At 33.3% G+C, this 72,089-nt stretch overlaps 2 protein-coding genes across 6 annotated transcripts in view; one reads left to right on the forward strand and one right to left on the reverse strand.

Moving 5' to 3' along the window:
- Positions 1-13,236: 13,236 nt before the first annotated feature.
- On the forward strand, positions 13,237-50,570 carry LOC138314235 (secretin receptor-like). 5 transcript variants are annotated; one of them, XM_069254462.1, is made up of 14 exons: positions 13,237-13,860; positions 38,015-38,107; positions 39,394-39,493; positions 40,533-40,643; positions 41,085-41,203; positions 41,530-41,624; positions 42,088-42,256; positions 42,801-42,957; positions 43,792-43,852; positions 44,307-44,376; positions 44,589-44,680; positions 47,582-47,720; positions 48,170-48,211; positions 48,626-50,570. In XM_069254462.1, the coding sequence occupies exons 2-14, from the start codon at positions 38,024-38,026 to the stop codon at positions 48,992-48,994; spliced, it is 1,608 nt and encodes a 535-aa protein (XP_069110563.1). In that variant the 5' UTR covers positions 13,237-13,860; positions 38,015-38,023; the 3' UTR covers positions 48,995-50,570. The 5 variants fall into 5 exon arrangements, with proteins under 5 accessions (XP_069110563.1, XP_069110562.1, XP_069110566.1 ...); XM_069254461.1 differs by lacking the exon at positions 13,237-13,860 and adding an exon at positions 15,384-15,500; XM_069254465.1 differs by lacking the exon at positions 13,237-13,860 and adding an exon at positions 15,384-15,500 and having other exon boundaries at positions 44,589-44,674.
- Positions 50,571-59,996: 9,426 nt separating this feature from the next.
- Positions 59,997-72,089, reverse strand: part of LOC138313755 (uncharacterized) — a 14,573-nt gene continuing 2,480 nt past the window's right edge. Inside the window, exons 2-6 of the mRNA XM_069254061.1 lie at positions 62,900-63,145; positions 62,307-62,393; positions 61,396-61,722; positions 60,976-61,145; positions 59,997-60,194 (exon numbers count right to left, since the gene is read on the reverse strand). Coding sequence (XP_069110162.1) covers positions 59,997-60,194; positions 60,976-61,145; positions 61,396-61,722; positions 62,307-62,393; positions 62,900-63,145 — 1,028 coding nt within the window. The remainder of the gene's footprint in view (positions 60,195-60,975; positions 61,146-61,395; positions 61,723-62,306; positions 62,394-62,899; positions 63,146-72,089) is intronic.

The following is a 72,089-nucleotide window of genomic DNA, read 5'->3' on the forward strand; positions in this document are numbered from 1 at the left end:
TATTATATTTACATTCGCTTGTCACAATTACTAAACTTAGTAATCCAAAGTGAAATCTATACGAATGTAACGGGCATCAAAAGCGTGACCATTATGACGAAGTTAATGTTGATGTTAACACATCACTAATCACCGTCAAAATGGTTGTTACATCTTATAAATTAAATCATCGTTGACAAACGGTTTTTGGTGGTCAAACCTCAATTACGTTGAAAAATTCGCGGAAAAATGAGTAAATAATAGAAAAATAAATAGTAAAGATGCTCCACCGCAGACAGAGCATAAAAGAGCGCAATTAGTACTTCATTCCATATAGGATATAGTGACACGGAATTTGTTCGGGATGCAATTAATTATTTTTTTTATATCTTTAACTTGAAGTAAAATTAGAAGCTCAAACTTTTCAATGGTGGTAATGGTATAAAGTAAGTAACTTTTGTAGCTGAAGAAAAATACTAAATCGTCTGCTCCTGTTTTTGATAATGACAAAAAATACCATTTGTCAGTGGTGGAGCATCTTTAAAAACTAGTTTTATGACAATATGGTCTATATAGATGCCAGAGTTAATACATGTATGTGTAACATTAATGGTAAACTTATAAGTTATAGGATTCTCCAGTTACATTTTAAAAAAATTAAAGTCCGTTTCGAAAACTTAGTGGGTCTTTAATGATTAAAATTAGCCAACGATAGTTTCATTGTAAAGTTTAAAGAGAGACCGTTACCTATTGTCCACAAATGTAACAGTACGGTTCAACAGACGTCGTTGAAAACTTCATTGAATAACCAGGATGTTGCGATATCCGAGATCTTAATGTGTTTTAGATAAATCAGATGGAAAAGTAAATTTCGCAAATTGATTTTTATTATCCCTTTAGTTTTCTTATCCGTTCTAGCCAAGCACAGATATTCGTTATATCAAAGAGTCTCGAGTTCTCCTCTAACCTTTGGGGCAGACGTCTACAAACACTCCTGAGCTGTATCGAGTTACTGTGTTTCACACTTGAACTTGTAATCCCTTAAAACACCTCTGTGTATTGTTTGGTCTCAGGTTACATATTCAAGACAAGCCGATGCCTTGTTATGTTCTAAACAAAATACGCAGATTCTACACCAGTATAACATTTTTATCGATTTCCTGCTTTACATGGCATGTTTAAGGAAAACACAAGATTTAACTTGGCCCAAAGAACCACGGTAATATTACCGATACTTTGGTGTCTGAAATCTGGCGTTTTATCTGTCTAAATTTGCATATATGTTTTTTTTCAAAATCAGCAAACGGTTTTCAAACAAAACATAGCAAAACCATTATAACTCTTGTCTCTATTGCATATATCTAAAATAGCGAAAACAGTTGATATTACATTTTTTCCTGAAATCTTCTTCCTCGTGTCTAGTGTTAGGGCTACAACCTGTTGGCAAGAATATGGATTGTGTCTCTGTTTAAAAGCCCAGGGAAGGATGCCAAAGGTTAACGTAGCTATATTGATACGATTGCATCAAAGAAAAAGCGATAATATAAGTATGTCCTGGAAAACATTTGCTCTGAAATACTGTTCCAAATAGTGCTAATACCCTTTGCCTTTCATTGTTAATTGATAACAACTAAAATATACATCTGAACAATCAGATATAAAAAAGCAGATCCCGGTCGTTGACAGTGGAATGCGTATGACTTGTTACATATTGTATCATTTGTTTCTTTCACTATTGTTTTATCTATTGTGTTTATATTCAATAGAATGTGAAGACAATGCAGACGGAGTAAATGATAACTCAAAACTTTTTTGTTTAAATATTTATTCGTTGGCAATATCTAATGACAAATGAAAAAAAAAAATAATTGTTCATAACTTCATTGCTTATTATATATATATATGATTCTGAATATTTATATATTTTTAGTTGCAATGCTAGTATGTCAAGATCTAAATTGTGATTGATTGTAATGCCAGCTCCTTGCTTAAACTTTATTTCTTCCTTGGTATTCAGCACATGTATAAAGAATCACAATATCTGATACATCTGTTTGAATTCAAGGATTGTCAAGCGATGTGAAAAGTTGATATTATACACGTAGCTTCTGGAAATCGGCATGGTGCAGGTATACTTTTATTACAATTATAGCTCAATTGGAAGACATAATTAAGTTCTGGTCAAATATCTTTATATTTCATTTGTAATTTATTTCAATAAATTTGTTTCGTTTGTTTTCCTTATAACGTTTTTAAAAGAGGTACATGCAATTTAGAATTTTAGTACAAACATCGTAAACACTAGTTTGTTTATTTATTTTAAATCATTATTAAATTTTTGATTCATGTTTTGTAATCATAGTAAATCGCATTTCAAAAAGCTTTGAACGTGAATATAGAATTATTTAGTTATTCTGTTTTAGGCTGAAGTTTTTGTCCTGTCATACTTATATAGTATAACAACAAATTCTAGGCACACTTCAAGCACTGATTATTAATATGAGCAATGAATTAACACACCCGCATTTCGCTGAATCATTTATAAAGAAAAATTTATCCACCTACTTCTCACATTTTGAATCACAAAAGTTGTGTATCTATGAATTCGCGCAGACATTGGGACCTTGCGGTTTCTTTAAACAACGATGTCACTGTATGCATGTATAAATAAAAGGGATAATGAGATTGGAATTAAAAAGCAATACAAAGAATTACTACAGTGTATAAACTTATTCTTTTATAAAGGTTATGAATACAAACACATTTTTCTTTCGATCTTTAAAACATCTTCAAAGACCAACTGACCGACATTTCGATGATCAATACAAAGTGATATTCTATACCTAATAATTGATAAATCGAATGCGGAAAATACGAATGGGATTTAAGAAACCACAAGATGGTTAAAAGGTCCCAATAAAAAGACCGTGATATGAGTCATACAAGAAATTGGTTTTGTGGTTTATGTATGTTTCACATCTTATTGACCATGGGTCATTTAAGGGCGAATCAGTTGGCATGCGAGGTAAAGAGGAGAAGGTAATGAAGGATGTATGATGAGTAGTTTATCGCTACATAGACTGACCACCAGACACTAAGTTGCTGATAAGACTTTCTCAGCAGAATTCTTTACGAGATTATCTCCCCCTAATTTAAAACTTAGGCTAGAATCAGGCATGTAGTAGAGACAAAAATAATCAAGCCAAATTTTAATGATTCTTTTTAATATTCTAGAGACTGGTGGCCAGTCTAATCGCTTCAGATCGACCAGTTCTAGACTGACCACCAGACCCTATGTTGCTGATAAGACTTTTATCAGCAGATTTCTTTACTAGATTATCTCCCCCTAGTTTAAAACTTTAGAATCAGGCATGTAGTAGAGACAAAATAATCAAGACAAATTTTAATGATTCTTTTTAACTTTTAGAGACAAAATAATCAAGACAAATTTTAATGATTCTTTTTAATATTCTAGAGACTGGTGGCCAGTCTAATCGCTTCAGATCGACCAGTTCTAGACTGACCACCAGACCCTAAGTTGCTGATAAGACTTTTATCAGCAGATTTCTTTACTAGATTATCTCCCCCTAGTTTAAAACTTTAGAATCAGGCATGTAGTAGAGACAAAATATTCAAGATAAATTTTAGTGATTTTTTTTTTTAATTTTCTAGAGACTGGTGGTCAGTGAAGACCAGTTGCAAAACAGTGACGCGAAGGTCAGTTGTACAAATAATTATTTTATTTAGGCGTTCGCTTCCACTATGACAATGAGACAAACACACGAATTGTATTCAGCCTCCGTAACATAGGGACACTCACATACCTCAACACACAAGGCCGGGCGTCCTTAAATGACACTTGCTGTTAATAGGGCTCCACAATGGATGCAAAAATAGCGCAACATCTGGTATAAGGCTGATAGTGGACACATTAACTCCATTATCATACAAAATACATATCACATGGATGGCTGTGCTATAACAAGTCAAGAACAATATTATTATGAATGGAAATGTTATGTATTAAGACAACATCATTGTTATACAATGTCTCGTGTCAGCGTATTTGACAGGGCTATAAAACACGATTTAAAAAATAACCTTTATAAATGATACAAAACATCCGAAATTGACATTTCATTCTCAGTGATAAGCATAATGACATCATACTGCTTATGTATTGATTTTATTTACTTTTGACGTCATTTGTATATAATAACGGCAGTTCACAACAATAGCATGTTAATATCAACACATCTGGTGACCTATAGGATTCTGTTTACTAACGAGAAAAAATAGGTTCAAGAAAACAATAATTTTCAGTGATTGACGTCATCATATTGCCGATATAGATATATTATAATCGGAGATATTTTAAGATAAAACAATGCATTACGTACACACGAGCAATTAAATTGAGCATTTGGTTGTTTAAGGACTACTGTCCCGAGTACATGGTTAATATTATATAGAAAACAGAAAAATGACCTTTCGGGGAATATATAAAACAGACAATTAATAATGATACAATAATAAATATAAATAAATTTACAGATTTACAGTATGTTTATTGTTATACTGTAAACATTTTTTTTCGAATGCGATTTACTTCGAGATCCAAATAAATTCGCGAAACATTTATCTCATCAAGATTGATACAACTAATTTGCGATTTCTAGAACCGCGAGTTGTCATCTTCGCGAACTTGTTATAAAATTGAAATCGCGAAATTTTATAGCCGCGAAAAAAGTTGGTTTCCAGTATAATCAAAGCCCAAAAGACAAGGGGCACGTTTAGCCTTTAAAAAGTAACACAAAACCGTCAGCATGATGGTTTCAACATTTAAATACGGAGGAATATACGTTAGATGTGGTCAGTAGATGAAAGCCATTCTTTAAGCGAATCACACAGCTAAAAATGTATTATAACAATGATTAAGTGCATCGAGGTAAACCAACAATCTGCCACTTGAGTAAAAAGAAACTTCATACTTTAACAAATTACGTCTGCAATTTGTTTAGGCGTGAATATCAATCAGATGTGGTTCTTTATTGTACAATTGTTCTTATATACACGATGCGTATGTGGCAGTAGACCAACAGCCATGATCTATAAGACTGGATGCCTGAGAACGCGAGACAAACGAGGAAAGTGCAAACTAGAGGCCAGGCTCAGAAGCGGCCGTCGCTGTTATTGTTAATGTAACCTACATTCAGACATATACAAACTACTGCGAATACTTAATCATTGGTTATTTTGAGTGTTGAATAGTTTATATTGGTAAAGAGGTATTTATAGTATGTAGTGTTTTTACTTTATATACCTATATGTATATACATCGTTAGGACACGAGAGCTAGCAGTAGTGTTTAAAACAAAGTGTTTTCTAAATACATGATACACCAGATTTTAGCGCTTAAAACAAAACTGCATTTAAAATACATTTTTTGTAGTAACATCAGTATGGTCTGATCAGACTAGAAAAATACAAATATATATTACCGCATTTTGTGCCGGCCGTGGCCTTTGTATCTATTACAGACCTTTGATTCGGTAAATAGGGTATTATACTAACCTAGTAAAATAAAATTAACAAATGACTATGGGCATAGCCCTAGATCGATATTTTATACTTTACAAAGGCGATATTACACCATATTGACCGCATCATAGGTTTGGTTAATATGAGATATTCTAATGATAAAATAGAAAATGAACGTGTGGACAATGTAACGAAATAATGTTAAACAAATGGAAACACATTACGGGCCAATATCATAACAAGGATGGTATTCGCTGACTTATGGACCATAACAACAATAACACCAAACCCACCCACATAAGGGATAACATTGTGACATTTGACTGGGATGTTTTTGTTTTTTGTTGTTTTTTTTTTTTTTTTTTTTTGTAGGGCGGATGGGATGTCCTTTGTCAACTACTTTGGTGGTTTCAATGCAATTTACTGTAACCAAATATACTCAGTACCTGTTCAATGTGGCCAATCGCAAGTTCCAAAGAACTTTTATAGTGTTAGATCGATAAGTAAAGGTTCTAATAACCCCAGACTTTTGTTGCTAGCTGTTATTACAGGTACGGGTCTGTGTGGGTGGACTTGTGGTAGGTAATGAACGTTTATCCCTTAACTGTGCATGTTTCACTACGGAAAACCCAAATGATAAATTTCATAGCAGTTGGTTATCGTTTATGTTTACACATTCCAGTGTGTAAACACCTACGACGCCTCTGATTGGTCAACTCCAAGATCTCCTGATTCCGATTGGCTCTCAACTTCGGGCAACTTTTCATAGCGCACTGTTTTTATAAATAGTATTGTTTTTACTGTTATAACAGGTATTTGCTCATTAAAAGTATTAAACAAAAGAATATTGGCTCTATATTTAGGCACTTTATTTTATGGCGGAAAGATATCACTACATATTGTATCGTGGTAAGTTTCCCTTAAAGATGCTCCACCGCCAACAAAGCATAAATGATATTCATAAATTGAACAATAATCGGTGTTAAATCGTGTATATATATGCCTAATTAAAACAAAAAATAACATAAAATAATTTATTTTGCCTTTGGTGCATGCGCAATCATTACTTCATTCCATATTAGATATAGTTCCACGGGATTTTTTCGGGATGCAATTAATTATTTTTCATAGTTTTAACTTGAAGTAAAATTAGATGCTCAAACTTTTTAATGGTGGTAATGATGTAAAGTTACCCGAAGAAAATACTAAATCGTCTTCTCTTGTTTTTGATAGTGAAAAAATACCATTTGTCAGCGGTGGAGCATCTTTAATGAAAACGAGAAAATGGTCAACAGGGTATAAATATAGAGTTAAAGTTATGGGATAAAGTCCCCCAACGCAAGGTTGTTGTTTATCGAGTTTATCTAAACTCTCGTTAGTTCATTTTCAAATTTAAAAGACAATCGCTTTTTCAAAATTTGAAAATTAACTAACTCGAAATGATAAACATGATAAACAACAGTCACTTGCTGGGTGTAATCTGTCCGCAAATGTAAGTTGCCAATAGCTCATCAATTTAACTGTATTCCCCTCATACTATGAATTTCAAAGTATTTTCGGTATTGGCCTTTTTTATCACATTGCATAACAGTTAGATATAAAATCTACCACAAGTCAAAGGCGGATGGACAAAACCACCTGGTATTCTAAAAATGTTGCATTTTGATTATATATAATCCACAAGTTTACTTAAGTATTGGAATAAAATGGATTATTCATGCAAAAGTGTTCAAATAAAGCATTGCCAATTGAAACGTAAGATAAAATAGCTACCAAACAATCGATTGGAAGTAAACAAAAAAGTTTCTCAATATATTTCAAACTATACCTTTCCCACTTAAGTAGACGCTTTGTTTACAATGGATCTTATGTAATGTATTCTAGTCTATATACCTGTGCTATGTGAAAATTTCATTGCATAGAAAATTGTTGTAAAAGCTATCGCGTTGATTGAATTTCTACAACGCTGTAGAAGTCGGGATATCGATGGAGACTTTTATACCAGCATGTCGTTAGTTTTACGGCAACGGTAGTAAACTTGTGCAAACACTTACGGCGCTCTTACAAAGGAGACGTTCTATATTTATACGTGGCTATTGTTTAAGCGACCTTAAACGTCCAAAGGTGACCAACGGTTACATTGTTACAAGTATTAGAGATGTTTGTCTAACCCGATTTGTAACTGCACGAGAGAAATCAATTTTTATTTTATCGACAATCTTTCATGGATAATTCAACATTGTTCGCTTAACCAACAAATTTCGAATTTTGAAACTAAAAAAATGATCATCACATACCTTTTTTTCAAAATTTATTGTGAATAATATCTGATGAATTTCGGAAATAACTAGGAATCGGGTAAACAAATCAAATGCGGCAGAGATGAATTATCGGCATGAAATGGGCGTAAAATTAGAATTAAGCTTTAACGATGGAAATAGAGGAGTAACCATTAAATTATAGAATAGCCATAGTTAAGTTATGTTGATCGAGTGTTCTATTTTAAGTTGGGTAAATACTTGAATATCAATACCGCCTGCCTCTTTGAACAGCCCCAAATGGTGAATTCACACCAATAAGCAGAATAGCGGCAATAACTCAATGTTGTCAAGATGCCAGAGTAATTTAGAAGACAAATAGACAGCTGACATTAAGATGTTATATTTGAACAACCATAAAGTCGCTTGACTAAGATGTTTGCTAGACTGAATTTTTCTCCCAATAAATAAATACGAGTATGCTTTTCATTTGATTTGGAGGTAATGTATATAAATACCACCAAGACATCCTATCGTCGACCAGTTTGAAACATTTGCCAATGTAACGGTTAGCACTAACAATTTATAAGGTTTCATTTACCAATTTCCTAAAGAACTCATGCAATAAAAACATACGCGAATTGTATGTTTAATTAACTTGTAACAAATCTTCAAAGTTTAATTTAAATTATTATTGCGAGGGCTAATGGGCAATGATGTAATATTCGAGTAGAGTTTCAAAAAATTTCATAAATGTGCGACAAACATAGAATGAGGTGTGCTGGTTCTGTGTCCCTGCGTGTGTTTCAGTAAGATAACACTATAACAAGGCAGGATTGCCACTATTATAAAACTTCACAAGACCAACATACCGCAGTCTCCCAAAACACATAAACACTTCGCACACGCAACACACCACATACACGGTAGGCCGTCCATGGGTGACCATGGCTGTTGATAGGACGTAAATCAGTTCAGCCAAACCAATATATGTATTATAATCGTATCCACAACTTTACACTAAGCTGAATAAGATAAATTTCATTTTCTCATTTTCTGGGGTTACCAGACAGGTTTTATTTAGCAGACATGACCCACCCATAGAAGTATATACGGGAAGATCAAACGTTTATTTATAGAGATCACTGATCACAAATCACTAGCTTAATCGTCTGTTTATTTACAATGAGGCGATAGTATAAAACTGAATTCACAAGAGAAAAAATTAGGTTCATAGACTTATGTTAAGCTATAAATAAACACATTATAGTGTTTGAGTGGCAGTTTCAATTAAGTTTCTGCCATCTTTTTCTGGCGTTACCCAAATCCTTGCCAGACATCGGGGCAAGGAGAAGAAATGCGGTTAAAATGATCGCTGTGCCCCTCTTAAATTAGAAGTAACGTTTATTTATCGTCTGCTCTGTAAAATGCATGAATCTACTGTAATTGTTATTGAAGGTATTTTAAATTTATCTATTTATCACAAATTCTGTCTGTTATCCAGTGACTTCTTCCGTGTATATTTTGTTTGTAGCAGTATATATGACCTGAAACGTTTTCCATTTACTGCGCCGTACAAGAAATCAAATGTGACATCAAGAAAAACTGTGACGTCAGAGAATAATGACCTGACTTCCAGATTTGGAGTTTGCGTATCAAAATGATTGTCTTTGCGGAATTAGAATATTCTCTTCACATTTTGTAAGTTCATCAGATTGCAGGCTTTTGTATTTAGTGATAATAGGTTGAATTCGAGACCAATAATATTTTATTCAACTTGATTTCTGTTACGAAACGAATATTTTTTTATGTTCACCATCGTTTAAAATGGAAACTGAGTTTATGTTGTATATGCACACGCATACTAATTGCCATATTTAGGATGCATGCAACTAATGTCAAATTTTGAAAATAAAAATCAATATATACACATAGTTATTGTAGCGACGTGGTAAACATGTTGTTCAGATTGGAAATTCTCTTAAAATCACAAGATAGAAATATGATAAAAAAAACTACATTTGGCGATATTGTAAAAGCTGCATTAAAAGTTTCATTCTGTAAGTTTATTCGACAAAGGTAATTAATTAATTAATTAACTAATTATAAATACATATGTATCTATCAGAACTACTCTACTGTCCATCTTAAAACCAATCTGATCTTTTTCGTATATTGGTTATAAACTCATGACCCGTGTTAGTTTTACTAATGATCAAACTATTGCCGATATATCAACAAATCTCTGGTTTTGTATGGTTGAAAAATAAACACCATTTTTCTCTACTCAATCCCTGCACCCTTCCCTTTCCCTACCAAAGCACTGTATAAATAGCACTGAAAATTCTGACATCAGTACTGTCCTATTGCTTATGAGTTATATATATATGGAGACGGATTAATATAAGTACATTGTACTTGTTTCTGTATCCAACCTTTTATGACATGTATATTGTACTGTATCGTTATTGAATCGAATAAAATATTGTTTAAAGGTTATCAAAATTGTAGATACAAATAGTCCGTCTATGCATATTACAGAGATGTGTGGTCTTGTAAATATTTTTTTATTGTTGATAAGCTTGTATTCCAAACAATGCGTCGTTTTATCTATAACGTCACCCTCGATCTTCCAGGGGTTACTATACTTGTCGTTACAGTGAATATGCACACAGTGATAGTAACCCCTCGTTTATTGAAGATGCTATAAAATGCGATGTTAAGCTTGAATAAAAAACGCACTAGATCAGATAAATCTTATATACATTGGGTAAGTTTTCCTCTTTTTAATGTCATTTAGATACCAAATGAGTTATCGCTATTGAAAATAGATTTTGAGGTATGCACATTACAAATGCTAATGTAATACATCCATTTGGATGTGTTTAAAAGTGAAAAAAAAACTTTTAATATCATATGTTATTTAAAAAGTAGAATATTAAAGCAAACTGAGATATTTGAACATTTCTTTAGGCCAAAAGACTGATGAATAATGCGCCCTATCTTACAGTTTTTATTATCGGTCTTTCATAAAAATGAGAGAGATGAACAATTAAAAATGTCACTTGTACTAGAAAAAAATCCAAAAACAACTATAAAACCTCAACCATGATAATAATGAGAGCTAGTTATAAAGTTTAAGACAAAAGGAAAGTACACGTGATACGCTCGTAATTAGCACTGTACAAACGATAGTTAACAACTGTAATGTCCATAAAGTGCTCACAAATAATGGCAGAGGTTGGAATGCCAAAAGCTATAAAATTCTTCTCGAAGTTCGTTGTCTCACACGTATAGAAGTCATTACGAATACAACTGTAGAGATATCAAGAGAAGAAAACATATGTATTCTCCCTAGAGACATATACAATCGTCAGGACAGATTAATTAAGAAACAAAAATATAAATCCGGATTGTATGTCGTCTGCTCAGCGAATCTGATATAACAACTTCATTATACTATGTTTGACAGTTTTCCCGTCGCAATATGGGGGCGATGAACTCGACTTTTGCGTGAATGGCAATTTTATAAAATATATTTTGTATTATATCATAAACACAAAAATATATTCATTGTATTTGGTGTACAGAGGTAATCGATATCACGTGATCTATTGATTGTTATTGTATAGATTTGACAAGACATTTAATTACTTAGAATATGTTAAAAACGCGGACACGAGGGATCTCCTTGTCACATACCAATGGTATTGTTAGAAAACAGTTCAGTCCCTTTATGATTTTTCTTAAGGGGAACTAAAACACACAGATATTAGAAATTCAACTAGACTCGTAATAATGCAAACAATGAAAGATATCGGCGCGCGAACATATTGTATAATACCGGATTAAGAAATTTTAGCTGTTTAAGAAAACGAGAACGTGTAAAATGTGTATAAAAATCAACCCTGAGCTAGGGAACAGTAACATATTTTAAGAGTCAATTGACTTTACAGAGGTATTTTAATTGTACACACATTTCTCTTAATTTTGTATCATGAAGGAATTCGCTAAACGGTAGCTAAAAGAATCATTATTTGTATAAACCTAACCTCGGAAATGTTATATAAAATAACAGCCAAGAAAATGTACTTTTCCGCCAAATGTTGATAGAGGTATGCGGCCAGGGGTATGTTCAGGTGTAATAAGTGTTGACTAAAACCTGGGTATACTTAGGGTCAGTAGGGGAATAAATAATTGTTGATCGGACGAGAATTGTCTGTAAATATTTACACCTCGCGTATAAATTTCAATGGCAAAATTCCTTGTCGACTAAGGTAAAAAGAAAGTGATACACCATATTATGCCCAGTGTATGTTTACCTAGCTATAAACTATTTCCTGTCTCTCACACCACAAACTTTAAACATGTATAGGCATGCATTACACCTGCATGGATAATTATCATATTTTATTATGATCCTTATTGCAATATGTTATTTTAAGTAAGCAGCTGACGTGATAACCCGATGCAAGGAATCGGGGCTAAAAAATGGCACTGATGCACATGCAAGCATACATACGATATTAAATGATAAAAAAGGGTTTTGTCTATTTGTGTTTCGTTATTCATGCCATGTAATGCAGAAATTTCTCTGTCGCAAGTTATTCCATCCGAAGTCACACTTCCGGTTGGACGCACAGCAGGAATCTAAGAAAACATTGCAATAGTTTGTGCAGTTCCGGAAGAACTGAATAACACGGATGACATATATTTTAAAATTGTTGACTAAGGTCAAGGTTTGTTATTTTGACATTGTTATGTATATCATTTTCAGTTTATTCTGCATTTTAAAATTGACTAAATACAGTGTTGTAAAATTACGAACATGGACTCGAACTTTGTACCTTGTTCCTAGATGGAAGCTCGAGCAATGTGACTTTATCTAAACGTTGGCCATGTACTGTAACACAAATATACTTTATCTAAACGTTGGCCATGTACTGTAACACAAATATAGTTAAGTTGGTACATAAATAACAAATTAATGATTTATTGACATTATCGATAACAAGATATTATTGTAAAATATCAAATTGTTTTTCTAATCATAATAAATAAGCCGATAACGAAACCTGACACTGTTCATCGATACAGCTCCTTTATTTGAGTAAACTGAATTTCGTATGTCCTATTGACTTCGTTTAAAAACAGATACGACCAAAAATAAATATAACGATTTGTAAAACATTTGTCTCAAACGAACCAAGCGACCTGTTTTGTTAACGTTGACAAAGCATCACGCCATTTAAGCCCAGATAGCTCTTTTTATTGTAAAAGTATCGCTCTCGTTGATTCAACGACCCCCATTGAAAAGAAAATTATTCAAATACTTTGAATTGTCTGTTTCTCGCTAAATGTTTAGACAGCAAACATAGCGGTGAATGACAATTATGACTTCAAACATAGGTATATATTGAATACACTTCATGCTTTTACGCCAGTTCTCATCTTATGAACGAGTGTTGAGGACGGGCTCAATGCGTTCATTTCGTCGTGTATTACCGAATTTTAGGGATATTAAAATTACCGGCGCAAACTGCAATGTCATTTCTTATTGTCACGGCACAAAACAGGTGTGTTGTAGTCTATAGTTCAAACACACAAATACTTTGAGAAGACCTATTTCAGGCTTTGGTTCCTAACTTAATGTTCAGAAATTTATAGACTATGGTTCATGTCATCGAGTTTTCCATAAAGTGAGAAAAACCAACGCCATTGTCAGGAAATATTGTAATGAAAGTCAGTGTGTTACTGGACATTTGAAGTACAAACTATCCATGGAATTAATTCACATTAAGCAGTAAAAATTATTTCTAAAATAAAAACAATAAGGCAACGAGGTTGAATAGGAGACATTATTAGTAATGATTTACAAGGGAACTATATCCTCGCCGATTAAAATCTGTTGGATTTCCCTGATGACTGGATGATTGCATCAATACTTGAGGTCTGCTTGTGCCTTCACCGTCTCCGTGGTCAATATTGGCATGGAGTTGTAGCAAGCCTGAGATGTGTGGATCGTGGTACAGATACATATGACCACAATCGAATTCATCTAATTACTGTGAAACCATCTCATGTAAGTAATTTCTTCGTCTGTTTTACCAATTATACTTTCGATTAATTTAGAGGTACGCATCTCCTGTGCAACTCGATTCTATTATTCTTCTTCATCTTAAATATGTATAGCATAAAAATATTGTGGTACGATGAAATATTCATTGTCACCTACAACCAAAGTTCAGAGAAGATATGCTTACTAGCAGTGTTATCATAGTACAGTAGTTTTTTTTATTAAATCAGCATATATGCACTCATTTGATTTGCCATTCAATTGTAAATGTGATATACATTTTAAGAAAAGTGTATTGATTGATGATTTGTTTTCATTAAACTTTCTATACTACAGATTCAGAACAAATGGGTTACACGTAATAAAAGTATTTGTATCTGGGCAATGTTCTTGTGGTTAAAATTGATACAATGATTGCTATCCTAAGATTAGCAATAAAGTTTGATTCGCTGGGTGAATACTTATTAAGTTTGGTGGTTTTCTTAAGGTGCTCCAATGTTTTCCGAACAATCTCAGAAGATTATTCAATACACTTATAGCATACAGTAAATGGTTGTCACAAACCCTTAATTCAATGTATATGTGACACATCTGTAAAATACCCAAAAAGAATTAGTTCGGTATGTAAATACGTCTATGTCGGCCATCCAGTACAAAAGCAAAACTAAAAAAAAAGATAAAAGAGACTGTTTTCGGTAATTTGTTTTCGTAATATTAATTATTGTCATTACTATTGAGTTACCGAGGCCCGATGTTACGACTGAGTTACTTACTATCTGTCCCATTCTTGTGTAGATTTATAGTAGCAATGTACACTGACATCGCTAATGCGTTATACCTACATACACCCGGTCGAGAACCATCCGTAATAACCTCGGGGTTAGCGACAAAAATAACACTAGAAAGTCTAGACAAACTCTATTTATAGAATTACAAAAGATTTGTAAGTAATCCCAATGTGAATCACTCCTAGTAAATTATATCGGTGTCTTTGTCCTGGACATGATTTGGGGCTTCGATAAAATCACATGCCCCTAAATTCTTGTTCGTTGATTATGGTTAGGTGTGTGGTTGCTATGGTAACGTGCACTTGGATAACTATCAAGTCAACATGATAGTTCTGCGCTTACTCAGTTTTGTTATAATTGTATCTGTGTACCATTCACAGATATCTGGGTCCCGTAACGCAATTTAAAATGTTGATACAAATTCAAATAATTGATTTACAGAATATATCTGAACTGATTCCTGTACGATGGGTTTTGTTTGTTTCACCGGGGTATTAACTCCAATGCATGTAACACATTCATAATGCATTGACGTTATAATATTTTATGCGGAAGATTAATTTTAAAAATAACGGTCAATGGCCATACGAACAAAGTGGTAACAACCGCATCTCCTTCCTGTTCCAGGTGTAATATTAAAGTGGGGTCAGGCACGATTATATTTACTTGTAACAAGAGAGCAGGAAATTAAAAACAAGCCGTGATTTATTAATAGAATTGTGACATGCTCTTTCGGTCTGTCAATACCCGGCTAGTATGTTATATATTAAACCAGTGAGACGTCGGTATTCAGATAGTCGCTTTCGGATCAACGAGTGTTGTGTACTTTGGGAATCTTTACCTCTGTTTAATTCCAAGGTACTGTATATGTTTTTACTAATTTATCAACCATTCACTGCTTTTGATTATAATACTACCACATGCTCTTCAGGTAGGAGTGACAAGATATATCAATGTCAACTATATAATACTTATATTTATTTTTGTTCATTTATCCGATCAATATGTACTTAATAGGTGTGGTGAGTTTTCAGATATTATTATGATTTGAAAAATAGGCGTTGTTTTCAAATGTCATTAGTTTATACTTTATGGCAAACTTAACAAAAAGCTTGGGATATACTAATGGGATTTAAATGACTGCTCACTGTATTGTGTTGTCTGTTTCTGCATGTTTATGTACTAGGTTTTTACTATGTCGACAACGAATAGTCTTACAAATACTATGACCTATACAAAGATATTGAAATAACGCTGTCAGGTATTCATAAAATTTCGTTGGATCCACTTCTCTGTATTTGGTGATTGCTGTATAATTCGCATATTTTTCATATTCAGAGAGTCGTTTATCTGAACGTATTTGAGATCATCCTATACAAACCAATTAATTGCAAATATATCATCAACCTCTTTTAAGGGTATGGCAATTCTTTGGTGATGTTCTAAAAGTCGTGTACGCGATTAATTTTTGAAAATTAATTAAGATTTAATGCAGTCATATTAAAGTTAAACTAAGACGTACAGGCCATAATACGATTTATGTAAGCATATTCCATGTTATTATATATACCTCTCGATTTTTTCCGAATGGGTATGAATTTTTGGACATTCTTCAGAGGGGTTTCCTGGACAAGGAGCCTTATTATTCGACTTCTTTAGTAAATGATGGTCTTTCATTATCATATCGGTATGTGTGTTCCATTGACGTCATTCGCTTTAGTTATTTATTCAAACACATACATGGACCCGGGTTATTTTGTCAAATATTGTAGCAATGAGTCTTATTCTGGTGAATTTCTTTGTTGCTTGTTATTACTTTTCCTTGTTAATTGAAATAACAATCATACATGATCAGGTGACAATTTCATTGTTAACAAACCTTGGCATATAATATGGACACGCATAATACCTGATATACATGACGCCTATAAAAACTATATTTAGAAAGTTGTATAAATATTGTCTTCTTGATCCTAGTGTAGACTACATTATTAACGGCTCATCTACCATATACTATCGTCTTTATATGCATTTTACGGCAGGTTTCAAACGTATCAATATATCGATCTCCTAATAACCGTGTCCAAATGCCGTGTTCTCATCGTAAGAATGACAATCCTAAACATTTATTGTCGTTTTAATATTATTTATAACTGGACACTGAACATGTGTCTATGTTCGATATAATCCTTTTATCCGTTCTGAGGTTTAATCTTAGGTCAGTTGGCTAACAAAGGCAAAAAAGTAACTTTATGTCCAATTTCACGGCCATATCGTAAATTTTTTCAACCTATTAAATCATTTAAATTTGCAGATAACTGCCGCAAGGTCAGAGTCGTGACCTAAAATATACTTCAATTTCGCTTACATACTAATGAACAATCTAAATCTCATTTTGAAATATCCATTGGCCTATAAAGTCATGCTTACGTGAGGAGTAAAGATTTCCCTAATGGCTAGTTTGCCACAGTTTCTGTTGTTACTTGAAATTGCATAGTACAGATGTACATGTAGTTGTATTTGTATTTTCTTTATCTATATCCCAATACACATATCTATGTTGGTATTGAACATAAATTTCATTTATTATTAAACTAACAGGTAATTTGGCGCTTATCTGGTTTTTTATTCGAGTAATTTATAGTTGAAGACCACTGAAGGATTTATAGAAATGTTTTTAACGAGACATAACTACTCCCGCTCGTTTTGCATCTTGTCTATATATTGTCTTAAAAGACATCTTAAGCCAAATTACACTTTAATTAGAAAGAAAAATGAAATATATTCAACCTAGCTGAGAGCATTGCAGACGAAGGCGCATGTAATTTCCGTGAATCTTGACATCTGGTTCATGTCTGTTAATGAAGACGTGTTTGTCACTATCTGCCATCTGAAACACACGTGGCGAACGCTAGAACGAATATCTTAAATATAAACTTCAAAATCTGAAGTTTAACGAAATCTTTCAGTATCTAACAACATATATCATACTATGTAAACGATAACTTTGATTGTTTACCATAAACTACATACTCCGATACACGCCTTCCGACGCTGATGTGAAGTTCGTTGTTGTGGATCAAGTCCCCTCTGTTTGTGCATCGATGATATACATGCACAAATTGATAATCGTGTCAACCTATCATATATATTTAGATTATGTTGTATTTTAAAATAGGTCATGTATATGCTACTATATAGTTAATTTGTACGTGCATGACTTTCATCATGCCAGATGGTCCATCTTTGTTTTGGGAAATCCAATCTTTTTATCCATTGATAAACATAATTTGGATATCTACGTGACGTAGTAAACAATCCACAGCGTACCATCACTTTTATCTACAAAATGATGATAATATATATATGTAGGACAGATATTCGTATATCGGTCATACTCATAGAAGTTATAGCAGGACTTATTTAAAACATCATGAGTTGCTAATGTAACTATCATTATTATCGCGAGATAATTTTCGCTTAATTTTGCGAATGCGTTCAATTTAAATGCTCGCGAATAACTCGTAAAAGACGTATTCACAAAATGTAATTTAACATGGCAGTCAATGATCGCGAAGTTATGGATTCGCGAATATGTTGAATTCATAAAAGACGCGAAATACATTGTATAATGAAAATGAAGTGATTTACAGAACTCACATATGTCGAAATAAGATTGAACAAAATAGAAGAAAATTGACCACCCTGGTTATTTGAAAGTTGAGATAACCACTGTATTATTTGAGTATCCGAGTTAACGAAGACATACCAGTGACTTCTAACCGAACTTTTAAATCAAGAACCAATAGTGTTACGTTTGGTTCAAATAGCTACCCTATGATAATTGATATTTGAGGAAAGACTTTTCTTTATATTACCATGAACGCTATTTTATTTCGAATATATTTCTATGTACATGTATAACTCATTCAAGTTTGCCTGACTGCGGAATTTTCCTATCATCAATAAGTGATTCTACTTTTGAATAACATCGACATAGAAATGGTACATTATATGCAGCGATAATAACTAACTAAGAAAAAAACAAGATAACAAGTTAAGGTCACATTTGTTGGATTCCTTAATGTAATTATCCTCTGGAATCTCTATTGAACAATTGTATTCTAAAGGATAACACAATTTGATTAAAATCAAGCAAGGTGAGCTAAAAATGTATGATTTAGTATTGTACATTATAAGACAAGATAATCCAATCCAATTACATCTGATTAATACCACTGTTCATGTTTCCAATGGAATATCTATTTGAGAAGATTTTTTTGTAAAAGACAAGCAAGGACGTTCATTTATGTCATTGGGAGAATAAAACGTTTTGTAATTTGAATATCATCTAAATCATCAGCCACCTTATCTGAAAACCTGTTTATGACAGAAAAAATATTTGATCCGGGAGTGTACAGAAAATCAATATCGACTAATTAAAACGCCCCGTTCCTATAGACTTCAGTTTCGAAATGTATATAATGATAACATTGAAGGACGTATCCGTTACCTTGAGACCAATGTGAGGCTGTTGTCTTAAAGCTAATCGTACGAAAGTTAATATACTTGGGCATCTTCTAGACCCAATCTATTGCAATGCATATCAACAACTAAGGTAATTTAAAGAAGCATCCCCCATATGTTACGTTGTTACGTTTGGCGCTATCTTGTGGGTTTTGGGAGATGACGGTACAATGTATATTACTGTTGTGTCTCATAATAAAGAACTTTCGTCCATTTTATAATTATAATACACTGTAATATATAACTATACTGACAGGGTGTCAATAGTGACTCTGATAAAATCATTGAATGCGTTATACCTAGTAGAAGAGAAAATTTTGATGGGACACTAGTCATCTGATAGAGAAAAAAAACGCCAATGCTATGAAATGATATCGTGTTCCAGAAAGGACATTCTAACCCAGGGTAAGAGTTGCCTACAAGTAATCACTATGACGCATCCCACAGACAACATGAAACTTGTGTTTGTTACGTGTAAGAAGAAGAACGTTACAATTGATGTTTTTTATTTCCCAAGTGCTCACCTTATTACGGACAGTTTCTCCTGTATGCGGTGAAAGTGTTCGGCGTGTGAGTGTGTGTATCAGAAAATGAGAATTGATGAGTCCACTATGATGTTGAACACATCAGAAGACTATCTGAAAGTGTTATAAGATGTGGTTGTCTCATCTGATTTTTAATGATTTTCATTTTTAAATAGATTAGATTAATGATCAAGTCGACGAAGCAGTTAATAGGAAATAAAACAGACTGGCCTAGCATTCTTGTGTTCTGGATACCATGAGCTAGCACCTGACAGGAATCATCCCTCCGAGCTTTGCGTATGTCAGTGTTCTATTTACGCTGATATCAAGACTTCTTTCAGCATTTCATGCCACTAAATCGGAGATTTTACATGAGTCTTTACAATAATTTCAAGGCGAATTAATATATATATTACTGAATATCTAGATAATAAACATATTTAAAACTATTGTAATATAATAATTAAAATATGAATGAAAAAGAAGCAGAAAAAAATATAGAAACTTACCACAAACGTTTTTTTACAGTATAGCAAGTGGCTAATATAAGAATAGTAGTGATAAAGATAGGAAGGTTTGATAAGTAAGGTACAACAGTACACTTTATAAGAATTCCTATGTAAAATCTAAGCACGCAAACGCTGTAGTAGCTACATTGTACAGGGACCGAACGAAATACTGCATTTATCACAATATCATGTTAAAATTCTTTTTACTTTTTTTTACAATAACCCAAATTTCAGAGGTACACCCACCTATGCTCACCTATGGTAAGGAACAATGATTTGATTTCATGGAATAGTTTTGTCAAGGCGTTTTAGTAATTCAAATGAGTTTTTTGGGTGTTTTTTTTTCATCATTACTATTTCGGAATGTAAGGTTGTAGGTTTCTAGCTGTGTGTTCTGAAAAAGCGAAAAATACGAACACATACTAAAATTCATTTCGAAGATGAATATCATTCCAAAAAGAAAATAATGTTTTCTTTGTTGATGTGACAAGTATTCATTTCTTCCGATCCAATTTCCTTGTTATCAGAAATGCGATTTTTATTATAAATACATTATTGGCATGATTATAGTATCAATAGATAATATATCATGACCCTGTCATGGCGAGCTCTCAGGTAGATATTTCAATCGGTAGTTAACAAGGCTTTTGATAGAGGATTCAATGCCAAACTGACATGAACCACATTTTTCTTACTCACTGTGATCTTAGTAACAAAAGCATACATAAAACGAAATCCGGGGTGTCTACCTATCTCAAAGAAAACTTTGCTAAGCTATTCACAAAGAAATTAATTAAACTCCATTTATTTCATTCCGGCAACAGATTATATGGCCATTGATTCTAAAAATAACTAAAACTAATTGTATGGGATTCCACGGCTGCCACCTTTGTGACTTATGTAATCTCATCCATCTTGATCAAATTTACAGAACCTAAAAATACATCAGATACAATCGAGGGGCATACGCTGCGAGATTATAACAAGATATCGTGTTTTCAAGGACAAGATACAAGGAATATTTAAAGAAAGCGTTAAATAAACTTCCATGTAGTCCCTGTCTGCGCAGACAAATCATAAAGTAGGTAAGTTCTGTAGTTCAAGAATGGTTATCTTCTTCTCTAAAACGTTTGATGCACAGAAAAAAATTCAAGGTGTGATAAATGACACATGCCTGATCAGAGCTAAAATAGGAACCGAAAGTTTTGTGGAAATCTATATCAACTGCATGGGGGTTGATCGGTAACATAGCACACCTTTTGTTTCCGCTTTTTCTATTGTAATTATTAGGATAATGATTAAATAAAAACTCAAGGTTGTTGTCGTAAAAGATTACTATACAGGTGTGATATAACAGGTGATAAAGTTTCCCTTGTATACTACATGTATATCTAATTTCATGAAATGGGATTAGTAAATGATATATAGATATTCTGTTGAGAATTTTATTGGCGAAGCAAGGCATTTTAATAACTTTTATTTTGATTTACACTTGCACTAAATTCAGCCAGCTAGCTTATCGATAAGGGAACATTTTGAAGAGTGCTCGAAAATATCTAAGATCGCAAACGTACATTCCTAAAGACCCTTGAACTGGACAGACAATAACCCAAATACGGTTGATACGAAATTATGAAAGTTTTGTGTGAAATTAACTATAGAAATATAAAAGTAAATTATTACATATGCCAAATCGTTTATCATACAATCTTGCCTTTTATCTCATTAACATAACGTATTCTTGTTTCCTTTGGGCATGCAGTCATGTTATATATGCGTAAAAGTAATTGGTCATTTTGAATGAATTCTTATGTTGCAATACCAACAGAGACAATTAACCACTCATGTTATCTCGCGATAAATTTTTCGGCCCTAGATAACATCTAGGAAACTGTACGTCTCTCACCCGCTATTGTTGAAAATGTCGCCTGTTACACATATATATATCCTGAATGAAAATAGACGAGCATATTACAGATAGTGCGTTATCATTACTGCCTATTACTAACGTAATAACGTTTGTTGGTTTTTTTATTCCCAAGACAAAGTGTCAAGAATAGAAGTTGGGATGTCTGTCTGCAAACTTCATATCTAGTTAATGTCGATATCCTGCTGTGGATACATTCGGGGGTGTCTCGATGCTGGCTTAAAGCCAAAATTTTCCAAGAATAACAAAGTGCTCTATCATGCAATATTGTGAATTATCATAAGAATATTTCAAGACTAGTCGTTTGTACTCTTGAACATGTATTTCATTTTTCACGCTCTCTCAGACTTGATGAATACGCTTGCTCATCTTACCCCTGCTTCCACTGTGAAAGCTCTCGGAGTAGAGTGTATATAATCGCGTGTTGGGATATCTTTGAGCCAGTAAAGAGTCAGAGAATCGTCAGTAATGGAAGTTTGATATAATTTGCCAGGTAATTTGACTGACACGGGATACTCATTATAAACAGCAATACACACGACATACGACAATTACGAATCATGGACGATAGTAGTGCATATCTATCTCACGAAGTAAAATAATCTGCAATAGCTAATGAAGAATGGTGTTGATGCTATTTGGAGAAGCCGGTGTGAAATATGCCTGGCTGATGTATCATAATAGTAACTAACTGGATTAAGGTGCCCAGTACGGGAAGAAATTCGTTATGACCATTATGGGTTCAACGTCTGTGGTAAGTCAATAGCTCACTATAATGGGACTTTACATATGTTTATTGTCTGCTATCATATCGTATTTCAATGTCGGTGAATCTCTTTATCGCACTGTATCTACTGCTATCATTAAATGTCAATGCATCGTTTAAGGTTTGACAGCTAAATGTGATGATTGTTGACAAATGGCCCCTAATTATTTTTCGATATTTTCATTTACCATTGTCTCAGATAAATCTATAGATATGTTGCAATTGTCAAGTATATGCGAATGACGCAAAGCGAAATATACTATTGACATGCAATGAACATTTGTGTATATATACAAATATTTGAAATGAAGTAGTACTATATGAAACACATACAGTAAAACGCCAATTAAATAGTGTACGTCATTTACTGGTGTGTCCTTTAAAACACACATCCCTAGTTTGTCCTGTATTTGGGGCAACTTCAAAATAACAACGGTTGTGTAGTGTATTCATTTACGTTCACTATTGGACTTGACTTGCATGTTCGCCCCTTTGAGAAAGGCGTTATGCTCTTTTCACTTGCCGAAACACGCAGGTTGTGTTTCCGCTCATTTAAAAGTCTTCATAAAAGATGTGAGACGACTGTTTTGTCCGTTTTCAGTACATTGTATGATGTGGTGTAGTGGAGTGTTCTGTTCTTTGTCTTCAATGATACAGTACTACATGTATATAAAATATTCATTTCATTTCTAATATAGTAAATAGATAAATTAGGAATATACCAAACACACAGATGTAAAATACCAGTGAGTTATCTTAACAAGCTGCAGAAGCATGCCTTAAAACGTATAGGAATACATTTTTCAGCTGACTGTGTGACCACTTAATCTTCGGGTTGTTAGGAAATAGACATAAACTACCGGAGCACCAAAGGCAAACTGAATTATTTTATATTATTTTTTGTGCTAATTTGACATATATATACACGAATAAACACCAATTATTGTTCAAATGATGAATGTCATTTATGCCCTGTCGGCGGTGGAGCATCTTTAATGAAGCTGACCGAATTAAACTTATATTTCGCCTTATTCAAATTCATAATTACCTGATGTAAAGGGGGTCACTTGGGATTAATGTGGAAGTAATTCTCACAAAATGACTATAGTGAAAACAGTAAATGTCAAATAATCGATTATATTAAACATAATTGTACAATTCTATTATCCGTAGAAGCATTAACTATGCAGGAGGAAATTCGTGCAAAGTCAGACTGAGAATAACCAAGTATCTAAAAATAGAAGGGATTTATAGTTACCCTTTCATATCACAAAATTGATCAACTGTCAGGAGACAATACATTAAAAATAGGACAGTAATGCGGAACAATAGGTCAAATATTGTTTCCAAAGTCAAAATGTCACGTCCTCGTTAACTATTTAAAAAAAGTAAAATCAATCAATTTGAAGAACTATAACATATAATGCATATATAATTGGTCTGATTAGTGGTGTGTTTTTCCCCTGAAGTACCGGTGATAAATGTTTTACTGTGTTTTGCTGAAAATGGTGCAGTGGTACTAATCATTGATATCAAAGAATGCAGTTGTATATGAGACGTTAATTTCATTACCATGTCCCCTTTTTCATTTGTAAAGATATGCTTTTATGGTCTCGTCAGTGTCATTGTTTTGACATATGAGCCTGCAATTACTGACTTAGTCTTTTCAGTGTAGGAATATAGAACCAAAACAATAAGGCATTGCATTTCACGTCTCCAAGGATAATAACACAATATATCGACCGAATAAAATCAAAATTAGATTAGTAGACTAAAACTGTTCGCCAATGCTATTTGCGATAAGGTATTGGATTTAATTTTTGGATATGATATCCTGAGATAATCAAACAAGTGCAAGGTCATCATGGAATAAATGGTGACGGTCTCCTAATGAAGTACGGAATAACATAAATCATATGATAACATGTGTGTGCTATTATAACGAAACAAAACGGAGACAGATTAATAGATTAAATGCTTTGGCCTATTCCCTGTGTGTTGTTATGAACAACATGATGACAAGAAGCGTTGGAGACGCTTTATTCGTATGTCTCGTATAACGGGTATTAACAAAGCAGTAGTTGGTCGTATTTAATTGTGCAGAGATCTTCCAAAATACCATTCTATGTAATAAAAAATGGATTTTTAATATGTAGTGATATATGTGTAAGTAATGACAAGAAGCTTCTAGCATAAGTATTGTCATGGCATTATGTTGATAAACATGAATATATAACATATATATAGCAATATTTCCCTTTAAATAGTTAATAGTTAAGACAGTTAGACGTAAGTCAAGAATCACCGAACAAAGCAATTTTAATACCTATGGTTAATGACGGACTGTTCAGGGTTAACGTTAATTAGATATTTAATGTCATTTTGTATTGACTGACTATCTTTTTCCTATTTTTTAACAAATCGTTTGATTTATGTAAATGACTCATTTACAATTTCAATAAAAAATGACACTTTTTGAGAACATAAATGTGCTCACACGAGGCTGGATTATTAAGTATGAACAAATCGTGTTCATCAGGAAAATTAATATAATCTACTCATAGACTTCAATCAAAACGTAACCGCGATCGAAGGTAATTGCTTATAGAGAAATGTTTTTTTCACCGTTAAGGTCAATATTTTTGATCGATTCCAAAGGCAAAATTGTGAAATGTTGTCGTAGGCCCTTTTGTTTGATGTTAGATTAAACCAAATGATACCATCAATGAGGTCTCACTTGAGATATAAAGATATGCTTTCAGAAAATGTTTGACGAAAAACATGTTTACCCTGGGAATGTAATACAGACATCTGTTCGATAGGAATTCGACCATAGTTTTGAACAAAAGTCGCACAAGACACACAGAAGGACATTTTTTCCGATATGACGCATTACAACATTGTTGAGATGAATGTGATCATTGGGTCCTGAATACTGATTCTATGATCTTATGTAATCTATTCAAGCGCAACTGCAATATTCATTTTGTTTAAAAATGAAATTTACAGACAAAAACCACCTAGTTATAATAATTATTAAGCATTTTAAATACAAACAATTTATATGCACTATGGAATGGCATTAGCATAGCTGCATCCATTCATATACAAACCTGTATTGTACAGAAGGTTGTAATGTAAGTGCATACATGTGGCTTGTCATGTCACAGTAAGCAAGCCAGAGTTTACTGTTGGTACGGATACCTTCACGCACATATCGTGTCACTATACATCAAAGCAGTACTTGCTCGTATGCACGTGTGCATGTTGCCGCCAGTACGAATTTAGCATGTGCTGCCTGGGTTAAAAATACATTTTAGTTTCTATTGTTGTATTTTTCACGAAAACAGGTAATGTTATTTTCTCTATTGTGATAAAAATAGGCTATTACCGTAACAGTTGTTTTAAAACATTAATGCAATAGATCCATGTTTAGTATTTGTATATGTTATTGTATTCTGTATATAATATCAACTTCAAATAGCACGCTTTAATATAAAATAGTTTCAATATAAGTAACAGAAATATTTATTTTATATATAAGCGCTGTAAGGGATTACAATATAAATATTCGTTAAAAACTTATTTTTGCAAAATATTTTGTTTTTACCTGTGTGAAGTTGAAAACCTTATTTAACAGTTGAAATATTTCTCTATGGAATTTCACCAGCCATGATCGTGTCAATATTTACGTTCATTGTGTGAAATTTTTCATACTTTAATAACATGACAAATATTTGCCCTTGTTTTGTTATAAAGCAACGAAACTATCACACAAGAACACCGCCATTTTGGCAGCACTCCTCGCTGCTTAAGCGCCGAAACAACATTTCACGCGAACCAAGGATTCCCTTGGATGACGGAAGCCAACGTACGTGTTTTATTGTATATAGCAAATACCTATGACAATGGTGTTACAAAGTGGGCGTATCAATCTATAAAGGATCGCCTTAAGGGTTCTTTATAGTGTAGCACTGTAGACTATTTTAAAATTAAAGCGATTTTCCGAGATTGTCTAAAAGATTTATTTTTCCAAAATAAATATAAAGGCACGGTTTTACGTCATAAACATGTTTTCGATTTGGATATATTTATTTGCATACTGTAATTGATTTTAAAACCATTGATGTATCAGTCGGTACGCTTTAACCGAATTTATCTAAAATTAGAAGTCAGTTTAAGTTCTACACGTTTTTTAATTGTTATATTGTGTGATATTACATAGTGACAGCACATTTATCAGGTTATGTTTTGTAGTACATCATATTAGGACTATTTCTGTATTTAAAATGAAAGACGCTTCCCGTCGAAGGTTTCAAACGTGCAGCCTAGTCCGACCGACAGTTTCAGATGACGCATATATGTTAAAGTGAATAGTCGGTCAAAGAAAACCAGTCTAAATGCGTTCATTGGCCTTCCACAAGTTCTCACATATTAATACGACGGTCAAGTTCTGCTTAGTTTCCCAGTTCTGACCATTAAAGTAAAGAAAAGTTGAAAGCATTGAAAGCGAGGCTGCGTGGAAATGTAACCACGAACATAGTGAGCCGGGAGGACGTTTTAGAATTCCCATACTTTAAATTGATTTCTTCGTACGCAGACAGATTTTGACGAGAAATTTTATTTTTCCATTTCATAAGAAATTATACTGGATACATTCACACCATTTTTACCGACTTTAGCCATCCTTGCCCGACTGTTCACTTTAACAGGCTTCGGAACCATGAACTAATTATTGATAATAACATATGGTATTGTGAGATACAACTCAAAGTCTTCAAAACCAATATTTCTGTAGCTACTGTATATCATCTAGGTCATTTTTCATTATTCTGAAAATATCTTGTTATAATTCAATTTTGCTTGTTACAAGCATTTTCATTGGGTTAAAATTTACTTTAGCAGCCCATAAAGGAAGAAATGGCATCGCCGTTTGTGACGTTGCTTCTGATTGGCTGAGATGACGGCGTAATGATTTTATAGACAAAATAGTCCCAAAATGAATTTTGAGTATTGAAGAGATTATCTTTAGTAAATAAAATTATTAGGATTAATTTGAATATTTTTTTTTATGTTATGAAGATATAACACAACAATCTGAGTGTACTCTCATCATAAACCGCTTTACGGTTTATTTAGAGTACACTCAGATTTTTGTGTTATATCTCCATAACATAAAAAAAATCTATTCAAGTTAATCCTTAAATATCTAATTTCTGATTCAATGTGATTTAAACATACTTTAATAAATCGCTTTCCTATCCGACAGTGCGTTTGGTGGCCGTTCCATGTACCTTTTCACTAGTGCATCTCCGACGCTACTCATAAATATACAGGATATAAAAAATACATGTATGTTTTCCATGTGGAACGCGAAGCTGATGAGTACCATTTGCTTTCGGTAACTTATCGACTAATGGGAGCGAGGCTCTTGGTTGATTAACGATCCGTAGTGAGTTTCTTTCCTTCTCCTTGACACGCTTAAAGTAAACACAGAGCCATTTTTGTTTATATATACGATATTAAATATGTTTGGTCCACTTAACCAAGACAATACCACGTAAGAAAATTTCCACCTGGCACTGGTGTTATTCTTTTCTATCTGCTGCCCATGCTCCAATGTTTGTTCACGTACGGTATGTTTGATGCCAGAAATTTCAGCTCATACGATAGAAAGTAAAAAAATGACTAATAAAGATAAAAAAGATTCTACTTAACAATTTTGCTGCCGACTTCAAAGAGCACATATAATAGTTGGCATGTGTTGAACCTCGAAGGTCGATTGTTGTTCTTCGGGAACTCCTGTCTTTTTCACCTTCCAGAACCGAGTACATCTATACTAGCCTTAAGTGTTCAGATAAACAACTTTTCTATCTAATATCACAATGCTTCTTAGTAAGACATATCAAATGATACAAAACATGTCGTTTGCATATTTCCTTCTCATATCCGTGTTCTTAAAAAAGAAAACATATATACATTATTGGTTTATAAATTAAAAAAAAAATGTTATTTAATATGATGTTGTTTATGTTGTTATATTTCACTCGGGTGTGTTAACACCGAATACTAAACGCCTGGAGATATCAATGCCTCGATAATCTTATATTGTCACATTGTTATTGTATTGACACTGTAGGTTTAAGTATCTCCATACAGTGTTTGGTTGTCCCGGAGGATTCAATAAATATCTTAACACAAACCGGGAATAATGGCATCATGAAAGCATTCTTATAATCAGTTTCTTTGTTACACATAAATGCTGGCATATATTCCCAGCTGTAAAGTCGGAGGAACGTCTGTGTTAGACAAAATATTGACTTAGAGAAATGTTGAGTACCGGCGTATGTAATTAGAACTATCTCTTTACTACTCAACGTGGCTTTGATGCCAAACCCCATAGCTGTAGAGACCTCCTCTGGGTCAACTATTATCTCCTTGTCGCTGCGGTATATTACGTTTCGGTGACTGCTACAATATCTGCAATGATAGCTTTAACAGTATTCCAAACCGCTGCGTTGGTTCAAACAATGCATTTGAATGATATAGTCATGTTTTATGATAAAGCGAGATCGTTATAAATAAATTCGATTTATTTGTTTCTAAAATGCAACCATCTGGCATATGTTACTGCGCCAATGAGCTTCACCCAGTGGTAAACTGTTAGATTGTTGCAGTTTAGAGACAATAACATCAAATTTGTAACGAAAAAGTGTAATTATAAATTGGAACAATGAGCTTTTTCTGTATATTCCAACAAACAACACGCGAAACACTCCATCTGTTCTATACCTGATCACTAAATCTTTTCTTGATCTGTCTCCCTAACATTTCTTGACCTGATCTTTCAATCTTCTTCATACATAATCTTTAAATCTATTCCCTATCTTATTTCTGAATCTTTACCATACTCGATCTCTGAATCTTTACCATACTCGATCTCTGAATCTTTACCCTACTCGATCTCTGAATCTTTACCATACTCGATCTCTGAATCTTTACCATACTCGATCTCTGAATCTTTACCATACTCGATCTCTGAATCTTTACCATAAACGATCTGTTAATCCTTTCCATACCTAATTATAAGTGTTCAATGGTCGGGATATTCAAAGGTTTCGATCACGCACCTAGACCTTGAAAATTCGTAAGTCCTTAAAGATAATCATATACATTTCCAACTGTTTTTGTATGCCATTGCATTAGCTATCGGCAAGATTAATTACTTGGCGATTGTATGACTGATATAGACATTTCGTTAAATGTCTGTCATACTATAACTGACTCCACCTTTTTAGAATTAGAGATACACCGCAGTTACTATGTATTAAATGCAGTTCGATATTTTTTCAGACTTTCTGTGGAAAGACATAAAACTTTCATGCATATCTGTAACTTTTGATATGAAGCTGCGTTTTATAAATGAGAAATACAGACTGTATATTTACAATGATATATAATGATATTATAATTATGAAAATGATTATACTATTTATATCAAACTGTTATAAAATCGTTTCTGAGGACAAACATAACGCTTCCGTGCAAATTTGTAACTTTTAATATGACGTATCGCGTTAAGATATAATAAAAATACCAATGAAATTATAATTATGAAAATTATTATGCGGATTATATAATCCGTTATATATCCTGTAGTCATAATGTTTCATGCATTTCGGTAACTTTTAATATGACGTATCGTGTTAAAATGTAATACAAATATCAATGATATTATAATTATGAAAATTATTATACGGATTAATATATCAATCCGTTATATAACCACTCGCTCGGCAGTTATCGTCTCTATTGATCCAATCGCCCTACCTTCTAACACTGTCAGATACTCTATAGGACTAGGCGTATAACCAGAGTGATAAACTCATTTTATCTGCCGGCAGTATTTTTAGGGCTGACAAATTATCTAAAGTGATTATTAACCAGGATTACACCTGCTATTGGATTAATCATCCTGTCATCAAGTCATTTGTTGGACGTATAAAAACATAGACCCACAACAGACGGTGAGTTTGTTTAAATCTTTTAAGTTTAACAGGTAATTTTCTTTGCTGCCGAACGGAATTCCCCTCATCTCACATTTATATCCGTAGATCATGGCAGTCCAGTTTATCCAACTTGCCGTAATTCATCACCTTTTCGTTTATCCTCTGGCACTATATTTAACAAACAGACATACTTAATAGGCTATCTGAAATATTTTCGTAAACATTTTGCAGAAAATGTTATGTTTTTAAAGATATATTTTCAGGAGTTTCACAACACATCCCTATCCACCCTAGATGATATCATTTTCAGAATTAATACATGAAGCAAAATTTACTTGAAATTTAAACTCTCAATATAAAGTTCTTTGTAGAAAAATGAACTTCTTTCTCTTGTTGAGCAAGATGATTCTTGGTTTTAACAGGATTTTTTCGTCAAATTGCATGTTTAACATGTTGTAATATTCTGTATTTGCATATTACATAGTTATCTGCCCTTGCTGGTAGGTATTGATTGTGACGTCTTGTGTTTGCGAGCGTAACGTCCCACTTTTCGGAGAAACTGACGTGAATTGCGCTCAAAAAATAATGACGTAACAATCGATACCTACCCACAAGGGAGCTAACTCTGTATTATGCAAAGACGGAATATGAATTAATATGATTTAATTGTTACACTTAAGATGTTATATTATATCGATTTATTATAATACTTTCATAATATATAATAGGAGTAAAGAGAAAAAAATATTCTTACTTTTTAATAATATTAATTACTTCATTAGTTAATTGAACCACCCATTGTCTTATCAGATTGTACATACCAAACATATTAACAATAATATGCATTATATTATCTAGATAAAATGTGTAAACATTACATCACGCCTACTTTGGTCTTATCTGGGTGATTTCTTTCATTGTTTATCAAAAAGAACACAGAAATTTGAAAGCGAATGGTAGCTTTTTTGCATTTACTTTGCAATTAATGTGTTACATGCATTTCTTTCGTTATAATAAAAAAAAAACAGAAAATACGCTTTATTATGTGAGTTTGGTCAGTAAAGTACGCACCGCATGGTGACAAAGTTTGAATACACATCCACCATGCAAATACACGCCAAATACAGGAAGCGCGGTATCTGACATCTGCTCATGTTAGGACAATGAACCATATGAAAGTTTTGTAAAATCAAATCATCATCTGTCTATCATGCTTTTCGATGATTTCATAAACATCTAATTTGAAAATCTTTCTGATATAATTGTGGTAGTATAATTTCTGTCACCTAATCATAAGCGCCATTTGTGGTTTGTAAACATTTGATTGCCAGAAAATCATTAACCAGTCTTCTTTAACAGCATTAAGTATAAGTCAACAGTTTTACTCATCAAAATATGAATAAGAAATATGTAATTCGCTGCAGCAGATATGAATTATTGGTTTTATAATTTCGTAATTCGCATTTATTGACATTTGTTTAAATATCCCACTGGTCCTTGAAAAAATGTCTGCCACTTCCACGTCATATTGAAAAAACGTGACTAAACTTGGATTGTTATGTCTGGTATCGGTGAAAACCTCTACACACCTGGTCAGCCTTACTTTGATCTTTCTTGATTCATGATGTACTAAAAGATTTCCTAGAGGCGCAGTTATTTATAATTGTAATACAAATATTATCCCGATACCTGAATACCAAATGACAGCAGATTTTTCTCCGGAGACTTATATTTATAAATACAAATCTGCTCACGTTTGTCATGACTTTGTTTAGTAAAACGTTACATATTTGTATCTTTTTGTTCGCTTGTCTGATTATTTATTTTAATATACATTGTACTTGAAAGTGCTAATTTTAAGCACGTATCTTTCATTCATAAACTAATGTTAAACTAGTTCATGACACGATTCATACGAGTTGTTATGTAATACTAATGTGTTTAAATTTGTATATATTAATTAGTTCGTATCCTATCCTTAAATGTGCTCTACAGAGTCATTAAGTTTTTACGCCACATGGCAAAAAAGCTTCAGTGAGAAAATTGCCAGGAGATGTATTTCTAATTATCACGAGACACAATGCCACAGCCGGACACTTCACACACGCAACACATCACATGCAGGGAGGTCGTCTGTTTATATGATGTCACACATAACGAAACACGATTAACAAACTTAAAAAGGAATGACACTCTCATCGACTATCATTTAACTGACAAGAATAATAATGGCAAATTTAGGAGGGTATTGGCACTATATGTATAAACTTCGTTTGTATGGCAATTATTAACCTCTTATTTTCAACAAAAAATCCCTTGACGGCCGGTTAACATAACGCAAATATCGACCGATTTCTATGGTTTGTTGGTTCATACTTAATATCGACCGATCTTTACCCTTTATAATATAAATCCTACCCATACGTCTTTATACTTTGAATCAGCTGTCTAGAAATATCCGCTCCTTAGATCTGTATATTTCTAATCGGCACATCTATTGTTTTAGGTCTCTTTCCCACCCTGTTTGTAATCGACATCTTTTACCACTTGAATGTAGTTTAATATAAACCTCTTTTGATGGTAATATATAGATAACAACAGTCTCTCTGGTGGTATCGATCAGCAGTACAGCGTATCCGAATTTTTATTTATGATGCATGTTTTATCTTTGTCACGATAGAGTCGATATCACCTTTTCAATACACTTAAAGCAGTAAATGAAAATTTACTTCACTTAACTACTTTGATCAATGGCACTATCGCAAATCTTTCGATATAAAAAGTCAAATAACGGGCCCAAATCCACGACAGACGTTCTCAACAAAGTTATATTGAATTGTATTGTAAATAAAAGAGTCTCGTTCGAGTCTATTAATAAATCTCGATTGACTCTTGGGATTCATTTTGTTATAAAAGTAGATATCGTGTTCAAAACTATTATGTAATATACATTGCATTATGTGTATTGCACTTTTACATACTTCAAATGGAGATTTTAATACGAATTCGAACATAGTAATGATAGCAACTATTCCGTAAGGAAAATATTTGGTAAAAAGTTTGTTCTGTTGTTTTGTTATTTGTATGCATTGTTTACCTATTAGTTTCCATGACAACAATGTATCGTGAAACTAAGCTTTGGACAATCCTTCATAAAAAGGTCTACCATATCCTTTAAAAAGTAGATGCTTATTGATTAATTCGTCTTCATATGTCATTCCTAATATATCATACTTGTGAGCTGCAATACATTGTAACACTGCAAACCGACCTTTGCATTTATGAGGTGGTAGTACAATTATTTATAGTATCTCACTTAGTATTAACCTTGTCATAGAGGTGCGAATTTGATGTTGTTTTATGTTCTATCTATAGAGCAATAAACAGAAACATTATTGAATTTAAAGCACCCGTGGACTGATACACGACTCTGATATATAGATATCAATTAATAGCTGTCATATAACAACATTTATATATATATATTTACTTAATCATCAGCTATTGTGTTGTAGCTATATATAGTGATGTATAAAAACCAAACATCCCCATTGATAAAAGCTACTGTGTGATACCTATTTACATACGATGATGGTATGTTGATTACATATACCCGTTCTTGTTAGGGTATGTTGACACTCTTTAATATTCCCATGAGAGCTGTTGGGATAAATCAAAGAACAAATATCGGACAACTGTGGGAGGTAATCGTTCCCACGCAGAGTCGTCCAAACACAATATCCTCGTAAATGTAGACTTGTTAAGTAAAAATGGCCATGCTGAAACAACAATGAATAAAGGTAAACTAACCAAAATCAATAATTTCTGTCATTTCGCCTTCTCGCCATATCAGCATTCGATATAAATAGAACCGATGACCGTCGATCCATCATAATGTTTTTATTTTATTTTCAAAATGAAGGAAAATATTTGACTTGGAAAGCTCATGTAGAAATAGGATATGGGTCAAGGAATGTTTCATTACTTAGGCATTAAATTGTTCGACAAATGCCAGTTGTGAGCCTCCCTCCTGATTATCTAGATTCTACCTGCACTCGTGGCTATGTTGAAGCTAGAATGATTTTTTTTCTACTCTAGCATTTTCGCTAAGGCATGTTTAACAAACATCAGACAATGTTTTTCTGTGTTTTGAAAGTTTCTGACAAGTGCACAATAATTCATATTCACGTTACTTAAAACGTTCACCAACGTTATGATAACGTCCCTATGCTCAGATAACATAAACGTATACAAGTCTTTATCAGTAGGTTCTAACGTGACCTATATATTCTAGTGATGCAAGGATGTACTTTGGTGTTGTGGATGTTACATGAGATGCTTAGTCTGTTCATTTCAAAATCATGACCAAATGTAAACAAGCAATGAGATGAAAAACGCGTACAGAATAAATATTTAAATACAAAGTGAACATCTGCTTACGGTATCTATTTGGTATTATGCAATGTTTAAGAATATGAAGGGCGCTGTTTACAATGTGCTAGTTTGATGTTTCTATTATGTTTACATATTTCAAGGTATGGATACATGGCAGATAATCTTCTTTTCAATGACGTGTCAAATAAATATTGATATATACCCCATGTTCCACAGATAATCGGATGGTATTGAAGTCCCTCTTGACAACAATTACTTTATTGCGTGAAATTGCATATAAAAATCGTGATATGGGCAACAAATGTTTATGTTTATTATATTAGGGAAGTTATTAATCTAAAAATAAAAAGCTTGATTCTCCAGAAGATAATGCCCGATGTCCCAAATGATTATCGGGAAAAAACTTGCTACAAAATAAGTATCTAAATGAAGACACTATTCAAAGCACACATTTGTGTTTTTCGTACATAATAATGCAAATATTATTTTATTTATGTATTATTCAAGTGCCTGATTTAGTTCGATGGTCGGTGGTTTTTCTCCGAGTAGTCCGAGTTTCAACCAAAACCTAGGACATCTAATCACCTTGGCTGTTAATAAGACGGTAAACTAATCAAAGAAAGCCACAATTCAAATGTTAATGTATTTATTATAACAAGTATAAATAATAATTATTATTACTGTTTCTGGTGAGGTTGCCCTACTCTTAGTTCTGAATATTGTGTCCAAGGATATTTGCATATTAGGGACCGCGGTGGCCGAGTGGTTAAGATGTCTCGACAAATTGTCACAAGCCCTCCACCTCTGGGTCGCGAGTTCGAATACCATGTGGGGCAGTTGCCAGGTACTGTCCGCTGGTCGGTGGTTTTTCTCCAGGTTCCCAGGTTTACTTCCACCATCAAACCTGACACGTCCTAACATGACCATGACTCTTCATAGGACGTAAAACTAAACAAACAAACAAATATTAGTTAATTTTTAATATTTTATGTTATTTTCATCCAAATCGAGTTAATTTCAAGTGTACAAATCTCATGTGTAATTAATGTCTAGCGAATTTGCACGTAGCCATGTTTTCATATGGATATCTGCAAAAGCACATATTAAGAGGTATTTTGACACTTTTGTCGATATATTTTCCAATAACGTGTTCCCGTGGACAGTGATGAAATGGTAGCTAATTAGGTAATTACAAATCTGTATATTTCATACACAAATTTTATTGTTTTTGCTTATATTTAAATCAGCTACCTAAATCAGCGCTTTCGCAAATATCCAATTCCACCCTGACAATATGCGTACGAGTGACCTAGGCCTTAAGAACACTCTTATGAAATGGAAATGATCTGTCCTAGTTGTGAGACGTATCGTTTTAGAAGGACATGGAACCTATTTTTGCTTTTTTGAGAACCTGAAGGGTACTTCTAATAGAAAGAAAAATATAAACAGTTATTCTAGGTGGACTAGTTGCGAAAATCCATCAATATATGGGCTTGTCATTCTTTATAAAACTGTTCCTCTCGTAAGGATATAACAATATCACATCATTCAATATTTTCGTTCGACGGGTGCGTATATTTGCTCAACACTTGACGGAGAACCAATAAGTAAGCTCCTTCATGTACTTACTCAAGTCTACAAGCTTAACATTGATCCATACGATCAATCATTAGTTTCCGTAATACAAGTAACAAAGGAGACTGCAGGAGAGAAAACAATGATTATTGGCATCAAAACAAAACGTTAACCGAAACCTTCAACATACTCAAATCGATTGTGTGAGAAGCTAGACTTAAGTATTCAGTATATATTTGTAAGAAGCTCGTGATATAGCGTTGGTATGGATGGATACTGGTACTAGTCATCGAAACGTAACACATACCATATCAACTGTCTAACCATAGCAATAAATAAACCATCCTTTCCTATTGAAGAAAATGTTTAGAAACAAATAGGACGGTGTTCAATTTGCAATATTTATATATACATACATATTTTAAAAAAATACAACCATAAAACAGTTTCTGTATCGCCCTCGCACTTTCGCGGCTCTTGTCGTTCTTCAGGGGATTTGAATTGTTTATTTTTTATTCACACATACATTTATTTTCTTTACTTCCTACAAAATATGAAGATTTTCAACAATACAAACATTTCATATTGAGAATTATCGAAAAGTGAACTATATACAAGACATCGGTGTAATACATTATCGATCATATGATCGCCGGCTTTTGAAATTTGTACTTAATATGTGATCATATGATAAATATCAAAAATGTTACATTATACAAAAACATGGTGTGACGTGTGATCATTTCTAGCCACATTTAGCACAATATATTTGTGTATTTCTATCTAAAAATTATATTATTTATATTGAAAGTAAACTTGTTACTAATTACATGAATTATATGACTGAATATCGTTAATAAGCTCTTAAAATGATTTACATATTCAACTAGTTGATAACACTGCAGCATTTAAAACTAATGATGAAGACATCTGGAGACTCGAACATACTAATTTTTTATGAAAATTGACCTACATAGGCAGCTTATTGTAAATATAAACGCTTTCCTTTACAATAATGCTCATTTAAAAAACCTAGAATAAAATTGAATATCGATTGTCGTCAATATAATATAACAGAAAATAAACGAAGTAACATTCAGTATCACATTAAAAAATCCATTTCATATTTATCTTTTTCAGATGTAAATAATGAGTGGTGCTGCCTCTATTAGAAACAGAACGATTTGGTGCATGGTTTTGTTTCTTTCAACCATAATGTCTAGAGCGGATGGGGTAAGCATCATCATCATCATCATCATCATCATCATCGTCATCATCACATAATAATAATTACATCATCATACCATCATCATCATCATCATCATCATCATCATCATAATTTCATCATCATCATCATCATCATCATCTTCTTCATCATCACATCATCATCATCTTCTTCATCAGCATCATCATCATCATCATATTATCATCATCACATCATAATGATTACATCATCATCATCATCATCATCATCATCATCATCATCATCACCATCATAGTATCATCACATCATCATCACATCATCATCATCATCATCATCATAATTATCATCACCATAATTACCATCATCACATCATCATATCATCATCATCATCATCATCATCAATCATCATCATCATCATCATCATCATCATTATCATAATCATCATCATCATCATTCACATCTATCATCATCATCACATCATCATCATCATCATTACATCAGTGATATAGCACTATAAAAGGGCAACAGTTCCACTATACAAGAAACACAACACGACATACGCAGTCTCCATACACTTCTCACAACAACACACACACCGCAACATGGGGCGTCCTTACATTACGTATAATCAAACAAACAACAAACCATCACATCAATCATCATCATCACATCACATCATCATCATCACATCATCATAATCATCATCATCATATTACATAATCCACATCATCAAATAATACATCACATCATCACATCATCATCACATCATCATCATATACACACAAATATTATCATCATCATTACATCACACACATATTATAATTATCATCACATCATCATTACATCATTACATCATGATCACCATCATCATCATCATTATCATCATCATCATCTTAGTTTTCTTTAACCTAACTAACTATATATGTTGTTCAAGTATTTACCTTAAGTTATAGTATCAACAATTGATTGTATTAATGTCATTTAGAAAATAACATATGTTTATAGATTACCAATCACATGCGACAGATGCCAAACTTTAATTACCCTTATTTTCATAATTTATATGAATAAACTTTAATTTATGATTAATGCAATGATAATAGAAAAGATTAATATAGAATGATTATCTGAGTAAAAAATAATTTGTGGCATACTTGTCTACATGAGCTATAGTATACGACATCTACGAATTTAAATAATTAAGTACTAAACAACGTAGGCGGTATCAGTTGCTTCACTCAGACTGTAGTCTCAGAAATTTAAAGTGTTTTGACATTCAAATTTCAAAACACTTTTGCTGTGTTTATATCATTAGAGTGTCGTAACCATATCACTGGAGGATCAGAATCGACTGGTGTTGGAAGCTGAGCTGAAGTGCCTCAACAGCACTCTGTACACGCCCAAACCGGAAAACGGTAAGACCCACCACACTAGTAATCTCTAGTAAATACGTGAAGTGATGGGCTCTAGTAGAGTTGCACTGCAATTGTAAAAGTTGTTGAGAAAAAAAGAATATAATGAGAGGTAATCTATTAGCCTAAGTGATAAGGCATCTAACTCCTTTGTGTTAAAGTATGATTTATTACTTTCCAAATTTAAAACGATACCTATCTCATACATTTTACGTGGCAGTTTATATGGTAGATTGTGTCGACGTTTGTAGCAAATTTCGGTTTCCTCGGTGTAGATGTTGATACTTGACATTTTTGAATGTTTCATGAGAGCCAATCAAAGAAGGATATCGTAAAAAGCAGAGTTAGATTGATATGCAAACTTAAACCACGTTAATCATTCTTAACTAGTAGCGTTTGCGTAGCAGAAAACATTACAACAACATATTGTTTTAGTGTCTGCTATCATTGATTTCCTGCAAAATTATCACCATGCATCACTAAATGAAATGTTTGAAGAGATAACGAAAACTGTAGAACCAGGGTGTAGGCAGTTCGTTAGATTTTATGTTCAGTGTTTAATAAGAGTTACCTCCCTTCCATTAATTCGAATTAGGCAAAATTATACATGACTTTGGTCTTCTGGCCCTTTCTCATTTCACATTATAAAAACATTATCAAATGTACTTTGAAAAAAAAAATAAAAATACCACTTTTTTGTTTTATATTGGAATCATTTTCTTTTTTGGATACATATTTAATTAATGGTTCCTCATATGTATTATGCTATATCTATCATAGATATACGTGTACATGTATTTTATGAATACTTTTTTTTAACATAGTCATTGCATTAAATCACGTTTATATGGAAAACGCTTACCGAAAAAATCATAGTTACAACGTAGCACTTTTCATTCCCCATCAAGGTTGTAATATAAGTATAACGAACGTAGTTGATAACGAATTAATTTTGTCAGTCCTCGGAGGGTCGTTATAACCGTATTTTACAATATTAAGACATGGTGTCCATAAGGTATATAAAAGTTGACAATATTTCCAGGTACGTACTGCAGTATAACCTGGGATACCATTTCGTGCTGGCCGTACACTAAAGCTGGTGAAACGGTCTATCAATACTGCCCCAGCTATTTCAATCTGTTTGACAGCGCCGGTAAGTAAGCAAACCATCTATCAATCAAATACTAATAATGTTGTTGAAAGACTTTCTTGTCGTAATTGTCTGAAATTAACAGGATAGCTTTTAAAACTGACATTCCTTCACTTGATATCTATTTTATGTCAATCTTCAGGTTGTGAACATGAATTAGACGAGGGGATATTCCGTCTGTGCATATTACAGAGTTAGCTCCCTTGCGGGTAGGTATCGACTGTTACGTCATTATTTTGTGAGCGCAATTCACGTCGTTTTCTCCGAAACGTATGACATTACGCTCGCAAACACATGACGTCACAATCAATACCTACCCGCAAGTGCAGATAATTCTGTAATTTGCAAATTCGGAATATGTACTTCCAGGCCTTCTAACTCCAATACATATGAACATTAATCATAAGCATTGGTAAAAAGGATCCGAATGACATTTTGTTTCAGCAATAGCCTCTCGGACGTGTACGGAGACAGGAGAATGGTTCACACATCCGGTTCATAATACCACCTGGTCTGACTACTCCAAGTGTATCGACAAAAATGGCGGACATCCTCTCATTGCCGTGAGTTTCTTTTCTAATTTTTTTTTTAAATAGATTGCATATGATACGTTCTTTTAATTTTCACATAATTTATTTTGTGTTCTATGATTTTTCTGATATTATTCAAGTTGTGATTATAAACGACCTTACTTAGCCATTGTACTTAACATACACGTTTAATAAAAATCTATTTTCAGATTAGCTCAATTAAACTTTATCTAACAACATTGTCGGAATGTCTCTTTGTTCTAGTGGCACCAATCAAAATTGTAGTTTCCCCACATTTAAAGTTTTCTAGAGATTCTTATTTAGTGTATACTTTGTCAATTATTTCATTTACCTTATAGGAACACATACATCGCATTACTATGATGTATACCATTGGTTATGGAGCGTCACTCGTCTCCTTGGTGATGGCGGTGGTCATCATGCTCTACTTCCGGTGTGTAAAATAGGGCATCAATTTCAGATGGGAAATAATTTTCTTTATTTTCATTATATGAAATGAATTTCAAATCCTTATGACCAATTTACAGTAATAAATGTTATCATGAATTGTTGAAGATCACGGTTTACTGTACGTTATACTTATCAATATCATATTTTTGAGAAGGCATCATAATGAGCATAAAGTTTGCTTTCTTTTATTTTGAATATCCATTTATATCTAATATTCAAGTCTATAGATATTCTTAATTATTACAGTATTGCTTTTATTAGATGTTATTTTGGAAAAGGCACCAAATAAATAAATGTAAAATTAATATTCAGATTCCATTATCCCCCATCATGTGTTGTTTGAGACTTATGTGTGGCCAAAAAAGATAATCTATGAAAAACACACGTGTTGACAAACTCACATATAATGATGTCATTATGTTATGTTTATGTTAACGTTTTGGCAGAAAACTACGATGTCCCAGGAATACCATTCACGTGCACATGTTCGTGTCATTTATGCTGAGGGCTGCAATATCATTTATGAAGGAAAACATGTTGGTGGAAGGGGTAGGATTTCATGGTGACGTCACAACGTCGCCAACTGGGGCTATTCAGTTTATACCAGAGGGAACGGTAAGCACGACACTTCCTCATTTTTGTTTTTTTTTTACATGGAAATTGTATCTTCTTCTGAAAGAAAAACTTTCTCATTCTGCTTTGTCATAAGTTGACATACCTTTGCCATAACCTAGGCGCTAACAATGATACCAACGCGGGTCCTGATTCCTCAAAACAAATAGCTGAAGTTGCAATGCATCAAACAGCATCTCCTTATGAACATAAGATCAAGCTCCGCAAGTCTATTTTTGATAATCGATGAGAAGCAGCCATGCTTGGTTTGATTTTTTCCACATAAAATATTAAAAAAAAAACATTTAGCTATCGTACTAACGACCGATTGTTTTTAAGTTTATTCAACAGTCTTGCCTTTTCATGAAACAGTCCCTTGAACTGAGGAGAAGGGGCCTGCACCAAGTATAAACCATATATTTGTTCATGCTATTGTTTCTGTTCTGTTGTTTATGTTGACGTTGAATTACTATAAAATTACAAAAGAACACGATAAAAAATTGAATTGAATTAAATTAAATTTGGTTTTTTTTTTAATTATTTTTAGCATTGGCAGTGTAAACTGTTCTTTACAGTGTTCCACTATCTGTTAGTGGCCAACTATATGTGGATCTTTGTGGAGGGGATGTATTTACACACCCTCATATCTGTGAACGTGTTCTCGGAGCGGAGTAGTATCGTCTGGTTTGTCGTGTTTGGCTGGTGTGAGTATACTATTTCACTTTAATAAACTTAAAGGCCCACTACCTTTCCGAAACGGTTTTTGATTTTTAAAATGGGAATGTAAAACGAGATTAATAATTTTGAAGAGTGGCAAAAGTTATTAACTTAACGTTGATACTACACTTACTATCACCTCCTAAGCAATTTAATTAAAATAAATAAAATATTAATTTTCATAACGCGGGTCGTCTATGTTTTTCCCCGTCGACCTAAATACCGCGCGGTAGTTGACTATCACTGCGGCAGACGGTAAAACAGCGAAATGACTCTCTACTGTTATCATATATTACGCAGGAAATCTTGCATTATTTAGTGTTGTAACCTCATCTTAGGCCATTGGTATATATTTTCTGAGGTAATTAATGTTTTTAAGAAATCTTTATATTTTGCTCCGGAAAGGTAGTGGGCCTTTAAATCCATAGCAACTGCTAGAATATTTTTTCTTTAAACATTATATATATACATATGTTTATTACAGACGATTTTTATGATGAAATAGCATTATTGTAATTTAAATATTAAAATAAAGGATTTGCTTCGATATATAAAGAATTATGCTACGACTATATCCAATGCATGGTATCAATGCCATTTTGGAATAATTACACAAATTCTTAAACCACGATAGTAAACGAATGTATGTTTTTCGTTTTCATTAATATATAGGAGTTATTCAAATCAGACAAATGATCATGCGACGAATATACCCAGTGCATGATATCAATATAATTTCGGAATAATTACACTAATTTTTAAGCCAAGGTAAGAAACAGATGTCTATGTTTTTGTTTATATTGTTTGTCTATATTTTACAGTGTCACCGCTCTTGTTTGTTATACCTTGGGTTATTGTGCGGGCGACATCAGAAGATATACTGTAATTATGATTTAATTATTCACTATCAATAATAAAGTCGGCGGTATGCTTCAGTGATACCGCACTATACAAAGGAAAAGAGTTCCAATATACAAGAAAACACAATACGAATATACCACAGTCTCCCAAAAACCCACTTCGCACTTCACACACGCTACACACTGCAAACATGGGAGGCCGTCCTTACATGACTCTGGCTGTTAAAAAGACGTCAATTTAATCAAACAAACAATGTACAATTAGCATTTAAAAAGAATAAACGTCATTTTAATAGAATGGATGCCTATGTGTGCCTTTGAAACAATTATAAGTAAGCACTTCAATGTTCGCAACATGCATATGATTATGTTCTTGAAAATCAATTATGACCAGTTCCTTCGACCAAGGTCATGGTCAGAAATTCATTTGATATTATTCGTCTTTCTATGTACAAACGTCTTTTTTTTCATAACAGATGCTGGAACACCAATCCAACGGCAGGATATTTCTGGATAATGAGAGGCCCAATCGTAGCGTCCGTCGTTGTAAGTATCGTTACTCTATTGTCCATAAGCAATTTCAACAAATATGTAGCACTTATTTTCAATCATTTTTATGCCATTCTTCTATGCTGATGTGTATGGATATTAACCTGTATTTCTGATAAAGATATTTTGTATTATATCCGGAATACGTGACTGTTAGGTATTGGATATAATTTCATAAAACATATTATGTTTTTTTTTCTTATTTTCAGATAAATTTTCTTATATTTCTCAACACCATCCGAATATTGTTCACCAAACTTAAAGCTTTTAACACATTTGAGGCGAGGCAATTCAGGTACAAGTAAGTATATCCATAATAAAACTTTACTTAAAAAACTAAAAATAAAAATTTAAGAAATAATGTATATTGTCCCCTTTGTTTTTATACCGTAGATGTATAGCATAATCTCTAAGCGATATCTATATTATATATACTACGTATCCACGATTAGTTTTTAAATGCCTAATTTTGCAGCTGTCTCCCTTAGACCTCATGGTACACATGCACAACTACCAAACGTTATGGCTTATCATCAAAAAGAAATCACAATTTTTAAACTCCAAAGTTAAATTTTTATGGAATAGAATGTTGTGATCTTTATATAAGATAAAACGCTATATATATATATTAAAAAAATATTCATATAATAATAGCATGGCACTTATCAAATGTTCGCCTCAACGCGTATGTTCATGGTCTACCAATCGGTGGTAATGTCCTTAATCATTAGAACTGCAGTATGGCATAGTGTTAGTCTTTTAAGCAATGTTGTTAGTTATTTTAACTTATTGTTTGTGAACATTCTTCAAAATGGTTTAATAGTTGATAGAAAATATAATCATATATGTTTTCTGAGTAGCTGAAGAAGACTTTTAAGTTTGAATCTGCCAGTGGATATTAGTGCCCCCTTTAGATTGAAATCCCCCAGTGTAATGCATGTTGATAGTTGTGACTCTCACTACCAACAGTGTAATCACCCGCTAGTACTCACCTTATACCTTCTTTGGATATTACAGAGTTGTAATTCATATGACGTTTTCGCCGAAAAGTATGACGTTATGGTCGCAAACACATGACGTCACAATCAATACCTACCCACAAGGGCAGATTACTCTGTACTATGCAGAATAGTATACCGTCACAGACATGTGAAAAATCAAACACTCATCAATTTCATGACTATTAATAATAACATTTTGTGTCATATTTTAATGAAATATGATTATCACATGTAATGCAATAGCACAATATTATTATTTCAGTCTATATAACCACACAACAGGTGACTTAATAATTAAAACATCATTGAATAATTGTTACATTTTATGAGCATATGTATATCGTACATCATAAGGCATCATAAGACATAACATCTAGTCCACCAGAAATAACGTAAAAAGTGGATCAATTGTATAACTACACTATTCCATTTTTGGCTTGTGAAATTTTTTTTTCAATATTTTTAGTCTTATTTGTTATACATGTATTAATAAATACATCTCGTAGATTGCAATGTTTTAATTACGACCAGTAAGATCAGTACACTTTGTCAAGCTATTACAGACAGCTTACACATATTCATGATCCAATGTACAGATTCAAATTGTCCGCCATTTCTTTTTGTTCACTTTATCATATTTTCCAAAACAGCTCACATATCTTCATGATCAAACGTAAAGCCGCTTCTTTGTTTGTGATCAGTACACTTTACTATCTTATTAAAAACGTACAGACGGAAGTTTCGGCCGTTTTGTGTCAATACCCTTTACCGTACAGCATGCTCCTTAACAGATACTAATATGTCATGTGGTTGACTTTCAGGTGACTCATACTTACCGACACCTCTAAGTATTACGTAGTTTTCATTTTGCACTTCTTTCAATTAGTTCCTTTTCCACACGTTAACTTGGTTTCGTTTCTGTTCCGAGTGTTCACTAATTCCATTTTCTACTAATTTTACTCATTATTTCCCGTTGGGATGAAAGCAGCATAAAAATCAGAGTTGTTTATTGGGGATGTTAAAACTTGTATATTTCAGTTGGTTTCGTTATGCATACATAGATCATTTCATATAGTATCACATACTATATTTGCATAAGACAGTTTGACCAGTTTTTCAGTTTTGAAGGGTAATGTTGTAAAATATTAACCGATCATTGCTTCAGCACAATACGCTTCCACTTCCTTTTAGTTTGGTAAACTTGTTTAATTACGTATGTTTTTCTTTTAAAAATAGCGTTTTTTCATCAACATATGTACTAATTTAATATGTAAAGAGCATGTGAAATGTCATGCATATCTTTTTCTGTATATTTTTTTCCTTTTAAGCAAAATCATGCTCTTAGATTTTGTTTGTTTCTACAACTAAGCGATTTATTTCTTCTACATATATTTTCCTTTCCTTTTCTGTTATCAATTTTTCATTTATGCCACACTAACAATGCTTAGCTGGAGAATTATGGTACTTTTGTTGACTGCGCACTGTAGATAGCAGAGAGATGATTCAAGGTTTCATTGTTAATACATTTCCTTATAGATTCTTTCCTCTACGGGGGATATGAAACACTTTAATGACATTAATGTTATAAATATCAAAAAATGTTAAATAGATTGCTGAGATATAATCAGAAAATATTTAAAACTAAACAGCAGATGTCATTTGTCTCAGGTTATATTGTAACAAAGCAAAACCTCTATCACAATTACATAGGGCTTATTAATTAATAGCTTAATAAAGCGATGGCTTTATACAAGTGATAATGAATATCTCCCGACTGATATTGGAAACCCTCCTATATCGTCATTTGAAAAACTATTTGCAAGAGTGAACTCCCTTGGTGTGTAAGTGAATAGTGTTATGTTGCAGTAAATGACATCTGTGACTGATCATATTTGGCAGAAAAATGTATACTTCTGATATCAATTAATAACTTTATTCAATCATAAAACAGTTTTACCAATGTGATCGACAAATTGGGCGAGAAGTATCTAATATTTATTTATAATAAAAGGAGATTTTATGTTTTAAACTGAGAATTACGAAGAAAATAAGGAAAATATCTATATACATATATATACCTACCAGGAATTGTTTAGATTTCTTTAACGTTCGGAAAGTAGAATAGATGCATTTTATATGCTTCCTATGTATCAACGTCAGCTCGCTGCCATACCTAAGAAATATGTTTTATACTTTTACAGGAAACTTGCAAAGTCCACATTAGTCCTCATACCACTCTTTGGCGTTCATTACATTATATTTGTCGGTATGCCCGAGGACGTGAGTGAGATGACAGAACTTGTGAAACTCTATTTTGAAATGTTCTTCAATTCTTTCCAGGTAAGAAATTCATCGTAGCTTGAATGGTTGCGTCTTTAATTTTCAATTGCATGGATAGATAATAATCAAATATCAAAAAGTTATCACGGCTTATATTTAAATTATTTTCGTGTCACAAGATTATAATTCAGAGATAATAAGGAAACGTATTGGACCCATTTAATAGGATATCATGCCAATCGACATCGACTACAAAAAGTTGAGTTGGACCTCTGAAAATTTCATACCATATAAGCAAAAATATTATTCGCGCATTTTATTTTAATGTTTAAACCCTATCATATGAAAAATGTCAATTTTGTGAAGATACAATGATGAATCTTAAGGTTACTATATTTCCTTATTTCAACGATTGACATCATTGATAAGTACATGTATTTATTTTATATCTTGCGTGATTTGTTATCAAAGGTGTAGATTATTTTATGATATTGTTTTGTATTCCACAGGGCTTATTTGTGACGCTGCTGTTTTGCTTCTTCAATGGAGAGGTAAAGTTCATATTCATTTATGACATATCAGCATGCATACGTTTATATGTCCGCATACACACATGTGTATATAAAGTGGTTGTAATGTGTTTATCAGAAACTGATGGGGTGAGGAAAATAAAAGAGTATAATAGAACAGTAGACTATCAATAGATGTGCGTTTGATTTTATTATTTGAAATAATATGATTACTCAAATAATTTTACGTCATACGACTCGTTGGATGGTTGCGTGTTTGCTTGTTTGGGGTTATCGTCCGATGAACAGTTAAAATCAATTAAGGTCGACATTATATGCATTGTGTTCTGTGCGTCAATGGTGTCATGTATCACTCTTTACCGAACTGTTTCAATGTATAGCCTCACGTTGTAAATACACACATGCTAATACAAAGTTGTTTTTTGTTTACTAAAGGTTCAGTCAGAGATACGAAAGAAGTGGAGGCGATATCGATTATCGCGTACAGGAGGTGATAGTATTCACCGGAAGTCAAACACAATGACGTCATTTATGTCTCGCACACGACGAGAGTCGGCAGTATCGAACTCTAATTCTGGTGGTGAAATAAAAGACACGCATCATTGCCTCAATGGATATAGTCACAAAGACAAAAATAGCAACCAAACGGTGTGTCACAAATCTTCACAACAGTTGCTTAGCAACGGCCATAATGGCGACATCAGCAGAATCTCACATTCCGCATTGGAAGAAGAGGAACCCATGGTGACCTTCCAATCAAATAATGATCATTGTCTACGCCAAGAACAAGATAATTTAATGTAAACTTTTTGTGTGAAAAGACGATGTGAATGACTAAATTAGTTTGGATTATCTACCCTAATACTAGATATATCCGCTAGGTGTTGAATCTCCAGAGGGACGCCTAGTTGAATTAATATAACTACTGCACGTAATGAAATCTGTGTGAGAGAATAGAGAGGAGAAAGAGTGAGAGCATACGGGTACTTGGATAATGTGTTCAGTAATTTTATTTTGTATTTATTTTATCTCATTTTTCACATATGTTGGATTATTTTCTTGTCAATGTAGTATCAACATTAACTTTTACATTAACTATTTTTACATACAAAATGCAAAAAGAGTTGTAATAAAAACAACTCTAATCTGGTGTTTAGTTTAGCTATTTGCAGACATATATTGTTACTAATGACGCACAAGAAATTTTACTTTACAGATGATGAGCAATATTTATTAATTTTAAAACATTATTTCTAAGCAAATCAAACTAACATCACACATAAATCAGTTATAAAAGAAGCACAAATGTTCTGTTTCTTTTAAAACATACTATTATTTAAAAATTGTCATTTTGTTGTTTAAAATGGTAAAATATACTATGCTACTACGCAACAACAGTTTTTATCTATTACGTTTCCAAGATAGCGTAAAGGTAATATTTATTTTGTTTATTGCGAACTTGACTCCTAGATATAGTTTTATATATCTACAAGTTATGGTCGTAACTGCGCCCAGTTTCATGAACATTCCTTAACTTTAAGGAATCCCTTAACATAAATTTCTTCATAGGAAAGCATTACAGAAGCAAAGGAAAAATCTTAAGCTAAGGAGCCTTCCTTAAAATTTTAGGAATTTTCATGAAACTGTGCTATGACTGCCTTACGTTCAACCTCTATGCTAGCATTTTTCGTAATAGAAATGAGAAATTTGAGTTTTTACAGATTTATTTAACGTCTTAAAATGACTTGCTGGTTTTACAAGCGATCATAAATGCATTTTTCAGTGACGTACAAAGAGATTTAAGCGTGACAATCAAATATTATATGAATGAAAATAGAAACAAATAAAGATGCGTGATATATACTTAAATATAAATATCAATGTCTTTCTTAATAAAAAGTGCTTAAATAGTTGTGTTTTTATGAGTATCACCACAGCTGTAATATACAAATACTCAGTATTGTTTTTATCTCTTACTTTATCTCGCTTTTGTTTGTGTGTTTGTTTCAGCTGTGATAGGTACGAATGATTAACTTTTACAACGAAAATGTATAATATTTCGACAAGTCATCTGTTTACTTGTTGTCGATGTCAATTTCCTAAATTGTGAACTTCGATATCGTTAATTGCGTTGTACATGACAATCAATAAGTGTGATAATTTAGATTAGTTTATGTTATACGATAACGTGGGCATAAATAACGATAGTCTTGAAATTTTGTTGTTTTGTGTTTAACATATCGTTTTGTACTTTGAATGTCAATGTTTTGTATTGATATACATGTGTTAGCAATGAATACTTTTGTGTAGCCGTCCATCATATGTTTATATCGATGTAATTTATTTGAATATTTAAATGTCAATTAAAATGTAAAAGAACTTTTAATGTTTTTTGTCAGTTAATTGTAATACAGCTCGTTTAAACAAAATGATAGATATATCAAATAAATAAAAGTAGTTTGTCCATCTGATGCAATAGAATAAAAAAAATAAAAACAAATATTAAAACAAATCTGCCTTCCAAAAGGAAGAAAAGAAAGTGAAGGCAAATTTGTTTTTAATATTTATTTTTTCACATATGTATATATATGAAAAAACAAATATCAAAACAAATCGTCTTTCCTAGCGCTTTCGCAGCTACCGCTTCTCTCCAGGGGATGTTTAAGAGCATCGGTAGCTGCGAAAGTGCTAGAGAAGGCAGATTTGTTTTGATTTTTTTTTCATATTTTATTCCATCACAATGAAATACTACATTAATTTACTCTATATAATATATACATATACATATATTACGAGACCTCTACAGGAATTAAAAAATTATCGAGTGAACAAGACTTTTGCAATTTACCATCGCAGGCAGACGGCTTATTGGTGTGGTTGTTGATAATATCTCGTGGTGACATCACGTGATGCAAACATAGATTATGGACCATATAGTTCCAACTTAAATATAAGTATTTTCATTAAAGTCATTTTGGTATTCGTTGATATACATGTAAGTGAAAATATGTAGGCTGTATCTGTTAAATAGATTCTAAGAGAGGCAGTGCAGTGATTAAGTCAACTATACTGTGTAATAATAGAGACGATACAAACATGACACTGGGAAGGTTTCAATAGGGGATATCGAAATTTATGAACATATGTTTAAACAGGGTCTAGACTTGCTAATTTAGAACTGACAGTTATTTTCATTCAAACCAGAAGAGAGGTTTTTTTCAACATGTCTTTGGTCTCTACAACCATATCCTTGTTCGACATGAATACAACGAGTGCGTACAAACATGTACAGAACCATAGACGAAATTTAAACAGGTACTCACTGAATTAAACCAACCAGGCTGCTGTTCTGAGGTCTCGGAAATGACGTTCTGAGAAATGCAAATAACTTTGATTAATTACAACCAGAGGTGAAGGTCTAAAGTGGCGTAGCTTGGCGAACATTTCGACATGTTATTTTTTCTTAAGTAATCTATCGAAAACCATTACTGTAAACCAACTTTCATTCGCGTGCGATTTACTTTCACGAATATCGCGATCAACTAAAAATCGCAAAAGTTAATCTCCGCGAATTATTATCTATATATTTTATAGTTCAAAAATGCTTTGTTAGCATTAAGATGATTATATTTGTTCAGAAGTAAAGTATATATATTCAAACTAAATAAACAAATTAAAGTTCAGTAAAACTGAACCTGATAATTCAAGAACGCTACCTTCCGTATGAGACGGTGTTTGTGTCAGCCGCCATGACACGTCAGGCGGAAATCATAATTCGTTTCATTTCAGTGAGGGGACAAAAGGGTTCACTTCGGTTCTGGAGGTTTTTTTTATCTCAAGTCTTAGAATTTTGAGTTATGATATCCTTTTTAGCTACATGTAGTTGTTTTGTTTTAACTACAGAAATACCGACAAAAGACAACTCAAGGCATACTGATCATGATCGTCGCTAATACTGGCAGATTCCATTGTTTATTTGTGTGTGATCGTGAGTTCTATTCTATCGTAGTGTATGTGTTTGTTTAAAGATTAACGCTTACGAATGAGATATACCTTCTAATTACAAACGCAGGTAAACGGCTATAATCTGTTTCATAACAACAGATCTGTAATACCTCATAAATACTTTATGTCAGGATAAGTAATGAAAGTAGAACGATGGTCTGATCCGCGAAAGTAAATCTCCGCGAACTTGTTTTGAAACAGAATTCGCGAAATTAAATAGCCGCGAATAAAGGTTGGATTACAGTACTTTTTACTGAAAGAGCAAATTGCCTCAACTTTGTGAATGAAAAAGATCATTTGTATTCAGTTGTAGCTTCATGATTTATATGATTATCTGGTTGCAGACTTGATAGTGATAAGTATAGCATACTTATAGACCATATATGGACTCAAAATGACGTTCTGAGAATTCCTAGCAGTCTCTAGTAATGCCAGTTTGTTTTTATTTTGGTAATCTGTGTCAATAATGAGCTCGCCAAGTTTTTGCTGGCCGGGAAAAACTGGAGTATTTGGATTAAAATAGTCGACCTGCAGTCTGGCGCTAGAATGTTTGACATTGACTTCCTCTGAATGCGTAAAACTTGTGATACAAAGTCAAACACTTCTATCTAGTACAGACATGATTACAACATAAAAGTTTAGTATCACTCTGACGGAAATAATTATCAATATGTTTTACTTAGATTAAACGAGTCGAGTGCGCCGCATCTAGAATGTAAATTATGTACCGATTATGTTTAATCATGTCGGAAAACCCAGTAAAAATAACCAAAAAGGCAACAGTACAACCCCCTACAGTATGAGTAACCTGCAACATAGTGTTGACGTCATCAGTGACATGCTGGTGTAGGTGTTTTTGTCTGTCTGTGTGATCTGTCAAACATATAACGTAAAAGGTTTGTGGCAATATTTAAGTGCAGGTACATTTATTTTGGATGTGTTTTAATATTTTTGTTGATGAAGTGATATTTGTGTAATAGGTTTATACATGAATAACCAATGACGTTCATATCAACTAAGCGTTTTTATAATCTTTCTCAAAATTAGTCATATCTGCTGTCACGCTCTGGTTACCAACACACAAATAGGATAGTTTTTTTTACTTTAAACAATTTTACTACCTTTCATTTCTCATACCTATACAAGATTAGACACATATGCATCCGCCTTAAGATATGTTCATTTGCAATCACGTTTATACCTGACTAAGGTAGGACTAGCCCACTTTCTGCAATATGATATTACAGGTACAAAGGTTTCAAATGGCTTTTACTTAAAACTATCATTACGTATAGAAAAACCCAAGCCCTTTGGGAACCTCATACATGTACATTTAACGCCTTCATTACATTACCTTTTCTGAATAGTAAGTGTCAATGTGCAAAAACATTATACAACCATGAAGGAAAGATGAGATTTAAAGTTGGTTGTATCAGCTAAAGAAAACTGGTAACTGATTATTACGACCAGTTGTCTAAAACAGACTTTTAAAATGTGCAATTGTGATAAATTTAACAGGATGGGTCTGGTATAACTGACTTGATAGTGACACGTACTGCATACTAATTCGATAATGTACCCGACGGTGCATTGCATTGTATACTATATTAGGCTATTTAACCAGAAAACACCAATAGCTTAACTCATTCTCCCCTGAATATTTATTATGGACTAGTCTATTCTATGTTTCAGAAGAGCCTAAATGTATCCTTAGGGGTGGCTAATTTGTTTATGTAAAACTTGCGCATCACTGTGTCGATTCATACCTATAACGTTTTATAGCACATTCATTCAAGATATTTGTGTTTAATTTAACTCAAGATAAAACTTGTAGTTTAATACGGACATCACGGCTATTCAATAAGTGTTAGAAGATTCTTACCTATGAATACTATTAAACACGTAGCCCTTTACACTATGCAGTAAATAACATTGTAAAGTAATTATAGGATGTTCATTTCATATGACAATACAACTGTTCTTGGTTGAGGAATACGAACAGCATAATCAGCTGAATAAGACATCGAGATTTACCAAATTAAGTGTATGTTGTTCTCTGAGTTATGGGAAATTCAAAATCATACAGAGGAGTTATAGTTCTAGATAGTTCGTTAGGATACACCCCTTTAAATGGAATGTTACGTGTAAAACATATATGCTGTGCTACTATTTGTAGTCAATATCTTAGCTTCTACTCGTGTTTTATTAGTTAGTTTAATGCCCTATTGATAGCCAGGGTCATTTAAGGATTTGTCAGATTTGTCGGCGGAGGAAAGCTGGAGTAACCAGAGAAAAATCACCGCTGGCGAAGTTATAGCCTCTTCAAATAAGTAATAATGTTAATTACGTTAACACCTGGATTTAGTTTGTTCGCCACTTTTGGGTGATCGTTATTTAATTAAGTTGGAGTCACCTGATACATTATAAAATTATTTTCTGCCGTGTCCGTAAAATGATGGTAAAATGAAGCTGAAACTCAGTAACTGTATGGTTAGTCCGCCCTTAATCAAAAGGAACTAAATTTCACATTTTTGTTGGTTAAAAGAGTAGAACAAAAACAGAAAAGTAAATACAACAAAGTAAAACATAAGATTTTAAATGAAATTCAAAATATGTCGAAAAGCAAACGTCTCTTTGAATAATTGTGACGTAGATGACACGCCTTGTAAATATGGTGAGGATTGTTCGATCGTCAGGCATTGTTTAATCACATCCTTTACTCACATACAACCGCATTCAATGACGAAGCAAATGACGGTACAAGACAAAATGCAAAGTCATGTGTGTTTCCCTGGCCCGTTTGATTGACAGCTGACGAACCCGTCAATGTCTAGCACTCCATTGTTTATTCCTTTTTTTCATTCCTTGAACTTTAAGAAAAACAAAATCCAATCAATCATAGTATTAGTTTTTTATTGATAGCCTAGAAAGTTAAGCGGGACATATCATATGCTGCAGAGTACTGTTGTGTGACCTCATCAAGTAGTCGTAACTTATTCCGTATTTGCATATTACAGAGTTGCCTGCCTTTGAGGGTAGGTATTAACTGTAACGTTATGTGTTTCCGAGGATAACGTCATACTTTTCAGAGAAAATGACGTGAGTAGCGCTCACAAAATAATGACGTCACAATATATACCTACCCGAAAGGGAAGTAACTCTGTAATATCTTAGGACTGAATATTACAAAGTTGTGAATTGTATGCATGTATGTTTTATTGCAGTCATAGCACACGAAAAGTTTTTTTTCTGTAATACGCATATTTATCTGAGTAAATAAATATAAATATTTAAAGGAACAACTAAAGATAAAATAATAGTTATATAAAGATTTAGATAAATATGTCCGTGTTCCATTGGACATTGTTGTAGCTTTTATGATAATTTTTTATTCATTGGAATTTGATTCCAACACAATTGATTAGAGCAGTTACACGAAGAAGAATACTGTTAAGCACATCGTCCTATTGTTCGGTCAATGTCGGTGTTTATCGACCGAATTACAACTGTTTTGTCGATAAATCATTGCAAATGTGACATGTGACTATAAAGTTATACAAGATAGAGTTCTTATATTGCAAATAAACTGCAGATAATCTTTGAAATACTATACTTGATATATGGTCAGTTCACAGACACAACTATGGCCAAGAGGTCAGACTTTGCCTGGCAACATCGCTATCTTAATAACAATAGACGATAACCTTAAGACATCACAGAGACATAACTAATTATGGACCTTTGTGAAAGGGACGATATCAAAGTGAAGAAAGGGACATTTATCTTTCGTCAGGCATGCGAGATGATAATCTACCACATTTGGACCGGATGTTTACATAGCCATGTCTCAACGAGAAATCACATTTCATACAAAATAGTTCACGTTTCACGATATATTTCCGCGTTATTTCAGTGAAAATATAAAGCAATTTCAAATTCAAATTTCTCGTATATGCATTTTCTACTAAAACAGTGTCTACGAAACGTTTTTATTGATAACAAGAGAGGATTTTGTTCGTGGTCTTGTTGATCTCTTCAACATATAATCGTTTTAAGAAAAATTGAAAAATTGGTATAGACTAAACAATCATATACATACTTACATTCCAATAAGCATAATATAGGGCATCAGTATGCAAATGGACACTGATTCGCTTCTACTTTCATAACTAGAACTACAGTAGAACATGTCGATAATGTGTAAATGAAAATTGAGCTTTTATATAAAAACAATAATAAAACAACAAAGCACTATTCCATAGGTGCATACATGAGTACTATAAAGTGAACAATATTGATTAATTTTCGTAAAACGAAGTGTTGATCACCCTATGCAACGATATCGATTTATATAATGAAACCATCTGAGAACGTTGCAATGAATAGTTGGATCTAGTCTTTGTTGGAGTTATCATATTGCGTCAATATGGTGAAATACTGCAGCATCTGTTCGCACACAATTCATTCATAGCTTGCACAACGAATATATTAACAGAATCTTTGATAAAATTATTACGATCGATCACAACGTGGAATTTTCGCGAGTGTTTTAATTTTGCGATTTGCAGGTGTAAACTGTTTGCGACGTTGTTATTTTCGCTATACACACGCCTACGAATTTCTACCGTCATGTTTCCATACATACACACACGTCTCCGCGTAATGAAAGTTAATTTCCACCACACGTGAATATCCACATTAACATTATTATGAACACATGTTGAATTCAGTATTGGTATTTGACAGGACTGAACATTCATATTTATCCTAAAGATATTGGAGACGTAACAATGACATATGATGCCAATATAATGAGATGTATTAAGGCATCTTCTTGGCCTAATCCTATTGCATTGGGCACTGATCTATAACAAGTCATTTATTTACACATTGCAATACGTTGTTGAAAGCAAGATAGACTAGACACAGGATCGTATGTGACCAGGTAGCAAAATTCGTATACTGTTAACATGGTCATATATGAAAGGAATGTGTTGGGTATTTTTAATCTTTAGTGCATTACAAGGTTTCATTTCATCATCTTTCAAATATCCGCACCGGATAATGACAAATTAAGAATATTTACGTTCCATTATTATTATTCTATCATTCCAAGAAAATCCCCTCGTACGTAAATGACCATATCATATATTATTTTGTAACATTAGCATATATTGTCTTAGTAGAAAAGTAGAACATGTATGTATGCAATTACACTACATACGTAAAAAGTAAACACAAATAAATTCTTCCAAAAAAGTATCTCTCCCATCTTATTATACGACTCTTTTATAATATGTACATTAGTGAATAACTAACAAAAAATGTTTCGTATTTAAATTTGATTTCATAAAAATTTGATTTTTTATTTATCCTTTGAAATATATATAGTGAACATTCAGGAATGGCACACGTACAAAATATCTCACAAGTTGTTGTAGTTTGATGTAGGCTGGATTTTGATGAAATTACATACAAATTTCCTTTAATATATTTTACAAACCTCTAACAAGTCACGGGGTTTTGATAATACAAAAGTTCAATAATATATACGTTTGTACAAAATATAACATATACGCAAGGCAAATTTCCAATCACATGTACAATGTACCATATACAAACAAGTGACTACAAATGTTCATTAGGTGGATAGCAGATGAAAATATAAACGTCTTGTTTTCAATAGAATCATACACATTTAAAATGCAAGTACCCCCATAGATTTAGGACGAAAATACCACACCCACACAGAAAACTAACTAACTGATGTTAACTGCAGTCACATAGAAATAACCTTATTAAGCAATCACATTATACAACGCAGGGATAACTGGAGAATGCTTAAACACATACTTCTAAAATGATATTGAAATATATAATGTAGATAGAAATTTGGTCGTAAAAACATTTCCATTGGTGTTTAGTCAATTTGATGTATGTTTTAACATTAACGGATATAAGACAACAACCCGACTTTGATATACAAAAATTCCCTAATTGATATTTAATATTCTTCCTATCGCTTGTTAGCCTATAAGTTAGTATATTTTTTATTTCTCGAGGAACCCCTATGAAGCATCCACTTATTATATGTATGTAATAATGTATATATATACTTATTCTGTACAAACTATACACATAACAACCATCTTCACAAATCTCATACAATTTCAGAAACACTCATCTCACTCGCACCGCACATCTCATTTATTATTCATATCATCTTGTTCTATTACGATATCCCTGAATTTACTATCAGGTTTTCATGACTTTTTATCATGCAATGTCCATTTCACATATCATTGATCGAGCTTCCGTCATGTCATACCATCATAAAGTGAATTGCATCTGCAGCAAACCGAAACATCTTTTAGGTCTTCCATGCTAACAACACTTTTATTCTAGGAAAATATATCTGCAGCCAATCCATATCTTCCTTCTAGCTTTGAGTATATGTATTTCATAAAACGAGTTGTTGTTAACTTAACGTGTTTTATATAACTCTCACGATTCTCTTCTTCTAAGATATTCATATTTCCTCATTGGTTCTTCTCGTGGGTAACCAGTTTGTATGTTGTACTGCAATTCTCATAAATTTATTGGACTTGATTTTATCCAGTGTCGGTTGAACATCTCTTTGACAGCACTGCTTATCATGTCAAAGTATCAGACCAAGCAACTGCTTGCTTCACTTTTCAAAAACAGGACCAAGAGATTCAAAAACTCAGATAGGAAAAATATCTGTCACCATCAGTTGACGTGAACATGCAACATCCATCTGCATCAGAAAATTGATAATCCTTGTAACCTGATCTGATACTTCAACAGTGCATTCGAATAGAAACCTACGTCACTTTCTTGTATCTACAACACCAAACTTAGAGCGGACAGGAGCACGAGAGAAACCATTCCCATGGGAGCAACGTTTGTCGCAGAACTTGGGTCTTCTGGAAATCAAAAAGGGCATTGTAGAGATATTCCATCACATATATTCATGTACAATGATGCATTAAACGTTGTGATCTAAATCTAATAGAAATGTCCAACATCATAAATGGAACAGTCGTTATTTATACTTGTTTGATTGATTTCTATTTAATTAAATTGACTTCCAATTTACAGCAAAGACCATGTAAGGACGGCCTCCCATGTATGTGGTGTGTTGCGTGTATGAAGTGCGGGTGTGAGTTTTTGGTATATTCGTGTTGTGTCCTCTTGTACAGTGGAACTTTTGCCCTTCTTATAATGCTATATGACTGAAGCATGTCACCAAGCAACAAAAACACCCGGTCACATTGTACTGACAACGGGCGAACCAGTCGTCCCACTCTTTTTATGCTGAGCGCTAATACGCAAATTATGTTAATTACTGAAGAAATATCAGGGAAATGTGTACTACATTCTATATGCATGATTGTAGAATGAAAATTGTTGCTCCGGAACAGTTACCGACATATGCATTCTATAAACATGTGCTATACTCAATCTAAATAACATTTGGCTGGCGAAAGGTGAATATCAAAACATATTAATTTGAGAATGTGCAAACTAGCTTGTCAACTTTTGCCAAGAGAAAACGCATTTGGCCCATGGTTGTGAACATTGAGTTGTTTTGAACATAGAGTTATTCTTGAAAAGTAAGAATTTCATCATTTTGCCTTCGACTGCAATGTACCCGCATAAGGTGGAGTGCTTGTGGTATATGTATCTTAAACACTACCGCGGCCCGTTGTGAATAGAGTTTTTTGAAAGAAGATTTCATCATTTTTTTGATTGTACATAATGTGTGATATATATAGGTTCATAACATATTTGTGGTTTTTTGTTTATCTTTTTGATCGATATTGCTCTTCTTTGCTCTCTTCATCAATTTGTTGACCTTTTGGAACGTTTCAGCCAGATGGTTTTCAAACTTCAGGATGAAGCCATCGTCAAAATCTAACTGCTTGACATCGCCAATTTTCAGAATTTGTTTCATATTACGCTGTGCATCGTCCACCTAAACAGAAAAAAATATATAACTCATGCTTTTTTGCATTTGCTTTACCTTGAACTAAAATTATATCTCAACGTTTACATCAGCGATTTTCTTATATTAGTTATTGCCGTCATTTACATTAATTGTTTAGTTTAGTGTGTGTGTGGTTCATATTTACGTCTTATTAACAGCTAGGGACATGTAAAGACGACATTCCGTGTATGTGGTGTCTTGTGTGTGTAAATACGGGGTGCGTGTTCAGGGAGAATACCGTATATTGGTGTTGTGCCTTCTTGTATAATGGAACCCTTGCCCTTTTCACAATGCTATTTAACTGAAGCATGCCACTGAAGACAGTAAGTAACCCAACGTGTTAAAATTGTCATATTGCTGAAATTGTAAAATATACTTCAAAATACCCATATTCACAATACCCCTTTCATATTCTAATAAACAGAAAAAATAAATTTATTGTGACGTCATCGATTACTACTTCGAATCCTCAAATTAATCAAGAATTATTTATTATTCGATCAAAATGTATCGTGTAATATAATGAAAATGTGTGAAGCAAATGTTTGCAATGCTTCTAGAAAACACTTATTATTGAGCTCTTTACAAAAAGTAACATCGCCACATATTGTAAACAAGCCGTATAACAAATAAAAATCTACATCAATTTTTTGCTATAAAGAACATAATGTATAAGTTTGTGGAGAGATGGACGGTATATAGATGTTACAGTTCCGCCTCTGAGGTATCATTGAGGTACCATGCCAGTCACGAAAATGGAAAAACATACCTCGCATACGACCGTATAGTTTGCTTTGGTAGCAAATGAAGTTTGATCGATTTCAGATATCCAAGAGAAATGGGCACAGTCGAGATCCTTTCCTGACACCAGACAATCGAATTCTGCGTCAGTGGCACCAATATTCGTTGGAGCTGAACTGCATGTGATATCGGGATGTCCTGTAGGGCAACAACGATAATAAAGTTCAAAAGATAAGATTCAATATTGTCTTTTATCAGCTTGAATTATCTGTCACAAATGTATCTTTACAACATACTGAGCTTTTGTAGAACGACACAATTCCACATTCGTTTATAGTGTAATGTTCTATGCATAGATTACCTACGATTGTAAAACAAGAACATGTTTTTAATCAATGTCCGTTTATAAACACACATCTTTTTTAGGTAGAACAATGTGGAAACGTACCTGGGTTGATCGTTAAGTTGAACTGGAGGACATGCATAAACTCGCCGGTCTCTATGTGGCATGAGAGGTCAGTGGAGGCGGAGTTAATGAGAACGACCTTTGAACCTGACAACGCCAGGTCGCTGTCACCTGCCCTCAGTTTATACAATGGTGGTGGGATCCCTCCTATGGCAGAACAGTTGGCTAAGTAGAAGCCAGAGTCGACATTAACTTCCTTGGGAGCTGGGGCATCATCTCCGGCCATTCTAGACACAATCATTGATTCTCCCATGTCTGGTACGTCGCCGTTCATTGGTGCGATAGCAAAGTAGATATTTTTGACGTCCTCTGTGTTAAAAAAACAAAACGTAATGTGATTTCACAATCATCTCGGCATTGCAAGATAAACCTAATAAATGTCTAGTATGTCTTATATATATATCGACTCAAAATATTTTAAACATTAAAATTATTGTTTCGGAATATTGATTTGGTAATCTAAGTATTGCGATTTGCAAAAGCATCGGTTTCGAAATTCTTAATTAAACGCAGAAAGTAAGTTATATTTAAATGTAGTTTTCCATCATCATATCATTAACCTTACATAATGTAAATGTGGAAATTTTCGTGAGTGCTCAATTTTGCGATTTGCATCCATAACCTTTCGCAGTGTTGTCATTTTCATAAGAGATACATTTTTAGAATTTCACAATATAGTTCATACATGCATAAAATATTACACGCAGGGGAAATTTTTGCGATCAAGTGACCTTTCGCATAATTAGCGTAAATTTCTGCCTCGCGTAAATTTTCACGTTAATAGTATTGTATACCCGAAGAGAATATAATCAGAACCATTAGAAAACTAAAACATTATATTGTAACATCAGGACTTTCATGGTATGCGCTATGATAAAGACTAGATGACTTACCGGTAAGTTCTTTAACCGTCAGTTCAATCGTTCTGATGACGCCGGATCTGCTACAGGTATACGTTCCAGAATTGGCGAGGGTGACCGCTGTAAAGTGTTACAAATATGTCAAAGCATACATCTTATTGTTTCTTGTATAGTATTGTTCATATAAAAATTCACAGATAAAAATTCACGCGGGGATGATATTTTCGCGGCACATTGCTAGGATCGCGAAAATTTGATCCGCGAATTAAAGAGAAACGATAGAATTAGATTTATCCTTAAATCCATATCGCGAAAATTTAAAATCGCTAACATATGATTTTTTCTTTTTTAGATCAAATCGCGAAAATTTTGGTCCGCGTAAAGAACCGGCTATCCGGTATGTGTGACATACAGAGTCTGTTTTTGGCCTACTGATTGCGTTACGATTACTTTGTTGACAATCAATGGGTCGATTTTTCAAAATAAACAGTAGTGTTGTAGTCATCTTTTTTTTACAACTTACATGATACAGATATAATTCACCGTAACATGTTTTTTACCTATCAAAATATTTCAAAAATGTTTGCTTTTTCTGAATAAACGGAGAAAACATCAAGACAACATACTTCCTGACATTTCAAATGGGAAGAATCGGCTGGTAGAATATTCCAAAATATTCGTTTGCCATTGTTTTAATTGAGACACGCTGTTTGTAGAGATTTCTGTTTTCTGCCCAGAATTTGGGTCAATGTAGGAGTATTTCATAGGACTGGAAAATAGATCCATGGCGTTTGCATCAGTGACGTTACATTGAAACCGGAATATGTCGCCATTCGTCAGGACTAGCTTTGTTGTCTCTGATAAACCTGAATCTGAAAAATACAAATGTCAATAAAATTACTGTTTCCGACATATAATTTTTTGATTGTTTGATTGATTAATTAACGTCCTATTAACAGCTATGGTCATGTAAGGACGACCTCCCATGTATGCGGTGTGTTGCGTGTATGTTGTGCGAGGTGTGTGTTTTGGGAGACTGCGGTATATTCATGTTGTGTCTTCTTGTATAGTGGAACTGTTGCCCTTTTTATAGTGCTATATCACTGAAGCATGCCGCCGAAGACACCAAGCAACACATCCCACCCGGTCACATTATACTGACAACGGGCGAACCAGTCGTCCCACTCCCCGACATATAAAATTACAAGTCAAAGTTCATATTGCCCTATTGAATTGCATTTCGTAATGACTTTAATGCATCAAGCTATTCTTCCTTTCTTAATTAAATATATCTTATTTGCTTCCAACAAAAACTTCTCTTTAGACGATCCACCGCTGATGAATAGTATTTTTCTATATAAAAAAAACAGGAATTAGTAATTTTCTTCAGGCACAAAAGTTACTTTCTTTACACCATTACTATTATTATAAAGTTTGAGCTTCTTATTTTACTTCAAGGTTGAAATATAAAATCTAATTAATTGCGTTCCAAAAAAATTCCGTGACAATATGTCCATTACACAATGAGGTACCAATTGTGCATGTCACAAAAACAAAATAAGTTATTCTGTGTTAATTAGATACATATGTACACGATTTAAAATCAGTTTTTGTTCAAATGATGGGTATACGCTCTTTCGGCGATATAGCATATCTATTGTAAATGTAATTATTTATTGATTTGGGATGAGGTCACCTATATCTGGTAATTGCAGCGCCAACATTCTGAGAGAAAAAAATATTGTTCAGATGTCCAGAGTCCAAACAGATACAACAATAAGTCTGCTGACAGAAAAAAGTTTTATATTTCGTATTGCCTTCTACAATGTCACAGTTTTCTGATACATTGTAGTAGTTTTGTTTTATCCATTTCTTTCGAGATTATACATATTTTTCGCATTTTTTACGTAACATTTTTTTTATTTTACATTTTTGATCATTATATTTCATACATAGGCCTATACGTATACCCTACTATTTGACACAAACATTGTACCTGTAGTATCTAGATAAAATGCAACTGTAGAAAATCGCGAAAAATAAAAGTTGCTTAATAATTTTCGTTCTCGTATTATCTTAATAGGCCTGACATGATTTGGCGAAGAACCTTTCAAGGATCTGTTTTGGTGATATAAAATGATATTTGTTTACATAATGTTATGTTTTTTACCTTCTTTTACGTGTTAACTTGTTTTTTTTTTTGTATTTTGGTAAAGGGCAGATCGCCTAAAAAACAATAGTTTGTCTCACTACTGTTAATATTACTAACTTTGGCCTTTTATTTAAAAATACAATATATGTATTGTATTTTATAAACATGTATAAAATTGTGAGGCAAAGAACTGGCGTTTGGGTTTCATACTCTTTTAAAGTGTTTTATATGTATTTCCCATTAGTTTTGTCGCGTTTTATATAAGAATACAATTTGTTGTTGAATCAATAAAAAAAAACTATTACTCTCTGTAAGGATGTCTTAATCGTTCAATACGTTTTCAGTTCTTACTTGCAAATGTGTAGATGCATAAACATAATTAACCATAATGTGTGTCTATCATAAGTTAACAAAATGCTAAACGTATATCGCATTACCTGGTAAACTGTTAAATACGACCGACGAATTTTATTGCATCAGCAAAATCAGTTCTATCCCGTTTTTGCTTATTAAAATTCTGCATAAGCACAGAAATTGTCGATGAATATCTCCTGGTGGGTACATTTTGTGATTCACCATTAACTCCTGTTGAGGTGTAAATTGTATATATATGTGAAGTTTATGTAAAACGTGCACGCTGCTGTGAGTTTATAACAAAACTGGAGTGTTATATGATAATGTGCGAAGTGAGAAGGCAGACGTCCGAAGGAATATTTCTCAATCACATACACTTGTTCGGCTGTGTGTAAATTGGCTATTTGGGTTATACCTGAATAATTATTGAAATCTAATACCAATGTAATATTGTAATGGGGTATAATGATGATAATAATAAAGGTCGTTTTGCACATTGGTCAAAATTAAAAGAGGCATACGATACTTCTATGAAAATTTTATTAATCGGTATGTTAACTTTGATAATGGTTTTTAATTATAATGTTGACATCCGGTGTCTCTTGTGGTATGCTTCAATAAAATAGCACTACTAAATGGGAAAGAGGTTCTACTTTTGCTGACAAAAGACGCAAACTAAAATATACTGCAGCATCCAAACCGACATTTACACAACGCACTGCAAATTTACGTCCTATCAACAACCAGGGTCATTTAAGGACGGTCTGCTGTATTTGAGGTGTCTTGCGTTTGACGAGTGCGATGTGTGTGGTTTTTTTATTGGGGGGGGGGGGGGAACTATGGTACACTCGTGATGTGTCTTCTTGTAAAGTGGATGCTGTAGTGATATAACACTATAAAATTACAGGGGAGTTCGTCCTTAAATGATCACAGATGTTCATAGGACGTTACATAGACATAATACACCCAACCATGCTATTTTTGGAAAATATTCTTAGTGGTCTAGGAAATAATTATCTTGGCATTGGTTTCATGGAAATAATTATGTTGGCAACGGTTTCATTGGAGAATATACAATTATTCAAAATTTTAGAAATACACATACGAGTCAATATCGATGATACCTCTTGATCGTGCAATGTTCACCTTGTTCGCATGTGTATTTTGCGATTTTGCGATCTTATAAGACAGAACTTTAAGATATGTAAATATACAAATAGATTCTGAGAGGGGAGATTAGCTTTATCACATAGAATTAAGTGATACAGAAATAAATGGTAGAACTGTACTTCGCATGTGAAAGGTAATTAGCGCGAAAATCGAAACTCTGTTCTCTTAACATGTACGTAAGCATTTTTTGTTTGTTTGTTTGATTAATTAACGTCCTATTAACAGCTATGGTCATGTAAAGACGGCCTCCCATGTATGCGGTGTGTTGCGTGTATGTTGTGCGAGGTGCGTGTTTCGGGAGACTGCGGTATATTCATGTTGTGTCTTCTTGTATAGTGGAACTGTTGCCCTTTTTATAGTGCTATATCACTGGAGCATGCCGCCGAAGACACCAAGCAACACACCCCACCCGGTCACATTATACTGACAACGGGCGAACCAGTCGTCCCACTCCCTTTTTTGCTGAGCGCTAAGCAGGAGCAGAAACTACCACTTTTATAGACTTTGGTGTGTCCCGGCCATGGGACAGAACCCAGAGCCTTTCTCACAGGGGCGAACGCTCAACTCAAGGCCAAAAGTGAGGCGGTGCCAAGGGAGGCATTAGGAAGGATAAAGTCAGTTAGGAAGAATAGAAAAGATAAGATCCTAAATTTAGTCGCCTTTTACGATCATGCCATAGGGACAGCAGGTACAATTCTAACGCCCTACCTGCAGGGCCATGTACGTAAGCAATAGTACATATTGAGATCAATGACCTGCATACATGGATGGCTAAAAATTTTCGTACTTCCGGTTTAACCTGTTCCGGTTTGTGCGTTGCGATTGTATTTTGCGATTTTTCTTAGGTTACTTAGAAGTCCGGAATGTGCAAAGGTACCCGATAGGATATCACAGAGGATTCACAGCACCAATACAATGCTAATTTCACCAAAACTCACTTACATTGGCCGGTTGCGTACTAAGCTAAATAGTCTAGTTGTTTTGTGGGTTTGCCGGTAGTGTAAAATGATCCCTGTTAAAAACTAATTTTCATGAATAGGACAGTATTTGTTACACAAGTATGATCAGCATGATTGAAAGGACTGATCATTGAATACATAAAACGTAACGTTATACATCGAGTATAAGCAAAACTTTGTGAGTGTCAACAGCAGCTATCGGGACACGTCATCTGTGGAGCTACCTCTACCGTGACCTTGAATTATTTAAATTTCTGGTTGTGCAGTCTTGTGTAATGTTAACTGTATGGAAAGAGATTTAAATTTCGGTATATTGTATAGGTCGGACTAGACAATTCCGTGTCAGAAGTGATCAGCATGCAGCACCGACGAGGGCACTTATCACTGGTATTATTCTACCTATTATTGGGTCGTTATCTGAACTGTCTAAATTATTGACCATTAACTGTCTATTGTGTCAGCAACATCCACCCTTAACCTTATATATGGAGATGAATGGCATTCTGTTGGTGATTCCCATGCATGTTTTATACATATCAGCATTGGTTTTTTATCACATGTGTAGCAGTTCAACACTCTAAGATTAGTCAGGACCTAATGCTGGCAAAAACACCTTGGAAAAATAGTAGTATCAAATGTTGATATGCAATCTCGTTTTTGTATCGAAAGTTGGAAAGTGTTTAATATTAACTAAAGCACTAGAACAAAAGTAGAAGATATGCAGACCTAAGAAAGCAGTTGACATTACAATTTAAACGTTGTGGTCTGTATTTTAGTTCAAAAGTCTTTCAAAGGAAATTCATATAACTGAAATAAGAAACAATATATCAAAGAATTCTTATAACTATTTCGTAACATACAGTAAGCGATAATATCGAGAACTGTTTCACAGTGGAAATTATCGTTATAGTTCAAATGCAATAGTCCAGATCTTTACAACAAGTGTTCAGTCAATCCTGATATATGTCACTATTATAAAACAATAAATCACTGAGTCTAGCCATGATTCAATGTTTCCTCAATAGATAGGGTGAGTGTACCCCTTGATCTCTAAAATATGATCAATATAACAGTCCCGGGTATGAATAGAGGTTGAGAAATAGACATGGGCAGTGTTAAAATGTGATAAAACACAGAGGGGAAAATTGTCAAAATGTTTAAATATAGTGTTTGTTGCCAGTGCAACAATAAAAGAAAGGTCACTTGATTAAGCTATAAGCGTTATTCCAGTAATAAAAGTATATGCAATTACTCATTTCCATATAATAATTGGTCAAACCCTTGGTTCTAGACCATACTTGATTTATTTGATTTTGATTTATTTATATTAAAAATAAAATGTCGAACTACATGTTCAGGCTTTCGGGTGCAAAGACAATTTTAATTAAAAAGAATTTTACAACATATATATGAAATGTATAAGTATCGAATCTGCAAATGTGAATAGTTGGTGAAGATACTGAGTATTTAGAAGAGACAATGCATTAACGTATCATCAATGACTATCGCACAGATGTTCTTGAGATCAGGACTTTCTATCGAATGTTTTTGTAAAGTATATAAAGCAATAAAGTTATAAAGTATATAGGTGTGATATGACAGAGAAACTGGCATTTAATGTTCAGCTGTATGTACACAGTCGTTGTGCTACTATAGTATGCATGCAGTATATTGATTCTAAATCCAGTCATGTTTGTCAGAGCATGTCTTTTGCTACACAGCGTTAATGAGAGGAATTTCCTTACTAAGCATATTTTCTCTTCAGAAGTGAATAAACGTTTATGCTTCAGGGCAAAATTAGTCATAAAATGTATATGGAAAAATGAAGCATCATCTTATTTTGGAGATGTAAAAAATCTACGAGTAAACAAAACAACATCGTTTTTCATATATATTTCTTTAGACGCGATGTACAGCATAAAATCCATCTTGACTAGGTACCCGATCCGTCATATTGTGTCGGTATAACGCGTGAACATTCGCCAGTGTTTGCTACCATTCTACGTGTTCGGTTTATAAACGGAAATATGTACCTACCCGAGATGGTGAATTCAGATTTTGATAGCGTCGACTTACATTTTAAGGAGTAGGATTACTTGGTCGAGATTATATTCGACAGATGATTTAAAAAGATGTCAATTGTAGAAAGGAATTAAGTATGTGTAAGCGTTGCATATCATACCTGGGAGAGTGCATCCTGTCAAAACGCCCTATTTCTGTATATTTCTACTTCATTTTGTAATTATATTATAATACACCAATGCTTTCATCTGCGTTTCAGGTAAATATGTTTACATTCCCAGTCAAAAATAAACACGATATAATGCAAATATGTAATTTAATTTTTATATTTGGTATATTTTTAAACTTGTGCAGAATTCAATTAAGGTAATGAGCACTTACACATTATAGGTGTTATTTTCCGGTGTTAACAATTAGAAATTAAATTCCGTTGAATTGGTTATTGCATTAGCATAAATATAATCTAACCTACATCGTTTAGTTGTAGAAAAACGCAAATACATGTCCTTGCTTTCCTTCCTTTTTTGTCCGGGTTTTACTGCTTATTATTCAGTTGCTTAAAACGATATAACCCTGATCACATTTTCAGCTTTAATTACAATATCGATCACTATATCCCTTGCACCATCGTGGAGACACTGGACACCTAAGGCTTTATCGAGTATGATCAATTGTGTCAAGGATTTTTTCAACGTGCTATAGGCTCGACTGCAGAATTGATTGATCAGCATACTGACGTTGACAGAAATGACATTTCCTCACCTGCAGTTCTTGGGTATAGAAAACGTCTCGCACTAGTAAGTGATTATAAATTAGGCTGCATATTTATATATGCTGCATTTGTCGCCATTGCTTCTTTGCTTAGGCTTAACGTCTTCTTAACAGTTAAGGTCATTCAAGGAAGGCATTGTGTGTATATCTGTTTTGTGTCTCATTGTGTTAGTGGTAGTATTGCCTTTTTATAGTGCTATCTCACTGACGCATGTTACAGAAGACACCGAACAACACACCCGATTGGTTTTATTTTACTGACAACCAGTGAACCAGTCGTCCCTCTCCAATTATGCTGAAAGTTTAGCAGGATGAGACACTAGCATTTTTATAGACTATGCTGTGCCCCGGATAGGGGTCATAATCAAAACCCCTTTTTCACGGGGACCAACGCTCAACGCCAGGTAATATTTTGGTCAGTTAATTTGGTTTTACGTCCTGTTAAAAACCAGGGCCAGTTAAGGACGACCTCCCCAATGTATGCAGTGTGGTTCTGTTGGGATGTCGCGTTATATTTCTGATGAGTCCTTTTGTGATCTCACAGAAGCATATATACCGACATCAGAGAACACTCCCTGCTCGACCACGATATAACCCAAAACTGCTGACCATATCAAATGATAGTATCTGCCAACGTAATGATGTAATCATTCCTGGCTCTAAATTATATACACTAGTTACAAATATAATTATTGGTAGTATCCAGTTATTTTACCACAGAATCGTGGTACATTGCATGGTAGATATTTTCATGAAAAAATGCAACACAACATCGATAATTTGCAGATATCTATATATTTACTCGTATACAAATATAAATGTGACCATAGGCAAGTGTAAGCCCTTATTCTCAAAGTTCGACAAAATGATTGTTTGTTTTATTAAATTAACGTACCATTTACAGTGAGGATAAATGAGGAAAATAAGATGAATTTCATCTTTTGCTTCATTTCTGTTATCAAGTGCATTTGTGTCACCTGAAGATTGTCTTTAGACATTCCAACGCAATGAACTTATACTACACAAACTAGCCCTCACCAGGGTTGAACGGAAATATAATATCATTCTCTCTCTGATACAGGGTAAAGAGGATGAGTCATCATATATATATATATATATACCTGTCAACCTACCTGTATGTGTAATAAATATGTGTGTATCTCAGGATGTTGTAATTACCAGTCATTCGTCATACATATACACTATAAACAGGGGTTTGTTAGAATATACCTACACATTTACCTGTGTATAAAATCCATTTTCTATATATACACAGTTGTATACAGAATCCATACACTTACGTTAAAAGACGTATTTAGACTGAAGTAAGCAATTTATCTTTGAATAGCTCTAATTACATATTGCCAGCCAACATTCCATACATTGTTTTCATTCATTTTTGAAATATTTTTCCTTGTATATGCCAGATCATGCAGGTAACCTTACAATATATATTTACAAACAATTAACACTGGATGGGAGATAGGAGTTCCATAAAACGTATATGTATAACTAACCTTATTTATGCAACGTACACTAACAAAACTATTATACATGAAATATTCATCAGAAAACTAAGTTATTACATATGGACGAGTCTTGGTTTAACTATATCATTTCGAAAAGAATAAATGTCCTATTGTAAAATCAACAGTACTATAGTTAAAAAAGGATGTAGTAGTTTGGCCATAATATGGCCTTTTTCACAGAAAGGATTTATGGTTTCTGGGTTGTTGTTTTTTTGTGGAAAATAAAATTCTGGGTTGTTGTTTTTTTGTGGAAAATAAAATACATTGTTTTTGGTTCATGTTTTCTGAATATAATATATAGCAAATAATAGCTTAGAAAGTATTAATATGGTGTGTTATGAATCCAGTCGATTGCAGACGCCATCTACAGTATATGTGTAAATTTACGCGTTGAAATATACGGTTTGAATGTTTTAAACCCACGCTAGGATTTTGTGTAACAACCATGTGCATAAAACTGTGAATGAACCCACGGGGTCCTTTAAACATGCTTCACTGAACATAATGAACAGAGTTATATAAGGACACATACGGTATGCTAGAACGAACGCATAGCTACTAGATATACACTTCACATTAAAATGTTGATTTTAATGCAAACTTATCTGAGGATTTTTAGAGTTTATAGGCATGCCGTGAGAACAGCATTATGTGTCACTAAAATCAAATAGTTTCTCGATAGTAAATATACTAAGGATTATAAGTTCGATTATCGCAGTCACTTAACAGATAATTTGTAACATAAACTTGTATATGTTTATTTACTATAAAATGCTTCAAGGCTTTTTTATGCGAGTATTCCACCACATTCCACGGATTATATTAGTTTGCCCTTCAGCTAAATAGGCTTAGCGCCACT

Source organism: Argopecten irradians, chromosome 2 (assembly GCF_041381155.1).
Source record: "Argopecten irradians isolate NY chromosome 2, Ai_NY, whole genome shotgun sequence".
Classification (NCBI taxonomy): domain Eukaryota; kingdom Metazoa; phylum Mollusca; class Bivalvia; order Pectinida; family Pectinidae; genus Argopecten; species Argopecten irradians.

What these genes read in the sequence shown, in the direction of transcription:
- LOC138314235 (XM_069254462.1), top strand. Translation starts at nt 38,024, where the DNA reads ATGAGTGGTGCTGCCTCTATTAGAAACAGAACGATTTGGTGCATGGTT. An exon ending in AGTTTATACCAGAGGGAACG is followed by an intron (nt 42,257 to 42,800) that starts GTAAGCACGACA and finishes AATTATTTTTAG; the next exon opens with CATTGGCAGTGTAAACTGTT. An exon ending in GCGAGGCAATTCAGGTACAA is followed by an intron (nt 44,681 to 47,581) that starts GTAAGTATATCC and finishes ATACTTTTACAG; the next exon opens with GAAACTTGCAAAGTCCACAT.